Consider the following 72089-nt stretch of genomic DNA (forward strand, 5'->3'; position numbering starts at 1 on the left):
GGAAAACAAATGATTGGGATTCATAAAGTGTTCATGATTTTGGCACTATCATGAAGCCGAATATGACAGGCTATACAAATCATTGAAAAGAACTCTTACGAATTAAATGTGCAATGTGTAAAATACATGTGTAAACTGAAATGTTGATTCACTTACTCCGCACAGATCAGCAGGAGTGCAGTGCTTGCCTAAGTCAAGACTACCCAAACCCTGAGAGAAACCAGTGTTTACCCAAGGCAGTGATATTCCTATCCTTTGAGGATCCTCTGGGCATGGCTCTGGCCTGCACAGCTCTGTTCTTCTCTGTCAGCACATTTATGGTTTTGGGGATCTTCCTTAAACACCGAGAATCAGCCATTGTTAAGGCCAATAACAAGACTCTCAGCTATATCCTGCTCATCTCCATCCTCCTCTGCTTCTTCTGCTCCTTTTTCTTCATTGGATGCCCAAATACTGTCTCCTGCATACTGCAACAAATAACATTTGCACTTCTATTCACGTTGGCTATTTCCACTGTTTTGGCAAAAACTATAACTGTAATTCTGGCTTTTAGGATCATGAAACCTGTGAGAATAATGAGAAGGTTGTTTGTCTCACGCATCTATAATGCTGTCATTCCCATCTGTGTCTTGATTCAACTTATTCTCTCTGGAGTCTGGCTGGGAACCTCACCTCCCTATATTGACACAGATGAACACTCTGAACATGCTCATGTCATCATTTTATGCAACAAGGGCTCAGTTACTGCTTTCTACTGTGTGCTGGCCTACTTCAGGACCCTGGCCCTAGGGAGCTTCACTGTGGCTTTCCTGGTCAGAAGAGCCTGCCTGACACATTCAATGAGGCCAAGTTTCTGATGTTCAGCATGCTGGTGTTCTGCAGTGTCTGGTTCACTTTCATCCCTGTCTACCAGAGCACCAAGGGCAAAGCCATGGTGGCTGTGGAGGTCTTCTCCATCCTGCCCTCCAGTGCAGGGTTGCTGAGTGTATCTTCTTCCCAAAGTGCTACATTATTTTCCTACAACCCGATAAGTACTCTTTGAGATGTTTTACAAACAAGACATCTCATAAAATATCATTTTAATGAACTTTCTTAGTCTTTCTTATAAACCATTGGTAGAATAAAATTAAATTATTTAACTACTTTTCAGTAATTTTGTCTAAAATGTATATTTAAAAAAACTAAGAGTGCCTCACTTTGTTTCACAATCACAGGCTTTCTATTTCAAAATAGAAGCTATTGATGAAAACATATTTTATTAAGTTATGCATGTTACTTATTAATTTTTGGACAATATAAATATTCAAAATTTAATCATGATAGGTATTAAAATAAAATCTATGAATTAAATACTCGTTCTCTTTGTCCTTTTTGTAGTTAACAGGGCTTTGGGTGGTATTGGAATGCTTTTATAAAACAGGCACATAGTGGATCTCTAGAAAGCGGGTTGTGCAGAGCAGCTTTTAAACAGATTCAGCCATTGCAGAAACCATTGTGTAGAATTCTCAAACATGTAATAATAAATGTACCATATGACCCAGCTGTTTTATACCTTAACATATGCACAAAGTAGTTGATATACCACTACTGAGATAATTGATCAGCCATGCTCCTTGCTATTCTCTTCACATAGGTAGGAAATTGAAACATCTAAACACATAAGTCATACATAAATATAAATACATATACACACATAAACATACATAGAATTGCATACAGAAATACATATGGAAAGATATGGAACTAGAAAAATTATATTGATTTAGGTAATACAGATCCAGAAAGACAAATATCACTCATTCTCTATGTTCTGAGGCAGCTAACTCAAAATCTTCAGATGTGAGAATTTACCATGGAATAACTGTAGGAACCAGGAAACGTGGTGGGGAAGCAATGCAATAGCAGTGAACAATTGATCTGATTTAGATAATGTGGGGGAAGTACTCTAAATACAAAGGTGGATAAATGTAAAAGAAGGAAGAGTGTGAAGTAACAATAAACATATGTGAAAGTCATAATTCATCATACTATAAATTATCTACATAAAATATCTATAATACTTGTAAGTCCATGCATACGTATAAAAAGGTTCTTTAAATGGAAAATATACAATGAACACTTTAATAAACCAGAGGCTTGATATGGGAGGGAGGAATTCTCCCCTTTCCTGGATAGAAAGGGGGAGAAGAAGGGGGTAGGAGAAGGGAAAATTGGGAGGAGTTGAGGGAGGGGCACTATATGGGCTTATAGCATATGAACGTAAAGAAAATACAAATTGAAAAGAGGAATACAGCCTTGTGAGGTCACAGAGGAAGCCTATGCAACCAGTCCTGATGAGACCTTATAGGCTAGTATTAGATGGAAAGGGAGGAGGTCCTATGCTATCAGTGGACTAGGGGAGGGACACAGAGTCAAGAGGAATGGAGAGTAAGATTGTGAGGAGACGAGAGAGGAGATCCACAGCTGGGATGCAAATTAAATAAATTGTAATACATGAAAATAATAAAAATAATAAAACAGCAGGGAAAAAAGGAATGCCGATTATGTTGGATGATGATATCTTAGAACAATGTAGTACAATAAGTTTAAATGCTTGGGGCAAGACTGAAGAACACGAAAAATACTTTGAGTCATTCAGAAAGGTAAACCAGAGTTCACACAAATCTTTCACTGACCTTTTTACAAAGATTTACTTGGGATTTAGATAGAGCAATATCAGATCGAGAAGCTAGAGAAATTTACTTGAATCTTTAGCTGGTGAGTGTGTGAATGCTGAATGCAAAAAGGGCTATTACACCTTTGAGCTCTACATCTGCACCTCCTTCTGTATGCATTAAAACTACTATAGGTATTAAGTGTAAAGCTAACAATTTGGTTGTGGTTGGACAGACAATTTCAAAATATTTGTATGCTCAAAATACACATTGCTCTGATAGGGTAAGATCAGCTCATTTCCTAAAGGACTGTTGACAAATGGTCCCTAATGACTATTTTTCTGGTAATAATCCAGGAAGGAAGTTTCCTGAAATATGTAGATTAGAGAGGAGCAGACGTGGGTCATATGAATATGGATCATTTAGAGATGAAAGTGACTGAGGGGCCCAGATCAGGCCTTATAAACACAATTTTAAGTCCTGATCACTGGTCGCTGATGTCTGAGCCCTGAGGCCTCATACTTAAGCCCTAATCCCCAATCCCTGACCCCTCTGTTACCCTTATGTAGTAGTAAATGCTATCATCATGTCTTATAACAGTAACATAGACATACTGCAACTGCCTGTGACCCAACAAGGAGACATCAGGACCCAACACCTGAGACAAAAGGCAGAAAGTAATAAAGATTACACAGTAAGTTATGTAATTATTTAGGAGGTTGACACGTGAAACGCTGGCCCCATCCTTGGCCCTCCCCCAGCCCCTTGCATGTCAGGTGGGTCTTCAGCTCCATCCCTAATCTCCCTGGCAACTCCACCCTCTCATGTGACACATCCAGCCCCTTCCTGGCTCCACCCACACCCCTTTTGGTTCTTCCTCTCTGGCTTCCTCCCTTCTCTGTCACCTGACTTCTTGACACTTCCCACTGACCCTCCTCTAGTTCCTCCCTACACGTGCAAAAAGTCCTCTAGGAGAGTCCTACAGGCCTCCTCATCTGTGCTAACATGGATGAGTCACAAACAGCTGATTTTGTGGGCAGTATTCTCATGGTGTCTCTGACACCCCTGGTTCCTGATTCTTCTCTTCCTCAAGGATTCCACACTTGTGCCTTGTGTTTGGTTGTGGGAATCTACATCTACTCCCATCATTTTCTGGAGAAAGTCTCTCTGGTATCTTATGACGGTTATCCTAGGCTCCCCCGGAGTGCTCCTCACACTCACTTGCCTGAACATGTCCTACGTCACAAAGTATGACTTCAACCAGGCTATAAGAAAGTCCTGCCAAGTACGGTGGCACACACCTTTAATCCCAGCACTTGGAAGGCAGAGGCAGGTGGATGTCTGTGAGTTCTAGGAAGAAAGGACTGAGCAGCCAGAGCTACATTGAGAAACCCTGTTTCAAAATAATCAAAATAATAATAATAATAATAATAATAATAATAATAATAATAAATATAATAATACTAAAACAAAAAATCTGAGCCAGGCCTCATGGCACATTACTGGGTTCTTTTCACAAGGAAGGCACACAGCAGAGTTTATAGATAAAATAGCAGACTGAAGAAAGATTTGAAATTTCATTTTATTTCATTTTTTTAAAAATTTCCATTACAAGAATTTCTTAATGGATTAAAAACAAAGGAAATCAAAGAGGCAAGGAGAAAGTACAGAAGATCCACAGGGTGGGGTTGTGGAAAGACACAGGGTTCTAATTGTTTTGTAAAGAGAACATATGAAAACCTTCTACTGAGGAAGAAATGTGCGAAACACTTGAGGAAATATTCTGCATGTCAAGGCCACATTACCACAGTGCCTCTCAGCTTCACCTCTTAAAATGTGCTTTTTTCTCAGAATTTCTCTCCATTATGAAACTTTTATGATGATGAAAAAATAAAGATATGTACAAAGGGCTCACATTTTAAAACATTCATGTCTCTCCAGTATGAATTCTTTCATGATGATGAATGTAAAAATGTGGAAGAGCTTCACCCTGTTAAATACACTGACAGTCTTTCTGTCCAATATGAATTCTTTCATGACTTTCAAGATGATTGTGAAGAGCAAGTTTTACCACATTGGTTATATTCATAAGATTTCTCTGCAGTCTGTGTTCTTTCTGTCATATGAGATTACTATTACGTCAAGAGGCTTTATCACATTGGTTACATTTATAGTTTTTCTCCATTGTGTATTCTTCTATGTACATGGAGATTATTATGACATGCAAAGGCTTTAACACATTGATTACAGTCATAGGGTTTCACTCCAGTAGGTGTTCTTGTTTGAGATGACTCTTACATGAAAAGCCTTTATGACATTGGTTATTTTCATAAGGATTTTATGCAACATGCACTTTTATGTATTAGGAGATGACTGTGCTGTACAAAGGTGATGCCACACAGATTAAATCCATAAGGTTTTTCTCCAAGGTATGTTCTTTTAGGTTTCAGAGACTACTCTGGATTGCATACACTTTGCCATATGGGGTACATTCATAAGATTTCTCTCCAGTGTAAGTTCTCTTTAGGTACTTCCAGATTACTATTCTGTGCAAAGACTTTACCACATTGGTTACATTCATAAGGTTTATATCCAGTGGGAGTTCTTTTCTGTATTAGGAAATTACTGTTACATGCAAATGCTTTGCAACATTCGTTATATTCATAAGGTTTCTCCCAAGTGTGAGTTTTTTTATGTTTTAAGAGAATACTGTCACGTGTTAGCACACTGGTTACATTCATAAGGTTTCTCTCCAGTGTTAGTTATTTTATGTAGCAGATTACTGTTATGTTTAAAGGCTTTACCACATTGGTTACATTCATAAGGCTTCTCTTCAGAGTGAGTTCTTTTATGTACTACCAGATGACTGCTCCGTGCAAAGGCTTTACTGCATTGGTTACATTCATAAGGTTTCTCTCCAGTGTGAGTTCTTTTATGTACTACCAGACGACTGTTCCGTGCAAAGGCTTTAGCGCATTGTTTACATTCATAAGGTTTCTCTCCAGTGTGAGTTTTTTTATGTAGCAGGAGACTACTGCTATGTTTAAAGCCTTTACCACATTGGTTACATTCATAAGGTTTCTCTCCAGTGTGAGTTCTTTTATGTACTACCAGATTACTGCTCCGTGCAAAGGCTTTACTGCATTGGTTACATTCGTAAGGTTTCTCTCCAGTGTGAGTTCTTTTATGTACTACCAGATGACTGCTCCGTGCAAAGGCTTTACCACATTGGTTACATTGATATGGTTTCTCTCCAGTGTGAGTTCTTTCATGTCCTAGGAGAGTTTTGTAACTTGTAAAGGCTTTTCCACATTCTTTACATTCATAAGGTTTCTCTCCAGTGTGAGTTCTTTTATGTATTTGGAGACTACTGTTATATGCAAAGGCTTTACCGCATTGGTTACATTCATAAGGTTTCTCTCCAGAGTGAGTTCTTTCATGTACTAGGAGAGCACTGTTACGTGCAAAGGCTTTTCCACATTCGTTACATTCATAAGGTTTCTCTCCATTGTAACTTTTTTCATGTATTAGGAGATTACTGTTACGTGCAGAGGCTTTACCCCGTTGGTTACATTCATAAGGTTTCTCTCCAATATGTGTCCTTTTATGTGTTAGGAGGTGACTGTTATATGCAAATGCATTACCATTTTGGTTACATTCATAGCGATCCTCACCAGTATGTATGCTTTTATATGTGTGGGGACTAATGGGATGTGTAAAGAATTCATCATATCGAGTATCTTCAGAGGCTTTCTCTCCACTATGACTATTTTCAAACCTGCAAAGATGATTGACACATATGAAAGCTTTACCACATTCATTACACTAATGAATCTTTTTGTCCATGTCATTTAATTTTACAATTTGGTGTAAAAGGTAAACAGGAATTAACTCTTGAGTTTTCATCATTATTTTTACATTCACAGTGTTCTCATTCTCTATGGGTTTTGCATATTTGAAAATACCTGTGATGGTAAAAATATTTGTTACCTGGCTCACATTTATACTATACTTGCTTCTATAAGATGGTTTTCCATGTATCTGTAGAAAACTCCAAGACCTCAGAGCTTTATCACAGTGAATGGATGCATAAATTTCTCTATACTGTGTGCCATCCTAAATTTGCAAAGGTAACTGTGACAAACAGAAGAATTTATATATTCCTAAAACTTATATTTTCTGCAGTGTGATTTTGTGAGAATTCCTAATGAAGTTAAGGAACCTGTTAATTGATGTTGGTGTATATTTTATGAAAGTGTATGAGTATATGTAAATGATGATTGCTGAGCCAGCAGAGCACTAAGTGCTGACAAGATTGTAGTATTGTTCTCTTTATGGCCCATCATCATCTGTCCTATATTTTGTAAACATTTGTCATTCCTTACTTATCTATTGAAAATAAAAGCTGACAACTAATAGTAGGACAAAAATGGAGGGCAGAACTTCTGAGTGAGAGAGGGTAGCTGGGAAGAAGAAAAAAATCAGGCCACTCACCAGCAGGACAGTGAGGTCATCAAATGGACATGAACAAGAACAAAGAGGTAGAGCTAGCCAAAAAGTGGGACACTGTGTTAAGTTTTATTTGTGTTAGGGAAAAAGAGGGTTCAGAATCTGACCAGTTAAATTGCCTAAGCTTTAAAATATTGCAAAGCCTCTGTGTCATTAGTTGTATTGCTTGCATCTCTGAATAGCCCATATAAAGCATAATAGGTATCACCTTTTAAACATCTATTGAAAATGGGGACTACTATTTATGTTAGTTCTGGGTGGTTCATTGTTTGTTTCAATATACATATAGTAACATGATTTATATTCATTGTGATATACGATATAACTATTAAAAAAAGAAAAATAAATGACATGGTTTCACGTTGCATTCACACATTTGATTTTTGTTCATCACAGACATGTGCTATAGGGATTATGGTTTTTCCACAACAACATTCTTGACTCTAAAAAACTGACCTCACAAAACTGAGCAACATTACTATAAGTATATGAGTATATTTTACTATGGACTACTTGATTGGTATAATGTTTTGGACATACTTTCATTAACTATTTACTGTGAATACCTTTGGCAATATCAGAGTTGTAGGAGACTAAACAAATTGCAGTTCTACCTCATAGTGCTAATGACTAATCAAACTTTTCTCAGAATCACTTTCATATCAGCTTACATAAGAAAATTACCTTGCATGTCTTCTAGAACTTTGACAATGCTCTTCAATATTATGATATTCCAAATTGTATCCTAAAATATAGGAAAAGAAAATGTATAATTTGTAATTGGAAATAAGGCAAAATTTAGGTCATGATGTATGCTCAAAGAACCATTCACCTCATCCTTCCAAATCCTCAAGAAAAATTACAGAAGTGGATAAAAAATGAATAAAGAGTCTCCCATATTTTAAAAAGTAAAGAAAATTCACTGTCCTACCTATAGCAGTGAAGTTCCTGTAGGTCTCCAGCATCACCTCTTTGTAGAGACTCCTCTGGGAAGGATCCAGCAAAGCCCACTCTTCTCGAGTGAAGTTCACATGCACATCATTGTAGGTCAATGCACTCTAAAATACCCATGCACATGTACATCAGAAAGCATGATACTTAGAATACTGGAAATGTATACTTCATTTACAATATTTTCAAAGAATTCTGGTGTTTCTTCTATTTATTTCTGATACACAAGTTCTAATGTAATAACCAACTCCTTTTAGGAGGAAACTGAATAGTGAGTTACTTTTCTAATTTTTGAATCCTTTAATTAGGATATAGATTTGCAAGAGAAATGCCAATTAACAAAGAGACAGAGAGAGTAAACATATCAATAGTACTGAGCCCATATGAGGGAAATAGTATAAAAGATTCCTGACTATAATAACAATGGGCGAACTGGGTGTATTTTCTGATGCCTTTAATTCCAAAATCACTTAGGAGATAGAGGCTGGTGTACCTCATAGAGCTGGATGCTAGCCTGCTCTCTGCAATAAGTTCCAGGACAGTCAGTGGTACATAAAAAGAACCTGAATAATCTGCAAAAATCAATCAAACTAAAAAGATAGAAAGAACTGAGAGATCATTCTCAAGTTTCTACAAAGAGTTATATATTCTATCCAGTTCTGTATACATGTCTAGAAACCTGAAGTGCCTCAATTTAAATTTTAACATTAATACAATCTTGTTAAACTGAAATGACTGCTTGAACAATTACAAAAGGACAGATGCAAATATTAGCAATGTAAATGTTGATCATCAATAGGCAACATGGGGGATGGAGGTATGGCTCAGTGGTTAAAAACACTGTCTGTTCTTCCAGATGACATGGGTTCAATTCCCAGCACCCACATGACAGCTCATAGCTATCTGTAACTCCAATTCAATCAATCTGACATCCTCACATCAATGCACACAAAGTTAAATTAAATTATTAGAAATAAAAAATGAATGAATGAATAAATAAAATACGCAACATAGGACATGAGAGATGGCTCAGCAGTGAAGAGATCTTGTTGGTCTTGAAGATATTTGGGCCTGATTGTTGGTACTTACATAGAAGGGGATCAGGTACCATGGGGTAGGTGGGTTATGGGTGACAGGGTCAACACAGAAAACTGATTGATAATCAAACTCCAGGACAACATTCAAAGGTGCAGATCAAACTTTGTTATCCAGTGGTACAGCCTTTAAATGACTGAAAGCCCAATCAGACCATACCATACTAGCCTCAAGTACTAGTAACAATCAATCAGGTTGGTGCAACTGTAAGGAATGTGAGAGTTGCCACACCATGACTTAGTTTTGTGGTATAGATTTCTGTAAAGAAGGGGGAAGCAGCACCGCACTAGCCTTAGATCCCTTTGAGACTTCACTAGTGTGCTAGGAGTCACTAGTAAAGCAACAGTGTGCATTGGATCAGAACCTTTCAAGGAGTTCCTGAAGCTTTACTTGCCATTCCCTATGGGCCTCTTAAAGGCTTACCTTGACCCAACACATAGGGGCTCACACCTATCTATTATTCTAAGTTCAAGAGTTCTGAGTCTTGTGAGGACCAGGCACACATGAGATATTTATTCACATAAACAGGCAAAATAGTCATATTCATTCAAAAATTTTTAAAACAAGCAATCGTATGATTCAGAGGTTCAAACAGTATTAATATCCTAATGAAGAGCATATGTTTGACATATACAATATGGACATTCCAGGCCTATCACTTAATAATATAACAAAGAAACAGAAAGGCCAGGCATGTGGGCCCACAACTAATCCCAGCACTCTAGAGACACTTTAAAGTGGATCTCTAAGTTGAGCCCTGCCTGGTCTACATACCTACTTACAGGACAGTCAGGACTACAAAAAGGAAATGACTTCAAAAACAAAAAGAACAAGCAAACACCACAAAACAAAATAAAACAAAACAAAAAAATAAACAAGGCCTACATACACTAAGGAAAAAGCAGTCATTAAGTCTCCAAAATAAAATAAAAAGCTCTGAGCCAGCAGGTTTTTGCACAGAATTCTGCCAGACTTTCAAAGAAAAGCTAATACAAATGCTCCTTAAACTATTCCACGAAATACAGAAAAAGAAGGAACATTGCAAAAATCATTCTATAGGATCATAGTCACCCTATAACTAAATAAAACAAAGACACAACAGAAAAAAAAGAATTTCAGAAAATCTCGTTTATGAAAGCGATCTAAAAATTCTCAATATAATACTCAGAAACTGAATCCAAAAACACATCATTAATATTGCCCACCAAGAGGAGGAAGCCTCCATCTCAGTGATGCAGGGATGGTTCAATATATGTAAATCCATCAATTTAATTCACCTTATAAATAATCTGATAGAAAAAAAAACACATGGTCACCTCATCAGATGCTGAAAAGGCCTTTGACAAAATCTAACACCCATTCATCTTAAAAGACTTGTAGAGATAAGGCATACAAGGTTCAAACATAAATATAATAAAGGCAATGAAGAACAAGCCTATAGACTACATCAAATTAAATTTAAAAGAAATTAAAGCAATTCCATCAAATTCCAGGCTAGAGCCATAAGACAACGGAACATGTTCAAGAAGACGGATTGGAAAGGAAGATGTCAAAGAATCACTATACGAAGATGATATAGTTGAATACATAAGTGAACCTAAAAATTCTAAAAAAGAACTCCTACAGTGACAAACACTTTCCACAAAGTGGCACAGAACAAAATTTACTAAAAACATCAATAGCCCTTCTTATACAGACAATAAATAGGCTTAGGATGAAATTAGGGAAACAACACCCTGAATGAAAGTCACAAACAATATAAAATATTTTTGTTATAATGCTAACCAAGCAAGTGAAAGATCTGTATGACTAGAAATTCAAGTCCCTGAAGGAAGAAACTGAAGATACCAGAAGATGGAAAGATCTCCCGAACTCAAGGATCGTACAATTAGCATTGTAAAACATGACCATCTTACCAAATGCAATCTATAGATTCAAAGCAATTCCCATCAAAATTCCAACACAATTATTCATACTTTGAAAGAGCAACCATTAACTTCATAGGAAAAAAAATGCAATATAAATAAAATATTTCTGTACTGTAAAAGAATTTCTGGCGGTACCAGCATCTATAATTTCAAGTTATACTACAGAGCAATGGTAATTAAAACTCCATGGTATTGGCATAGAAACTGGCAGATTGATCAATGGAACCAAATTAAAGACTGAGAAATAAACACACATTCCTACAGGATTTTGATATTTGACAAAGCAAAAAAGATACAATGGAAAAATAGAAAGCATCTTCAGCAATTGGTGTTTCTCTAACTTGATGTCTGCATGTAGACAGATGCAAATACAGCCATATTTATCACCCTGCACAAACCTCAAGTCCAACTGGATCAAAGACTGTAACATAAAACTGGATATACTAAACACAATAAAAGAGAGAGTGGGGAATAGCCTTGAACTCATTGGTACAGGAGACACCTCTGTGAATAGAACACCAACAGCTCAGACGCTAAGATTAACAATTAACAAAAGGGATGCATAAAAGTGAAAAGTATCTGGAAGTTAAACAATTCTATCAATAGTACAAATTGCAGCACACAGACTTGGAGAGGACCTTTACGAACCCTACATCTGACTGAAGGATAATATTCAAATTAAAGAATTGAACAAATTAGACACAAACAAACTAAATAACTCAAATAAACAATGCCATACAGAGTTAAACAGAGAACTCTAAGCAGAGGAAGTGCTAATGGATGAGAGGTATTTAAAGAACTGTTCATTGTCCTTAGTCATCAAGGAAATGTAAAATGAAGGATTCTTCATTTCAATCTTACACTTGTCAGAATAGCTCAGATCATGAAACTCAAGTGACAGCACATGGTGGTGAGGAATGTGGAGAAAGGAGAACACAAATCCAGTGATGGTGAGAATGAAAACTTGAACAACCACTTTGGAAATCCATCTAGATATGTCTCAAAAAATTTAGAATAGACAAATGTCAATTCCTACATACCTTAATAGCTATACAATTCAGGGGAATATACCCAAAAGATATTCTACTACACCAGAGGAACACTTGCTCAACTATGTTTACAGCAGATTTATTTGTAAGAAACAAAAACTGGAAACAACTTAGACTTCCTTCCACTGAAGAATGAATAAAGAAAATGTGATACAGTTGCACAATGGAACACCAATTAGCTATTAATAAAAAAAGGCTTCATGCAATCAGCAAGAGAATGGATGGAACTAGGAAAGATTTTTCTGAGTGAGATAACTGAGACCCAGAAAGACCCACATGGTACCTGCTTACTTATAAGTGGAAATTAACCATACATTACAGGATAACCATGGGACAATCCACACACCCAGAGAGTCAAGGAGAGCAAAGGCAGCGTGTAGGAAATTCACTCTGAAGAGAAAATGAGATATGTATCTGAATTAAATAGAGGTAAGGTACAGAGAGGAAGGAAGGTAACAAGGAGAAAAAATAGAAATCAGGGTGGGTGAGTTTCTGGGTCAATGGAGGCTCCTGGAATTTTATGGGTGTAGCCATAGCGTAACAGCATTGGTTAATGAGCCTGAAGTTGCCAAAAGAGAAATATGCTCTGCAAAATCTCAAAATTCAAGATGTGAGTAAAGATCAAGTAAACAACGGGTTTGATATGAACAAATTTCAGGCCCATTAGCCAATAATATAAAAAGAAAACAAAACAACACTACAAAGACAGGCATGTGGGCCCACATCCAATCCATGAAATCTAGATCCAGATTCAGGTGGATCTCTAAGTCTGAGGCCCACATGATTCACATACCTACTTACAGGACAACAGAGAGAAACTTTTTCTTCAAAAACAAAAACAACAAAATTAATAAAATGAAACAACAGAGCCAATAACGCCTTAGAAAATGGAAGCAGTCATTAAAAAGTCTGCCAAACACACACATACACACACACACACAAAAAAAAAAAAAAAAAAACCTGGGTCAGATGGCTTTAGCACAGAATCATACCCGATTTTCAAACAAGAGTAAACACCAATACTTATCAAAATATTCCAAAAATACAAACAGAAGAAACATTGCCAAACTTATTCTGATGGCACAGTCAACCTGATACACAAACCAAAGTCTCAACAAAGAAAGAGAATTTCAGACCATTCTCACTTATAAACATAGACACAAATACACTCAATAAAATACTCGCAAACCAAATCCAAAAATACATCAAAGATATACATGATGAACAAATAGGCTTCATCTCAGGGATACCAGGATGGTCTAACATATGAAAATCCATCAATTAATCCACCATATAAACAAAGTGAAAGAACAAAAATCACATGATCATCTCATTAGACAAGAAAAAGCCTTTCACAAAATCCAACACCCCTTCATGTTAAAAGACTTGGAGAAATCAGGCATACAAAGAATCAGGCACATATTTAACATAATAAAGGCAGTAAAAAGCAAGCTGAGGGCCAGCATCAAATTACTTGGAGAGAAACTTAAATTCCACTCATATGAGGTACATGACAAGGATGGAATGCCTATCCTCCCCATATCTCTTCAATATACTACTTAAGTCCTAGCTAGAACAATAACAAAACTGAAGGTGATCAAGAAGATACACATTGGAAAGGAAGAAGTCAAAGAATCACTATTTACAGATGATATACACGTATACATAAGTGACCCAAGAAATTCTACCAGAGCATTCTTACAATTGATATATACTTTTCACAAAGTAGCTGGGAACACAGTTTACCAAAAAGATCATTAGCCCTTCTGCATACAAATGAAAAAATGGGCTGAGAATGAAATTTGGAAAATAACACCCTTTGCAGTAGCCACAAACAATATAAAATATTTTGTTGTAACTCTAACTAAGAAGTGAAAGACCTCTATGACTAGAATTTCAAGTCTTTACAGAAAGAAACTGAAGAAGATATCAGAAGATGGAAAGATCTCCGAAAATCATGGATATGTAGGATTAACATAGTAAAACAGCAATTCCTAACAAATACAAACTACAGATTCAATCCATTTCCCACCAACATTCCAACATAATTCTTTACAGACCTTGAAAGAGTAAACATAAACTTCATATGGAAAAATAAAACACCCTTGAGAGCAGACCGATCCTATACAATTGAAATAAGGACACAGAAATAAACCCACACTCCTACTGGAACTTTACTTTCAACAAAAATAAAACCATACAATGGAAAAATGACAGCATCTTCAACAAATGGTTGTTGAACTATGTGGTCTAACTATGTGTCTGCCTGTAGAAAAATGCAAATAGACCGCTTTGTATCACTATGCAGAAACTCAAGTCCAAATGGATCAAAGACTTTGACATAAAATCAGAGATATACTTAGGTAAGACAAGGTGGAGAAAAGTCTGGAACTCCTTAACATAGGACACAATAAAAAACAACAGCACAGGCTCAGAGATCAACAATTAATAAGTGGGATCTCAGGAAATGGAAAAGCTTTTGTAAGTCAAAGGACATTATCAATAGAACACAATGGCAGCCAACAGATTGGGAAAATATTAACAGCAACCCTACATCAGACAGAGCGGTAAAATCCAAAATATACAAAGAACTTAAGAAATTAAACACCAACAAATCAACTAAACCAATTTAAAAATGGGGTTCATATTTAAACTGAGAAGTCACAACAGAGGAATCTTGAATGGATGAGAAGCACTAAAGGAAATCACCGAAGTCCTTAGCCATCAGACAAACGGAAATCAGAATGACTCTAAGATTCCATCTTACACCACTGGAATGGCTAAGATAAAAAACTCAAGTGACAACACATGCTGGTGAGGATGTGGAGAAAAGGGAACATTCCTCCCATGCTGATGGGAATGCAGACTTTTACAGCTTCTCTGGAAATCAATCTGGTACATTCTCAGAAAACTGGGAATAGTTCTACCTCAAAACCCAGCTATACCACTCGAGGGAACATATTCAAAAGATATTCCATTATAGGACAAGGACATCTGTTCTACTATGTTAATAGCTGTTTTATTCATAAAAGCTAGAAACTGGAAACAACCTAAATGTCCCTCAAATCTAGAAAAATGGTTAAAATTACTTCTGGTACATTTACACAATGGAATACTAATCAGCTATTAAAAATAAGAAATCATGGAAACTGCAGGCAAAAAGATCAAACCAGAAAAAAATCACCCTGAGTGAGGTAACACAGACATAGATAGAAACAAATACTATGTACTCACTTATGAGCGGATATTAGACCTACAGTACAGGATAATCATACTATAATCCGCAGACCCAAAGAAGCGAAATAACAAGGAGGGTCCACAGGAGGGTGCCAGAGTGTCACTCAGAATAGAAAATAGAAGAGAAAACAGAAGTGGATCAAGAGAGGAAACTAGGCAGAATGTTTTTTTCTATTTGTGAAAAATGAGATTATGCTTTTCATTGCATTTGCATTGAATTTGTGAATAGCTTTTGGTAGAACAGTCATTTTCAAAATTTTACCATTATCAATCCAGGAACATGGGATGTCTCTTCATTTTCCAGTGTCTTTCTTAATTTCTTCAAGTGTTTGAAGTTCTCATTGTGGGTGTGTTTTTTTTATCTGTTTATTACTAGATACTTTATTTTCCTTCAGACATTTCTGAATGGGAGTGTGTTCAAGATCTCCTTTGAATGTTTGATGTTGGTATATAAAGAAGTAAATAGATTTCTGCAAGTTGATTCTGTATCCTGTCACATAGCTATATTGTTAATCATTTCATAAAATTTTTGTGATAGAATTTTGCGGAATTGTAATGAATTATTATTACATCATCTGCAAAGAGTGATAGTTTGAATTCTACTTTCCCTATTTATATTCCTTTATTTATCTTTATTGCTTAAACAAGCACTTTGAGCAAAATATTGAAAAAAGTGACAGTGGTGAACATAGATGACAAACTTCTGACTTGAGTATACTTGCCTAAACCTTTTCTCTATTAGGGATGATTTTGGATGGAGGTTTCTCAACTATAGCTTTTATTGTGTTGAGAGGTATTGATTCTGGCCTTACAACTTTTGAAACTTATATGATAAAGGCACGCTGGATGTTTTTGAAGACTTTTTTTGGTTTTTGTTTAAGATATTGAGATGTTCATATGATTTCTGCTTATACATCATTTATGTAGTTTTTTTATTTATTGACTTATGTTGTGCCAATCAGGGATAAGCAATTCATTCATAGTGGATAAGTTTTGATGTATTCTCTTCACAAGAATTTTATTAGACTTTTGAGTCTATTTTTATTAATTTATTTTTTTAATAAATTAGTTGATTCACTTTGTATCCCCATTTTATCTCGCTCCATTATTGCCTCCCAGTCCTAGCTCCCTCATGTCCTACCATGCCACACCACAAGATGACTGATATGGAAGGTATTCTTCCCCATCCACCTGAACCTAGCCTATCAGGTCTCATCAGGACTAGCTGCATTGTCTTCCTTTGTGGCCTGGTAAGGCTGGAGCCCCATCAGGGGGAGGTGATCAAAGAGCCAGTCACTGAGTTCATGTCAGAGACAGTCACTGTTCCCCTTTCTACAGAACCCACTTAGAGTTGCCATGGGCTACAACTGTGTAGGGCTACTAAAGATTCTATATTATCTCCATGCATGGTTCTTGATTGGAGTAGCAGTCTCAGAAAAGACCTTTAGGTTGGGAGCCCTGGCTCTGGGAGCTGCTTTGATATTTAAATCTCAGTGGAAAGACTGCTTTTACCAGGCCTTCACTGAAGTCAGGGAAGAATTTGCAAGTCCATCTCCTTTTGTTTGTGACAGCAGGTGGGATAGCTTGTGAAGATCACACCTCATGCTCCAGCTCCTTGTGAAAATTTAACCCATTGTTCTGAGCTGTTTTTACTGTGGCTTAAAAGCCCTCTACAATAAAAAGTCAGGCTGTTGCTGTTAAGGCATGTGGCTTGCTGCTGCTGCTACATGTTTGTTGCTTGTATCTGTGGCTGCGGCTGCTGCAGTCCAGAGCCTCTTTAAAAAGTCTCCTGTGTGCTGTGTGTTTTTTTATTAATTTCAATCCTCACTCCCGACTCAAGAACAGTTTGACTCTGCTGGCAGGCTTCAGTGCCCCTATGCCTAGATTTCTTGGATCTATTGTTCTCCTTGTGGAGATGCTGTCCCCTCCAGGTCCTCTCATCTCCCCCTTCTTTCATAAGATTACCTGCACTCTGCCCAAAGTTTGGCTATGAATGTCAGCATCTGCTTTGATACCCTGTGGGGTAGAGTCTTCAGAGGCCCTCAGTGGTCAGTCCCTGTCCTATTGCCTGGTATCTTCCACTTCCAATGTCTGTCCCATTTGTCATTCTGAGTGAGGACTGATCATCTAACCAGGGTCCTCCTTGTTTACCTTCTTGAGGTGAACATATTTTGGAATGTTTGTCTTACATATGTCTAAAATCCACTTATGAGTATATACCATGTGTTTCTTTCAGCTACTGGGATACCTCAGTCAAGATGAGCATTTCCAGTTCCCACCATTTGCCTGCAATTTTTATGATTTGCCTATTTTAATATGTAAGCAATATTCCATTGTGTAAATGTACCACAATTTCTGTATCCATTCTTCATTGAGGGACATCTGGATTGTTTCCAGATCTAGCTATTACAAATAAAGCTGCTATGAACAGAGTTGAGCAAATGCCCCTGTTGTATACTTGAGCATGTTTTAGATATATGCCTAGCTAGGAGTGCTATAGCTGGATCTTGAGGAAACAATATTCCTATTTCTCTGAGAAAGTGCCAGATTGATTTCCAAAGTGGCTGTACAACTTTATATTCCTACCAGCAATGGAGGAGGGTTCCACTTTCTGGACATCTTCTCCAGCATGGGTTGTCACTTGAGCTTTTGATCTTAGCCATTTTGATGGCTGTAAGGTGAAATCTCAGGGTTGTTTTGATCAGTATTTCCCTGATGATTAAGGACACTAAACAATGCTTTAACTGTTTCTCTGCAATTCGATATTCCTCAACTGAAAATTCTCTATTTAGCTCTATACCACATTTTTAATTGGACTACTTGGTTTTTTGCTGTTTAACTTCTTGAGTTCTTTATATATTCTGGATTAGCCCTCTGTCAGCTATAGGGCTATACTTTCCCAATCTGTAGGCTGTCGTTTCATTTTGATGACAGAGTTCTTTGTTTACAGAAACTTTTCAGTTTCATGAGACCCCATTTATTAATTTTTGATCTCAGAGCCAGACTATTGGTGTTCCTTTCAGTAAGTATTCTCCTATGCCAATGAGTTCAAGGCTCTTCCCCAATATTTCTTTAACAGATTTAGTATGTCTGGTTTTATGTAGAAACCTTTGATCCACTTTGGACTTTAGTTTTGTGTAAGGTGATGAATATGGATCTTTTTGCATTTTTTTTCTACAAGCAGACATCCAGTTAGACCAGCACCATTTGTTGAAGATGCAGGCTTTTTCCATTGTATGGTTTTGGCTTCTTTGTCAAAAAACAAGTATCCAGAGGTGTATGGGTTTATTTCTGCATCTTCTATTCGATTCCATTGATCCACCATTCTGTTTATATGTCAGTACTATGCAGTTGCTTTATACATTTGCTTGAGATCAGGAATGGAGATGCCTCCAGATGATCTGTTGTTGTACAAGATACTTTTAGTTCTGGGGATTTTTGTTGTTCCATGTGAAGTAAAGAATTGTTCTTTCAAGATCTATAAAGAATTGTGTTGGTATTTTGTTAGGAACTGCATTGAATCTATTGATTGCTTTTGGCAGTATGGCCATTTTCACTATGTTAATCCTACTAGTCCATGAGCATGGGAGATCGTTCCTTCTTCTGATACCTTCTTCAATTTCTTTCTTCAGAGCCTTGACATTTTTTTAAAACAGGTCTTTCACATGCTTGGTTAGAGTCACACCAAAGTACTTATTACTGGCTAATGTGAAGGGTGTAGTTTCCCTAATTTCTTTCTTAGCCCTTTTGTCTTAGTACACAGAAGGGCTACTGATTTTTTTTCAGTTAATTTTGTATCCAGCCACTTTGTTGAAGGTGTTTAGCAGCTGAAGGATTTCTCTGGTTTTATTCCGGCAGTCACTCATGTATATTATATCATCTTCAAATAATGATACTTTGACTTCTTCCTTTCTGATTTGTATCCTCTTGATCTGCTTTAGTTATCTTACTGTTCTAGCGAGGACTTCAAGTACTATGTTGAAGAGATACAGAGTGAGCAGCCATGCCTTTTCCCTGAGTTTTACTGGGATTGATTTAAGTTTCTCTCCATTTAGTTTGATGTTGGCTAAATTCTTGCTGTATATTGTCTTCACTATGTTTAGGTATGTGCCTTGTATCTCTCATTTGTCCAAGACTTTAAACAAGAATGGGTGTTGGATTTTATCAAATGCTTTTTCAGGATCTAAGGAGAAGACCATGTGGTTTTTCTCCTTCAATTTGTTTATGTGGTGGATTATATTGATGGATTTCCATATACTGAATCTCCCCTGCATACAGGGATGACGCCTATTTGGTCATGGTGGATATCTTTGATGTTTTCTTAGATTCAGTTGGCAAGTATCTTATTGAGCAATGTTGCATCAATGTTCATAAGAATGGTAGGTCTGAAGTTGCCTTTTTTGTTGGGTCTTTTTGGACTTTAGGTGTCAGGGTGACTGTGGCTTAATAGAATGAGATTTCAGCTCTGAATTTCATTATTTCTAATCATTTACTCCACTTGAGTGTGTCTGCTTAAGATGAAGTCACACCAGAATTCTACCAGACATTCAAAAAGGAGCCATAATAATCCTTCCTAAGCTATCAAGAAAAGAAAAAAAGGAAAAGAAACAGAAGAAGCACTTTGAAACTCTTTCTAGAAATCTAGCATTCCTGTCATAAGTAAACTAGTTAAAAATCACACACACACACACAAAAACCCACAGGCCAATACTCTTGATAAAAATAGACTTTCAACCAAAATTAATGAAAAAAGATGAGGAAGGGCAATTCATTCTCATCAAAGGAAAAATACACCAGAAGGACATCATAATCCTGAACATCTATGCCCCAAATTCAAGAGCTGAATTTGATGATAAATGACACGTGATTAAAGCTTAAATCACACATTAATACCTTAATAGTGGGAGACTTCAACACTCTGCTCTTACCAAGAGACAGATCATCTAGACAGAAGCAAAATAAGAAAATAATAATTACAGAGGTCCTAAATAAAATGGATCTAATAGATGTCTACAGAACTTTTCGCCCAAACAAAAAAGAATATACCTTATTTTGAGCACCTCATGGAACCTTCTTAAAAATTAACCATATAATCTTTTTTTATAATTTATTTTTATTTTATGTGCACTGGTATTTAGCCAGCCTGTGTCAGTGTCAGATCTGTTACAGACAGTTGTGAGCTGCCACGTGTGTGCTGGGAATTGAACTCAGGTCCTCTGGAAGAGCAGTCAGTGCTCTTAACCACTGAGCCATCTCTGCAGCCCCCCAGAAAGCAAGCATCAAAATATACAAGAAGATCAAAATAATCCCTTGTATCCTATCAGACCAACATGGACTAAAACTAGACTTCAACAACAACAGAAATAACAAAAAGCCTACATACACATGGAAACTAAGCAACTCTCTACTCAATGACAGCTTTGTCAGGAAAAAAAATGGAAAAAGAAATTAGAGACTTCCTAAAATTCAATGGAAATGACGGCACAACTTACCCAAACTTGTGGGATACAATGAAAGCACTGCTAAAAGGAAAGTTCATAGCACTAAGTGCCTCCAGAGAGTAGTTCATCTCATACAAGCAATTTAATGACACACCTAAAAGCCCTAGGAAAAAAAGGAAGTAGGCACACCCAAGGGGAGTAGACAATTGGAAATAATGAAACTCGGAGCTGAGATGAATGAATTAGAAACAAAGAAAACAATTCAAAGAATCAAGGAGACTAAGAGATGGTTCTTGGAGAAAATCAACAAGCTAGACAAATCTTTAGCCAATGTAAGTAAAGGGCAGAGAGAAATTATCCAAGTCAGCAAAATCAGAAATGAAAAGGGGGACATAAAAACAGACACTGAGGAAATCCTAACAATCATTAGGTCTCACTACAAAAGTCTATATGCCGCACAATTTGAAAATCTAAATGAAATGGACATTCTTAATAGACTCCATCTACCAAAATTAAATCTAGATTGCGTAAATAAATTCAATAGGCCTATATCTCCCAAGGAATAAAATCAATCATCACAAGTCTCCTACCAAAAAAAAAAAAAAAAAAAAAAAAAAAAGGAAGAAAGCCCAGGGCCAGATGGTTTCAGCACAGAATTATACCCGACCTTCAAAGAAGACCTAACTCCAATTCTTTTCAAACTATTCCACAAAATAGATACAGAAGGAACCAAACTCATTCTAGGAAGCCACAGTCACCTTGATACCTAAACCCCACAAAGACCCAATCAAAAAAAGAGAACTTCAGACCTATCTTTCTTATGAACATCGATGCAAAAATACTCAATAAAATACTTGCAAACCAAATCCTAGAACACATTAAAGATATCATCCACCATGTCCACGGTAGAACAGTAAGACAACTAAAGGAAATCAAAGGGATACAAATTAGAAAGGAAGAAGTCAAAGTATCAATATTCACAGATAATATGATAGTATACATGAGTGGCCCCAAAAATTATACCAGAGAACTCCTACAGCTGACACCTTCAGCGAAATCACTGGATATAAAATTAACTCAAAAAAAAATCTGAAGTCTTCCTGTATACCAAAGACAAGTGAGCTGAGAAAGAAATTGGGGAAACAAAAACCTTCCAATACATCAGTTTAACTCTTACCAAGGAAGGGTAAGATCTGTATGAAAATCAAACAAACAAACAAACAAAAACCTTCAAGTCTCTGAAGAAAGAAATTGAAGAAGATATCAGAAAATTGAAAGATTTTCCATGCTTATGGATCAGTAAGAATAACAGCAAAAATGGTCAACCTACCAAAAGAAATCTAGAGATTAACGCAATTCCCATCAAAATACCAACACTATTCCTTAGACCTTGAAAGAACAATTCTCGACATCATATTAAAAAAAACAGTACAATAAAGAACTTCTGAAGCTATCTCCATCCGTGATCTAAAGCTCTACTATAGAGCAATAGTAATAATAACGGCATAGTACTGGCAGAGAAACAGACTTGTGGGTCAATGGAATTGAATCAAATACTCAAAAATAAACCCACACACCTACAGAAGGCAGGACTAAGGCCAGAAATTTATACACTGAACCCCCACGGTATGTCCTTCTCCCCATCAAGCTACTTAAGACCTCCAGCCCCTGGTACTACAGCACAGAATCTCCACTTCCCCCACAAAAGAATAGCATATCAGTGTTTTGTCTGAGAGAAAAATCCTGCTTTTGGAAATGCCTGTCTGTTTTCTTTTAAGTCAACTGTATCAATCCTGGTCTAAAAGACACTACAACATGTACTAAGGAAAGCAGAGAATGAGAGATTCATATTTTAAAAGTCTTCATTCAACTAAGCATTTAAATGTAAAAATAATAATAATAACAAATGGGTAGACTTCTAGATGTATAAAATCTAACAACATTAAATCAAGAAGAAAATTATTAAAACAGACACATAACAACCAAGATAGAAGTGGTAATTTAAAAATCTCTCAATTAAAGAAAAATAAAATAAAAGCAAGCAAGCCTAGGTGTAGCGATTCAGCATGAATTCTACAAGAGTCTCAAAGAACTTACTGCAATACTCCTCAAAGTATTCCACAAAAGGGAAAAGGAAGAAACACTTCTATATTTTTGTGAAGACACCAGTATTATCTTGATTACAAAAAATCAATTTCTGAAAATTAATAATACAACCTAATATTATGTTAACTAATTAATAACTCGTGTTATAAAGAACTTCTATATAGGTACTTAGTTACCTAAGATATTATGACTGGAAGCCATGATTACAGACTATGTCAATAGCAATGTCAAATATTACTGATTACCATAATACTAAATTATATAGTATACACTCACATTTCATCTTTTATTTACCTATCATTGACTGAATGAAAAGTTCAATAGACTTGCTCAACAATCTTCTTCATGATACCCTATTTGAAGGTGATTTCCAAGGCTCATAAGTGTAAATGAGACCTAGTTTATATTTTTGTTAAGTTAAAACCCACACATTACACTTATCACTAACATGCAGAGAGATATGGCCCCTGCACTGTCTGTGTTCTAAAATTTAACAATGGGAGCACGGTTTTGGTTTCACCTTCATCTTACCTTATTAACACTCAATAATCTGTGAAAGCAATTAGTTTTAAGTCACAGTTGATTCTAGGACAGGCTATTTATTGTCCACAAAAGGATCTTCTTATGATCTTTTGTCATAATATATATTGTAATTTAGGTGAAATGGCAGCTTTGGATACAATCCCCTTGTATGTATCTTATGGCATTGGACATATTCAATGAAATCATAAAAATATTGGTTATTAAACTTGCTATATTTTTACACTATTCACACATATATCTTAAAGCATCTCATCTCACACTAGGAAAACATTTGTTGAAAGATATTCAAACTTAGTCTTCAAATGAGTGCTTTCAGTCCCAAATTCATGTAATATAGATATATATACACATACACTTTGGCAGGACCTTTTTTCATTTTAATTTGTACTTTCAATTATAAGATGAAAACGTTTTACTGGCTTGACGACAGTGAATTACTTACCAATAATATAAGATCTTGATGTTTCCCTTGATTATAAGTGAGGCTTACCTGGCATGGCAGAAGCCAGTGTGGGTTTCTTTCTTCTTTAGATCCCATTTCAACTTTGCTCAACCACGTTTTATGGAGGGCATTGGCCACTGCATACACTGCATTCCATATGGAATAGCTGGTTTAATCTTTATAGAACTTGGTTATGGTTCATGAATTTCACATAGCAAAGCAAGAGGTGAACAATCAAAACTGTCAATCCAGAATTTATGGAAGTAAAATTCTCCTGGGTAATGGCAAGGTTTTGGTGCCTCAAGAAAATGCTTTAAGCCAGTGATAGCTCTTGTCTTTGAATATGAGAAGCTTCCTCTGGAAAAATTCATCAAGTCATTTCTATTTGATGCAGACTCTAAAAAAATGTGTTGGTTTACCATGTTCTAAACCTTCCTTCTGGTTGAAAATATTTTATTTATCATGTGGAAAAACTTCAATTACTTCTATCACTACAGAATACCTGCACATTTACCTGTGTATGTTGGTTCAAATTCAGCAAACCAACACCGAATAGTACCCAAGTTTCAATTAGCTGGCTCTTTTTTTTTCTGTAAAAACCACAGATTCATTCATTCATTCATTCATTCATTCATTCCCTTTCTTTTCTCCCTTCCTCTTTCTCTGTTTTTCTTTCTTTGTTTCCTTTCTTCCTGTTCTTCCTCCTCCATCTCTTACTTTCTCTCTTTGCCCATGTGTGTATGCCTTCAGACCAGCAGAGGTGGCCAGATCCTTCTCTACTGAGTTCCCAGCACCCTAACAACTAAGCCTAGTGGACCTTACCTACTCAACCTCCAGCCCCCTAAACATTATTTATAGGGTCCTCCCTGCACCCATATGCCAATATCAATGTCCCTGTAGTGAACCTGCAGGACAGCAGAGGGCGCCAGAACAATCAATACAAGGTCCTACACAGCCTTATTCCTGGGCAGGGTGCACCCATCTCCCCCAGGAAGCACACAGGCCTGGAGGGAGTGGAGAACTGTGCATCTTCTCTTCCCGCCATCCCCTGCCTGCGGTTCCGCCCCACGCACGAGCCACTCGGGACTCCAGGCGGATGGATGGAAGGCGAGGGGTGGACAAGGGAGGGAGGCAGGGAACCCCAAAATCACTCCTACTCCCCTTCCTCCTGAAAGGTTTAGACTAACTTTGTAACCTATATGTCTTCTAAAGCCTATAGTTTTGAGTTTTAGGTCCAGGTTAAGCTAAAGCCTCTTAGTATCTTTCCAGAGAGTGAAGGAATGTGACCCTATCTGTGAGGACAGATATAAAAAAAGGGCAAGCAAGCAATGACCTTCACTCAGCAAAAGAAGGACCAGACCCTTGTCCTTGAGATAGCGTTTCTTAGCAAGGAACCTAGACTTCTTCTGAGTAGCTTTTGACCTCCAGCCAAAAGTCTGTAGCCCCTAATCTTCAAGGATAAGTTAACCACCCCCACCTTAAATTACACTTGGCAGGACTGGCCAAGCTTGAGCACCTAAGACTAACCAATTATCTTACTTTATAACTTCCTCATCCAACCTAAATTGCCAAAACTGCAACTTCAAATTTCCCGCAATTTTTCTTTTAAAAACCTAAAGGCCTTTGTCTCCCAGTGCCACGGTGCCACTCTTTGCTGACCGGCAGGCAGGGGTGACCCTGTTGTACAATGGTTAATAAACCTCTTGCTTTTGTAACGAGTCTTGGTCTGGGGGAGTTTCTGGGAAGGGTGCAATTAAATTCCTGAGCTGTGAGACCCCAGGTCTTACACTCCCCCCACCACCACCCCCCGCCACGTATGAGCAGGACTATGAATTCATAACAGTTTGGGATAAGAAGATTGCTGACCTGGGAAAACCGTTCTGGGTAGCAGCCGTCTCTGGCGGAAGTCCCGCCCCTTATGCCTTCGTTTCCAGATCCGCCCCCCAGAGAGCAGAGACTTCCTTCCGGACTGGGAGGCACCGAGGCCGCCCTACCATCTCCCTGGCCCACGGGGCTGTAAACACAAACCCTCTACTCACAGACAGACCTTTATCCCTTCGTTTCTCACTTCGGAGCTCTTGCTGGTCACGGAAGATGCACTGCGGCAGAGTCCCATCGGCCTGAGAACTACAAACGTGGCTTCAGAGCAAGGACTTCTGGGATTGTATATGAGAACTACAAAAATGGCGACAAGGGGGCGTGATGCATTCTAGGATTACTCGTAGTCCCGAGCCTTCGTCCCTCCCTGTTCGGTGTCTTGACTGTGGCCCCTGATTCGCCTACAAATCCCAGAATGCCATGCGTGTTCCCAGCATCATAAACGCTGGGAGGTGGAGATGCCACTTAGTCCTCCAGGGCGCGTAGAGAGACACAAGACGGGCGCCGCCTCTTTCTCTCTCTGTCCAGGGTCGGCTTGGGTTGATGACGTACTTCCGGCCTGGTTTGTTTTTCTCCCGCTGGCGCGCTGGCCGGGGTCGTAAGCTGTTGTGGCGGCGTTTTGGGGGAGACGGTGGCCGCGCGCCCCGCTTTCCGGGAATCTCAACGGGGTCTCGGGGCCCCGGAGGCTCCGATGGCGGCGGCCTGCGCGGTGGTGCTGGCGATGAAAGCAGAAGCGGAGGAGGAAGAGAAGGACCCCGGGTTTGGCGGGACCCCGTAACCTCCCGGAGACGCTTCCGGCGGCTGCTCTCCGGGGACGTTTCCGGCTCGGAGGAGGTGCTGAGCCGCCGGCGGGAGCTGTGCCGCCGCTAGCTGCGGCCCGAGCGGCGCTCCAAGGAGCAGATGCTGGAGCTGCTGGTCCTCGAGCAGTGCGCCACCGTCGCCCCGAGAGCGGATACCCGCGCCCTGCACCCGGCCTCCCCGCAGGTGAGGACCCCCCAAACCCCGAGACCGCAGGCGAATGAGTCTTCCCGCCGCCATGTCAAGGTCTCCGAGAGGGAAGGGCGTATTTTGGGGTGTTAGGGTTGAACAAGATCACAGTCCAGGGCCAGGAAAGCTAGGCAAGGGTGTGGCTGGTCCCCTTGTTTCCCGATTAGCAGTGGGAAGGAGGTGGACGCTGGTACTCCCCTTGGCTCCCTTCCACCCATTCAGCCCAGTCAAAGCTGCTGGGAGATGCTGGCTAGCTCAGGCTAGTCCCGAAGCTGCATTTCAGGGGACCCGGAGTCCAGTCGAGGTCACGAGGAATGCTTTGTTACCCTGTTACTTGGCTTACCAGCAACTTGCTCTCAGCAGGGACAGGGAGCTTACAATGTAAGGTCTTACGCCTCCCCAGGGCACCCCAACTTTCAAGGCCGAGGCGGGATCTCCGACCCAGGGAGAATGGCAGCAGCTGCCATGGACCCCCAGAACGGTTCGTGCAAAGAGAGCGTGGAGGACTACGGGAGCACGGCCGTGCCGGGTGAGTGAGGCTCCTCTCTGATGCCCTGTGCTCCACGTGGCTCAGGTGAGCCAGGGTCTCCTCCTGGATGCTGTGATGAAGCATCCTTCCCAGAATGCCCCAGTTCCTGTCCTCCTGCCTCTGGAACCCCTCTTCCCAGAATGCCGTAGTTCCCACCCTCCCACCCCCACCTTTCTCTCCCCAAGCGCCCAGAGGAACAGGTTGAACACCTGACCCCACGAGCTCTTGGGTCCTGACGATGACATTGGAGTCCCGGGCTGGGCCTTTTCTCTCTCTGCTCACATTCTCCCATTACAGGCCTGGAGAACCAAGCTGCCTAGAACCCTGACCTGATCCTAAAGTAGGAGAAGGACTGCAAGGAGGAGGCCAAGCTTGCCCAGGCCTGGGTACAAGGTGCGCCCCCGGGGATGGACCTGGACAGGGAAGAGAAACTATCTAAAGATGCTGTCCTGCCACCGCCACAGCCCCAGGGTTCTCCAGGAGAGCCAGGGCGCACGGCCACCCTGCACGTCTCCTTCAGGGTCAACAAGGAAGGGCTTTGGAGAAGTGGAGAGACAGGGCACACAGCCATCTCACAGGTCCCCTGTGGGGCCAAGGAGGAGGGGCTTTGGAGAAATGCCAGTTTTGAGGAGGGTTGCTACCACCCCTGCCCTTGCTCAGGATCAACCTTGCCACTTTTGTGAAGTAGTCCTCACTGGAGAACAAGTTTGCTGTTGGGAGTGGAAGCTGGCTCATCTCCGTCTGCTACTTTGAGTCTGAAAACGACTGGTGAGCCATGCTAATCCTCCTTCCCTTTCTTCCTCCCTCCACTTCCTCCTTCATCCGTTCATCTCTATCCTTCCTTTTCTAGCCCCCGACTTTTCTTAATTGATGTAGGGAGCGTTTCCTCCTGGACTGCCTTGGAGCAGTTGACTGTGTGTGTTCGCTGAGAGGTCATAGGTGGACTGGACCTTACTGTGGTCATAGATATAGTCCATGAACGTCAGCTCCTCAGGCCATTGTGGTGCACAGGCCTATAAGTCTAGCTTGACTTTAAGACCAGTGTGGGGTTCACAGCAAGTCGGAGGCTCTTCCCTGACAGAGGGCAAGCCAGCCTTCAGCAGGAGCAGCTGTGCAGTGCAGGGAGCCCATGAGAATACTCAAGCCTAAGTCAAAGGACAGCCTTACAGCGTTAAAAGTGATGGTGCGTTGCGTACAAGACTTACCTCAGTAAATGTAGCTAACGTTGCCTGTGGATTTCAGAATTGAAATGGTTTTTATAAACATAGATCAGTTTTATTTGGAGGGGGTTTATGGGGCAGCTTGGAAAATGCTGCTGTTTTTATCTGTGAGGGCAGTGTAAACTAGGTTTTTTTCCTTCCTCAGGTGGGTGAACAAGCACATTAATTAGCCGATTCACTCAGTCCTCAGCTTGAGTGGCACCCCAACAACATTTTGCTGGCTGCAGGGTCATGTGACTTCAAATCCAAGTGAGGATAAATGGGCACTGCCTGTTGCTCAGCACTGACAGGTACCCTTTGGGCTCCTTTATTTGCAAAGTACAGTACCATGTGAGCAGCTTGGTGATAAAGAGAGCTTCTTTGTCTAGAAAAGGAGCTGGGGCTGGGATGTGGCTCAGCAGGTAGAGAACTTGCTGAGCTGGTTACCTTCCCCAAGCACTGCAGAAGCCCAGTAGGTGCTGCACGCCTGTAAACCCAGCACTGCAGCAGCTGCGCTGGTGGCTGGGTGCACAGCGTCAGCTGCTCGGCCAGTGGGAGCCGCCTGGCCTGGGTCAGCCACGACAGCACAGTGTCTGTGGCCAACACCTCCAAGAGTGTTCAGTGAGTCCTCGCCTGGCTGGGGGGAGGGTTGGGAGGTACAGTTAGCGATCTGGACACACTGGCTCTCCTTGGCAGCTAGGGTGAGTGTTCTATCCCAGGATAGAGCAGCTGGGTCTCACTGGGGGTCAGTAACCCATGCCCGCCCTTCAGGTAGCACCTGTAGACAGCAGGCCTGGTCCCAGCCACCCTAATGAAGATGATGGCTGGGAGCTGGGAGGATGGCACCGCAGATGCCTGAATGTCTCCTCATATCTGTGGTCCCCACCAGCCCCCAGGGAGATGGGACAGAGCATGGTGGCCCAGGATGCAGAAGCAGGAGGCTCAGAAGTTAAAGGCCAGCCCAGTCTTTGTCCCAGAAAACCAGAGCTGAAGCTCCTGCCACCACCTGGCACATGCACACCCTCAGCTCCTTCCCCTGACACCACCCCAAACAGGACAGGGGCCATCTTTCTCCTGCCTTTGTGCCACCTTAGGTCTTCGGGGAAGGTCTGAATGGTGCTTTGTCACCAGACTGCGGTGAAGGTGGCTCGGTGGCAAGGGAAGAAGCCTGGAGTCCACTTTCAGGCGGCTTGGCACTTGCCCTCCCATGGGCAGCCTAGGAATGTGCCTGGGTTATGGCCTCCTCCTGGCCACCCTGTGAGGATGCAGTGGCGTGGACAGTATGGACGTGGTCCTCCCCGTGCTGACTTTACTAGTTCTCTTGTGAAAGGGTCACCATGGCAGAACTGTGCTCTGCGACAGCTTTGCTGGTGTCAAGCTTTTATTTTGTTTTTTAGTTGTTTGCATTTTGTTTTGTTTTTAAATTGAATTTCTATTTTTATATTAATTATAGTTTATTTGTAACCAACCTGTAGCTCCCTCCCTCCCCGTCATTCCTCCCATCATCTCTCCCTCCCTCCCTGTCATCCTCCCTTTCTCCCCACCCACCCTCCTCCCTCCCCATCATCCCTTCCTCCCTCTCCATCATCCCTGCCACCCTCCCTTCCTGTCATCCCTTCCTCCCTCATCTCCTCCCTGCTCCTCCCCCAGTCCACTGCTAGGGGAAGTCCCCCTTCCATACGACCCTAGTCTTATCAGGTCTCATCAGGACTGGCTACAGTGTCCTCCTCTGTGGCCTGGCAAGACTGCTCCTCCCTCTGGTGGTGGTGAGGGAGGTCAAAGAGCCAACCACGGAGGTCATGTCAGAGACCTTGGTGTCAAGCTTTCACCCCTCCACATGAATACACTCTTCCAAGCCAGGCACGGTAGTGCAGGCCCACAATCCCAGCATCCGGGGAGCCGAGGCAAAGGGATCAAGCGTTTGAGGCCAGCCTGGTCCACAGGGTAGGACCCTCACGGGAAGGTGGCACTGCCCGAGTTTGGTCCCCAGTGTGCACCTCACATAGGAGGAGAACCATGTGTGATGTGTGTTCCCCCTGTGCAGTGTGTCGACTCTGAAGACAATTTCTGCCACTGCTCAGTTTGTCCTCCAAGAACATCATTGTGGCCGAGGTGAGTGTGTGCCCTCCTGGGATGCCGCCTGTGCTGGGCCCAGGACTTGCCTCACACACCTTTCCCCGCACACACTTCCCCGCAGTGGGCACCCTAGCTGGGTGCCACCTGCCTGTGCCAGTCCCGGGATGTGCCCCTCGCACCCTCCCCTGCACACAGTTCCCCACACACAGTGTATCCACTTGTGTGGTGCTACTTGGCTGTGGCAGTCAAACAAGGAGCTTGTGCTGCCCAGAGTCCACACGGAGAAGGGAGAGAACAGGTTCTCACAGTCGTCCGCTGACCTGTGTACCAAACACACAGCATAATGAACTAATAACAAACTGAAATGATAGTGAGTGTGTAAAAGGCCCTTCTCACGGGCTGCGCTGTGGCCTCAACCCTCGAGTCCAGCCAGGCTGGCATCTGAGGAGGAGGAAGCTGTCTCTGGAAGCTCTGCAGGGTGAGATTGGCTCACCCTGGTGTCCCCTGTCTGCCCAGCTCTGCAGGCATCTTGGGGTGAAGGCTCTGTAAGAAGTCTCCCTATTTGTTTGTTTCCTTTGGGGTTGTGAATTGGGATGGAACCTGGAACTCCTGAAGGCCGATTTCAAAAGCCAGGAAGGCTCTGGCCGCCCAAGCAGGCTGCTCTCAGAGGCTTCTTGGTGACTGGTTGGCTTCAGCCATGCTCTGGTCACTTCTGAGCTTGGAAGGAGAAAGTAGTTCTTTGTGTCCACATCTGCTGAGCCCTGTTCTGTCCCTACCAGCCCCATGCTGAGGCTGTGGCCTTTCCTCCTCCCTCCCTCCCTGTCTTCCTCCTGCTGCCTTTCCCTCCCTCTTTTCCCCTTCCCTCGCTCTCTCTCCTGTATTCCTCTCCCTCCCCTTTCCCTTACTTCTCCATTCCCCCTCTCTCCCTTTCCTGCTTCCTCTCCCTTCCCCTTCTTCCCCCTTTCTACCTTTCCCCCTCCTTCTCCCTCCTCTCTTTCTCCCACTCTCCCTTCCTTTCGCTGCCTCTCCTTTCTCCCTTTCTCTCTCTTCCCTCTCTCTCCCCCTCTTTTTTCACTTCTTCTCCCTTTCACTTCCTCTCTTCCTTCCTTTCTCTCCTCTCCAACCCTCTCCCTCTCCCTCCCTCCCTCTCTCTTTCCCCCTCCCTCCTTTTCCTTCTCCCTCTCCTCTGACACCAGATGGTTGTGAACCACCATTTGAGTGCTGGGGCTCAAACTCAGGACCTCTGGAAGAGCAGCCAGCACTCTCAACCTCTGAGCCATCCCTGTAGCCCCCCTGACCTTGAATTTGTAACCTTCTGGCCTCTACCTTCAGATGGCAAACACCAGTACCCAGTGTATGGTTTGCAGACCTGGCCAGGGCCTGATGTAGTCTTGGGCTTACCTGCTGGGCCACATCCTGGGTGAGTGAGCCCTCCCACTCTAGGACAGGGTCTCGTCGTGTGGCCCTGAGGAATCTGGAGCCTACTGCACCCCCAGCCATATGTTGGTTCGGGGCTTGGGGGAATGGCCTCACTTCCTCCATGAACCTCATGGTCTTGCTCTTTTTAGCCAGGTGTCCATTTACAAGGTGGACAAGCAGGACAGTCGCAAATTATACACCACTGGCATCGAAGGTGCCATGATGATCTGGGATTTCAAGATATGTCTCTCCAGTGGTGGTCGGCAGTGCTGGGGTGCAGCCTGGGCCATGCATGCACTATCCACTGAGCCGCAGTGCCTGGCAGAAGAGCCGGCCCCAGAGTCTCTTAAGACAAGGGGAGCACAGCTCCCAGCAGGTGGGTGGGTGGTGGCTCCAAGCCACCCTCGTCCTCAGGAAAGCTTGGTGCCATGTTGACGCCAGCAGCCCACACAGGTGTGCACAGACACAGCTTCACAGTTTACAGAGTTGGCTGTGGGCTCAGTCCTGGAATGCCCAGGCTTGGGAGGCTGAAGCAGAGGGATTGCTCTGAGCTTGGTACCAGCCTCAGCTACATGATAGAACCTTATCCCCACATACACCAAAAAAATAATGCAATGAGCCAAGAAGCTAGAACATCCACATACGTACACACATGTACATGCAAAAGTGTGATAATACAGAAAGTACTGTGATGGCTCAGCATTTAGGAGCACTCACCTAGGCCTCAGGATTTGGTTCCCGACACCCCCTTGGCAGCTCATGACCAGGTCCATGGAATCTGATGCTCTTCCACCTTCCACACATATGGTGTGTGAAAAAATACGTATGTATATACATACATCCCTACATAAATACATACATGCATGCATGCATACATACATAAATTAGTCAGGTGGTGTAGCATGCCTGTAACTCCAGTACTCAGGGAGGTGGAGGCAGGGGCATCTCTGTGAGTTCAAGGCCAGCCTGGTCTACAGAGCAAGTCCAGGACAGCCAGGGCTGCGTAGAGAGGCCCTGTCTCAAAAAAAAACAAAACAACAAAATGACATAAATAAATCCTGAAATATAGGTCCAGACTTATGGGCGCATGTCAGATGAGGGTTGGTCTCCATGGATTTGAAGGCAGCCAGGTATACAGAGTTCCAGGCCAGCCAGGGCTAGGCAGTGAGGGGAAGAAGAAGTGGGAGGGAGGGAGGAAAGACTAAGGGAAGGAATGGAGGGAGGGAAGGAGGGAAGGAAGGAAGGAGGGAGGCTGTGCAGCCCAAGGTGATGTGAGCCCTTGAGGAAGGAGATTCCATGCCCTGAGGCTGGGGAGTACAACAGTGTGGCTGGGAGCCAAGGTCTCCAGGGCTGACAGAGCTCTGCTTTCTACAGACCCTAGAGTCATCCATCTAGGGCCTACACAGCATGTGAGGAGGAGCCATCCGCATAGGACCGGGGCTCCCTAAACGAAGTAACATGTCTTAGACATAGTAATATTCACTTAATAAAATACATACTTTAAATATTCAAACTGTATGAGCAGGGACAGCAGAGAAACCAGCAAAATAGCAGCTGGTCCATTATTACAGTGAGTAATTTTATTATGGATGAGAGAGGAAAAATGTTCAGAGGCACCTGGAATTGTTGAGATCAGAGAGAAAAAAAGAAGCAGACTTGATATGGCCAAGACTGTCTCGAAGAAAATAGAGAATATTAGGAGAAAAGTAGTGAGAGAGGAAGCTCTTAGTCCTACCTCATGTGATGTGTCAGGGTGGGTTGTTACACACAATGAGCCTCTCTGAAGAGATAGAGGGAATGGGGGAGGGGAGAATGATGGTGGTACTGTGAGGAGCGAAGGGACGGGGCCTAGGATGAAGATGTGAAATTTATATCTAAATTAATTTGTATAAAAAAAGGGTATTTCTAGACTATTCAGGAAATTAGGATACTACAGAAAGAGATGAGGCTCTTTGGGAAGGCACAGGAATCTGGACGTGTGTTTTGAGATGTATAACATGTCCATTTACTTCCCCTTCAAGGAACCTGGAGGCCACCATGGGTGTTGATATCCTCATAGGAGCTACAGGTCAGTAGAGAGCAATTTGTCCCTTTTGTTGGAGCAAGGAAAATGGCTATTTTGCTGGACCAAAACTTTTACACAAATTCTTGACGAATGCTGTTTTTGGTATGTGTGTTTGTTTGTTTTTTGCTTGTTTCTTTCTAATCACCAGAATTCCTTTGAAAATGCATGTTGAGTAGGTCCAGGACTGGCATTTTTGGTTAATTGCACTCCCTGGGACCTAAATAGTTTATACTATTAGGAAAGCCCGATTACTTTCTTTACACATATTTATTACTATTTTGAAAATAATGGGGTTGGTTACCACGTGGCACTATAGAGATTTCCTTCTGATGTGTTTTTATTTCCCATACTCAAATGTGTCAAATTTAAAATCATAATTATTCAGCAGGATATCTTAATGACGAACCTAACAGTCTGGTAGAGTTTTGCTATCTTAATTAAAAGTGTATAATTACACATATTAGTGCAATTACACACTGTGCAGAAGGCAAAAGTTATTACTATCACCAAAATACAATCATTTTAAAGACAGGCATTCTAATTTTGAATGATTTGTCCATGACTATTATATGTCCAATGTATACTACATTTCTTTATTATGAAACTTACAGAGTATCTCTAATGTTTCAGTCACAATTCTTTGTTTCTCTAGGTTTAGTATATAAAATTTACTATATACTCATAAGCATGTGCATTTCTCTCCACTCTTTAAAACTTTCTGACTTCTCTGTGCATGAAGATTTCTAAATGTATCTCCGTAAAGCACATTCATCTTTAAAATATGCTATAATTTTTGCATAGGTTAGACTCCAAGGTTCACAGTCTTAATGATTTTGCATGCTGCCTTTTTTCACCTAGTCGTTTAACAGGTTAAAAGAATTAGGAATTGATAATCTTTGGAGATGAATATAAATTCATGAGTTTTTTTACATTACTGATTTTTAATATTCATTTTTATTATCATTTATTACAATTTTTTCAAATTTGTTGCAGCTGTGGCCCCCTCCCTCATCTTCTCCCAATCCCACCCTCCTCTTATCTCCCCCTATTCCCCTCCCCTAGTGCACTGATAGGAAAGTTCCTCCTATTTGACCCTAGTCTATCACAATTATTTATACAAGTATTTCTTTTATTTTTGCGCACATATTTTTACAGCTATCCTATCTAACATCAATCATATATCTATCATCTCTATCATATATCTTTCATACACACATACACACACATATGGTTGTGAAAATGTCAATCCAAACACGTGGTTCAAGAATTTTTTGAAATCACTGTTTTAAAGTCAACAGTTTGAAAGAAATGAAATGCAGGTGTCACTTTGTCAGTTATGGCATGAGCCTTGGAATGTTGACATTACAGTGGTTTCTCCCCCTGACTACTACGGAATGTGTACACTTCAGTAGTTCATCTTAAAACTACTGTAGCTGTTTTTGGTTAGTGACAGAAGAGAAAAGCTTAATTTGTGCCCAGTAAAAGGTTCTCCATTCCAGGCTCCACTGTAAAGGTATTTTGAAATGACTATTATGGTTCTCATGATAGACTAATGGCTTCAGGAAATATTATGTCTTGATTCATTCAGATTACGTAAACCCAGCTTCTTGAAAAGCTACTCATATTACAATTTAGTACCATTCCCCAAAAGAAAGGAAAAAATACCTGAAGTATGCTTTGAGCTATAAAGGAGAAAGGTGTTTGTATATCTTCAAAACTATATCTGACCAAGTTATGAGTGAGGACTATTCTGTATACCGTCTAATTATGGAACTCATCCTGAATACAAGTATTTGTTTTAAGTTTGTATCAGATTTCAACTTTAAAATCTCAAAAGCTCTGGTTTTCAACAGACTTTCATTGTTTCTGACATATTTTACGTTCTTTGAAACCTAAATCTCAGTATTTTGATATAGATTCAGACTAGACAAGAACTGTTTTCCAAACATGCTCTTTTACTTTCAATTCTGTTATCATGAAACTGAATTGGTACTATTTTTAACATATCCCTTTACATTATATACGTTTCATTTATGTGTGTATTGAAGACCATTGGCTGCTATCTTTCTTTTCACACTTTCATTCATTTCATTAAGTGTTTTCTAACTAAAAGCTATTGGATCTCTGTATACATTCCTTGTTTTTAGCAGAGTAATAGTCACTTAAGTACAGATACATTTTAAATGTTCAATTGTATGATCTAGTTAACAGGAATAAAACACCAAATCTTAGATGATTATAGGAAAGAATTTTATTATGGATAAAAGATGAAAAATGTTCAGAGGATTCTAGAAAAGTTCAGACCTTGGGGGAGAAAAAAAAAATTCATGTGACCAAGCTGTCTATGAGAAAAGAAACAATATTAAGACAGGAAAGTGGAGATAGCTCAGACAAGTAGAGAAACTGTCTTTATAAAGAGATAGTTTGCTTGAATATTTTGGGAGTTAGCAGAGTGTAGGCTTGTTTGGGAAGTAACAGGAATACAGGTGTGGGTTCTGAGATGTATAACAAGTACTTTTACTTCCCCTTCAGTTGACCTGGAGGCCAGCATTGGTGGCTGATATCCTGATATCACAGGTTGGTGGAGTGCCATATGTTGCTTTTGCCAGAGGCAAGGAAAATGACTTCTCTTGCAAATTGAGCCCATGTTTTAAAACTATGCACCCTTTGAAATTTAGTATGGATATCAGTCTTGTAATTATCCACTGAATACCTGTTCTGTTAGGTTGAGATTTGTCCCAGGAGAATCCATATTTACCCACATGGAAGCCTATGAGGAGTTCACCAACGATGGAATATACTGGACCTTGCTATGCCAAGACTCCAGGAAACTCAGAAGAGACAGAACAAGAAAAAAAAAAAAAACAACTACATACTACATCTCTCCTTGTTTAATGATGTTTTGTTTGTGACTAATAACCTATGCGTATGTCCCTCATGCCTGCCGTAGTATTAGAGGCTACACTTTGATTAGGCTTTACTGTACAAAAATAAAATACTTTTTTGTTATGTTTTGCTTTATAATTACTTCATTATTTCCCTATTTTATTTCTTATTACACATCCTCCCATGTTCCCTTACTTGGTCTCTTTTAAAATAATAGCTTCTTTTTTTAATTAATAATTGTTACACAAATATATGTGTGTTAAAGTACATATATGTATGTGGATATATATATATATTTGTCACTACATAATCAGCTCAGTCAGTATAATATTAATTGTATATATATTTTTCAGGACTGACCATTTGGTATTGATAGCCAATTAGTCTGCTATTCCTATGAGAGGTATTTCTCTTACTTTCAAAATTGCACAGCGGCACAGACTTTTTGAATTAGATTTGAAGCTTAGTGGACTTTCTTCTATACACATTTTCACTTTGTTATCACAAATGTTTCAGTCATATTTTAAAGAATGAATTATTTAAAGTGTGATTCTGCTGTTTGAATTGAGGAAAAAATAGCAATAATCGTGAAAAGGAGAGAGGTGTCAGCAATTATAGTTATTTTGAAGCTAACTTATGAGTATTGGAAGTTTGTGGATTACACTAAAATTTTTCTCAAAGACTTTAAAATATGAAAGATAAAATCACTGATTATATTGATTGCTCAAAGGGGATCATATATGTAAGCCTCTGAACTCATAACTTCCAAATTAGTGTGAAGAGATGAGAAGCAGACACTATCCCTACACTCATCAGGGGAACTGCTGGTACCATGTAGGTCCTGCTTGGTGATCCTGCAGATGCTAAGGACTACTGTGATTGAAGCTACATAATATAAATATATATTATATATATGTATATTATATGTTTATATATAGAAATATATATACATATATATGTATTTGTATATATATTTATATATATAATATATATTATATAAATATATATATATTTGCATTGTTACATATGAGCATGGAGGTGTTTTCTAGGACCACATGACATATAATCTCGAGGGGCCATGATCATAGCCTTCATATTATTCTGAAAGGAATAAAATTGATCCTGACCTCATCAAGTACATATTTTAAGGAGTATTCTCATAAGTATGTAAATAGATTTTAGGACAGACATCAATAAAACAGTCTCAGTTTGGGGTGTAAATTTTCCAGTCATTAACTAATATTCCTGAAGATTCATTTCATAAATTGTGAAAAAAAAGAGAGTTCTTCTATACATTATAGAGACAACCAAATGCATACATTTTTCTCTCAGCCATAAGAAAACAAGCCTCAACATTTTTCTCACTGTAAGCTCCCACCCTAGAAAAGGGTGACTTAGTGTCTGACCAGTGCAGGCCTAAACTAAGTGAATGGCCCAGCAGTCTATCCATCTTTCTTGTCATTTCTCCTCAGCTCCACTTTAGTCCACAATTGGAAATCCTAATTTTATTTTGAAAGATAGTAATCAACTCATTTGAAATAAACGATACTGATCATTTTCCATCAATGTGTTTGTGAAACAAGTGAATTTCACTTTGACTTTTGAAGATAATGGAAACTAAAAAATGTTTGATTTTCTTAATCTATTTTGTTACTCTTTGGAAAATCTATTTTGTTTCTCTTTGGTTGAATTGGAATAGTAATTAAAACTGTTTTGAGATTATCATTTATATTATGAAAAGAGGATTATCAAGCTTATGAGATGGTTGTCATTTTTCCATTTTCAATGTACATTATTTCTAATAAGAAATATTAGAATTAGAAGTTACAGGTTTCATTAAGCATTACTTCCCAATTTTCGTTCATATATGTATATACATATGTGCACATATATATATATATTATGTATATGCATACATTCACCATGTCTTGAGGGTGGAAAGCAAATGTAAATGTGAATATTTCATATATTTGAGGTGTGTGTGTATATGTGTATCCTGAAGTATATGTTACATGATATGCTTGTATTTTCACTATAGGATGTTATGTTAGGTGGGTGGGAAATCTTTATTTCTTCACGTTTTGGATTTTTGAAATATTTACATGCAGGAATTTTGAATCAGGGTTTATACTTGTCACCTAATTTCTCCTGAATCTGAGAGAGTCGTTATCTTCAGTTGTGTGGTCACATATTAGCTCACCAGTATCCAATGAAGAATTCCAAATTCAGGTTTACATAACAAGTGCCCCAAAAAATTCTCAGTCCGTCATAAAAATAATACAAAAGAATCACAAATGTGGGAAGGAGAACTCTCAGGAGATGGAAAGGAGAGAGTGAGAAAAATTAATCAGAACACATTGCATATGTGTATGAAATTCTTAACCAACTTGATATAAAAAGTGTGAAGAAAGAATGAGACTTAGTCTCCCAGGTAATTGTTTTTCAAAAGCACTTTTGATAACAATGTTTGATAAGATGACATTTGTAATCAGTTGATGAGGTTGCTGGAAAAAAGAATCCTCTTTGTGTTACTTGCACATCGTGGGTTCATTGAAGGAGCAACAGCAGTAAGCTGGTGTGACTTCTTAGTACAGGGTAAAGAACAATGGAATGTGAATATTATGTCAGACAGTATTTCTATAGCATTTTTTAAAGGTTATCAAAATTAATTATTTAATAAAAATCTTAACTAGTTTTTGATATGCAATTATGGAAATAAACAATTCAAAAAGGTTAGTATTCAATTAAATAGGGTTGGAGAAATATTGAAAGAAAGCTTTCTAAAAATGCTATGCCTTTAAAATCCATCGTATACCTCTACAACAAAATACTCACTAATCAGAAAAAGACCAGTCTACGGGTATTTGTGACCATCAAAAAGTGTATACTCAGTGACTTCCTTCAACACAAGCTTTGTTGAGGTCTGTGTACCATGGCATAAGCTGTGCCTTGATCATAGAGAGGTATGAGTCTTCCTCTGCTTTGGGACAGGAAGAACTGGGTCTTACTACAAGCAATTCCAACTATAATGAAAAGCAAATTAACAAATACTTGATTCTCTTTCTAGGGGGAAGAAAGGTTTAAAATAAGAGTCCATTTCACTGAGTTGCTTAGGGATAGATGACTGTGGACATATTCAGGACAGACAGTGGCTCTGCTTGTAAGTCCATTCACCTGTTAAGCCCCAAGAAACAGCTTGTTGCCACTTTCTGGTAAGCTTGGACCTGTGTTCAGAAAAAGGCTGGCTGTAGAAATTGTGGGTGAGAATAATGCTAACTCACATGGAAAATATAAATCTCTTCACCAGAATATTTACTAAATAAGAATGTATTAGTGTCTTTGTATGCAAGCTGCCAACTCAAGTTTTCCACTTCTATGAAGACCGAGTATGTCTGTACTTTTCATTACACACATTTCTACATGTGAATAGGTTCCTTATGATTCTGATCTGTGATGTTCATCAGGACTCCACAAAATCCTTGGGTTGAAAATGAAGTCCATTGTGTTAAATGAAGAACGTGACAGGACCAGGCCTTACCTCATTCTTCACATTCCTCTCTGCAAAATAACCTGGTATTTTCTGTGTTTTGAAAGTACACAAATTAATCTCTCCTCAGTGATATTGCATAGTATAATTGATTTTGAAAAAATACCTCCTATACCCTCAAGTTAATTTCCTAAAAGTTGTATTTGATTGTACAGATAAAAATAGTTACTCTTAGACTGTAAAAGGTCTTAAATGTCTGTCCAGCAGAATATCACTGGTGTCTGTATTCAGCAGATGAGGACCAGTGTCATTAGAATATCACAGGAGACACAGTTGATTTGTGCACTAAAGGTAAATTTCAAATTCACATTCTGGTCTTTCAAGAGAAGATGTGATCATGGTATACAGAGAATATCTTGAATATGAAGTTTGGAATCACAGAGATTATGTAGTGTAAACCTGTTCTATGCAAGTATATACCAGAATTCATATGTCTTTTCCACATTAAGATTTAATGACAGGCAACCCCCTTCATTCCTCTGTCCATATGTCTAGTCTCATTACAGAGTTGACTCAACACAAGTGCTTGCAAGTTGTATAAACTTCTGGGTTCTGTGACTTTACTCTTAACCTGAAAAGCATTTCTGTACACTTGAGGAAGAAGATCATCTTTGTGTTGTTCTCTCAATATTTTCTTGTCCTTTGGTAATATATCTTGCCATGGACCAACCCAGTAGGGTCCCACAACTGCGGGAGAATCAGGGATTTGGATACTCAGGAAGGCACGGGTTCAGCGATGACAGATAGACACGACACCAAGAAGGCTTTGAATCTGCTGCGATTTACTGAAGTCAAGCTAACAATTTTATAGTGATTACATAAAGAAACACCTTGAAGTTGGCATACTTCCCAGAATATTTAGACTTTTACCAACAATACAAAGTTTACATTTTAACTCAAAAGTGTAACCAGGCATAAAGCAGTGCCCACAAGAAATCTTGGCCTAAAAGCTTTTAATCAAAGCAAACAAAGGACATAAAACCTCAAACTCGTGGTTATTTATGCAGTTTGATTGTTACTAACCAGTGAAGGGGAAAGCCAGGGGCTGTTATGGTCGTCTGAGCCAAGTAGGCTAAAGATTTACAATCCCCCTCAGAAATAAGGCACCAAGGGGGACTCCTCCCATTTGTCTTGCTAAAGATTTACAATCCTCCTTAGAGATAAGGCACCAAGGGGAACATGCTCGAGCTAGTCTATCCATAAAACTCATAGTATAATATGACCTCCTGTGTTTACCCATCTTATTCCTGCTTCATCATAAACACCTGTGTATGGTAATGGTTCTGCAGTAGTTCTGTACTTTCCCATGCTATCTTTTCCTAAAGGAGGAGCCCACTATTTTCCTCTAATCTTGTAATGCTTCCTGCCATGAATGACTGTAGTGGGAACATCCAGAGCATTTATCTTGACAGATCCTGATGAAATATTTTTCTTAGAAAGACCTAAAGCTCTTGCTCTTTCATTATCTATAATGTCTGGATTTTCCAAAAGCAATTCCTGATAATCAGATTCATTACTTCTAAAATTTTATTTTTCTTCCACTCTATTCTTGCTAAAGCTTGTAATAATCTATCAGAAATGTGTTTCCTTGAATAGTTAATTGTGCTATTCCAAGAATCATAGAGAAACAACAAAAAGCTCATTAATCCAACCCCTCAACCGAGGAAGCATATGAATCTCGGAGTACGTCTTTTTGCTTAGGTGGCCAGGGGCAATCACTTTGCCAGAGACCTTCAGGGAGTTTATTCCGGAGGGAAACGTATCTCCCGTCTAGCAGCACGACCATTGTCATGCTACACAGACAACACTGGAGTTGGTGTGGCAATATCTGAAGATTTTCTATGTTAAATTTCAGTGTTTCTCCCATCTGGAATATGAGAGAATATGTCCCTTGAATATGGCTAGGGATATATGAAGTATTTACTGACATTATTTCCATTAAACTTTTTATTTTTATGAAGGAGTGAAGTTTGAAAGTTGAATTGACAGTAGTGCACATTCAATTGAATATGCACCAGGCATTTTCAATATGCATATAACCAAATTTCTTTGATGTTTCTATATATGTCACCTTTTAATTTGTTGATATTAGATGTGTTATCTGTTTACACTTGCATATTGAGGGCCACAAGCATAATCCACCCTTCTGATAAGAGTGGTTTCAGGCAGAATATAAAGTGGGTGAGGAGTTAATAGTGGAAACATGAAAGGTGAGAGTGTCTTGTCAGGAATCAGTCACAGAGAATTTCAGTATGGATATGCAGCTCCATTTATGGAAGTAGAATCATGGCAAAAGAGAAGTAAATTGTATCTGAATGTTCCTGGCAACAAGGATCACAATTTTCAGAAATTTGAAATAACTCACATTTTAGCTTATGAATGAAAAACAGTACCTGGCATAGGTCTATAAAATAATAGAATTAAGATTAGTGGAATGAGTCTTTCAGAGGCCTTGTGTGACAGGATTCTTTCCTGTTCCCTGTTTTCTCCCTCTTCCAATGTCTGTCCCATTTGCATTTGTGAGTGAGGATTGAACATCTTACCCAGGGTCATCCTTCTTACTTAGCTTCTTTAGATATACAGATTTTAGTATGCTTACCCTATATATTATGTCTAATATCCACTTACAAGTGAGTATATACTATGTGTATCCTTCTCCTTCTGGATGATCTTTCCTAGTTCCTAGTATTTGCCTACAAATTTCATGATATCCTTGTTTTTATTGCTGAGTAGTATTCCATTGTGTAAATGTACCACAATTTCCGTATCCATTCCTCCGTTGAGGGACATCTTGGTTCTTTGCAGATTCTGTCTAGTATGAATAAAGCTGCTATGAACATGGTTGAGCAAATTTCCTTGTATATTTGAGGATATTTTGGATATATGCCTAGGAGTTGTAAAGCTGGATCTTGCGAAGGAGATGCTGAGCCTCATAGCCAAACTTTGGGCAAAGTGCATGGAACCTTATGAAAGAAGGGGTAGACAGAAAGACCTGGAGGGGACAGGAGCTCCACAAGGAGAGCAACAGAACAAAAAAATCTGTGCCCAGGCATCTTTTCTGAGCCTGATTCTCCAAGGAAGGACCATACATGCAGATAGTCTAGAATCGCTGCACAGATGTAGCCCATGGCAGCTCAGTGTCCAAGTGGGTTCCCTAGTATGTAGAACAGGAGCTGTTTCTGAGATGAACTCAGTGGTTGGCTCTTTGATCACCTTCCCATGAGGGATTGTGGGCAGCCTTATGGAGCCACAGAGGAAGACAATGCATCCAGTCCTTATGAGACCTGATTGGCCAGGGTCAGATTGAAGGGCAGGAATTCCTTCTCTATCAGTGGACTCTGGAAGGTGCAGGGGAGGGGAAGAGGGAGGGAGGGCATGATTGGAAGGAGATAAGGGAGGAAATTACAACAAGTATACAAAGTGAATAAATTATAATAAAGTAAATCAATTAAAAAAGATTGTAGAAAAGAATAGCAAAATGGGTAAGAGTTGTACTTTGGATAAAAAAATGTTCATCAACAATATAATGTTGATGGTGATAAGACCCTTTGAATATATCCAATATAACTGTGGTCTAACTCATTCAACATACTACTTTTCACTTCATGAAATCTTAATGTGCCACATTCATCTTAAACCATTTTATATTTGAGTGTTACATGCTACAGTTAAATAGAGGTGGGATCATTATTAATTGGCACCAGAGGAATTGATCCTATGTTTCACACAGATAAAGGCACTAATTTTCTAGGAACTAATGTTTTTCATGCCAATTCTATAATTCATATGAGAAAATAATGAACAATTTTTATCATAAAAGGTGTTTTCCTTGTTTAAGTGTGTGTTCTAACCAAAGGTCATATTCTTTATGTTTGCATTAGTGTGAATAATGAAATAATAATTCCTTTCTATGTGAACAAGACATTCCCAACCAGCATCACCAATATTGTTTAATTCCTATCATGTATGTTTTCCAGTGAAATAACAGATCTAACAGCAGCCCAGTCATATGGAGAATGCCAGCTACACCTGCATGCTTACAGATGAAAATTGGCTTTATATTATTTTTAATGAGGAATAATATTAAATACCATAGCATTTTTCAGTAGTCTAAATTTTTCACTTTTTAAATTATAGTTTCATGGACTAGAAAGAGCGGTGGTACTGTTTTCTCTAAAGGTATTTTACTCATTTTAATTCCTCATTGATAAAGGAATGGCAGTCTGCTGTATTTTTTTATAAAAATGTATTTCATAGACTATTTTCAAATGTGCTGTTGATTACATGTTTCCTAGCTACTGCTTTAAATTTTCTTGTTCAAATGCATATTTTGCTTAATTATGAGGAAGTTCTATATGTTATGCTCTTCATCATCTCCTCTTTCTATTGGAGGAAGCACTCTTCTCCAGACTTATTTTAATTTCCACTCAGATGTTACTCTCCCATGTATGCTCAAATCATCTGCTGCTTTCTGCTTTGAAGTCAAGGAGGTTTCTGCCCTTCCCTCACAGACAAAAATTTTGAAGACTGGCTGTGCTTGCTAAATCAATGTGCTCTTATCTGACCATGTCTTTCTTTCTGAAACATTTTGAATATTCTCAATTCTAATAATGCATAGTCCAAAAGTTGTGTTTAAAGCAAGGTAATATTGATAAAATATTGACAGTTATTAGCTTGTAATACTCTACTTACCGATTCATTTTATTGTATAGTGTTTTTTTTTATTGCATTTGAGCAGAGCCATGAACGATGCCAGGAAGGGAAACAGGAAACCTCTTCCACTGAAGACATTCATTGAGGATATCATAAGCTGTGCCAATTTTTGTGAATACAAAACCAAAAATGACAGTCTGTGTTCATGACTAAGAGAGAGACATTCTGTAGAACAATGAAATATGGAGATATAAGAAGAGGGTACAGGAGAGAGAGTGAGAATTTAGGCAGCGACATGTAGAAACAATATGTGTATTCCATGCACATAAATGTATTTATAGTGTGATATGTAGAAAGCAACATGAAGCAAGATTGTTCCATGTTAGCTACAGTGCCACAAAAGAAAAAAATATTTTTATTAAATGATCCACTAACATACAGTTTCAATCCAAATATTCCTACCATAATTAAACTGTTTTCTCCTGGTTCTTATTGCTTATATATATAGACTTATGTGTTTTTCCACTATTTGCTTATATTGTGAAATAAATTTGTCTAATCATAAATTATTCTAATAATAGAAAATTAACATAAATTTAAGCAAAATATTACCAAAAATTAACATTTGATCTTCATATTTACCTGAATGGTGACATTTTACATATTTAACTATGCCCTGTATTCTTTCTCTTTCTCTCAATGTGCACTTTCACACCTTAAGCCCAGCTATATAGTCTTGGCTTCTTTTTCATATATCTGTGTGACTCTCCTAGGCATAAGGATAAATTCTGCTTAAAAATCACCTTTATAGACGTGTGTGTGTGTGTGTGTGTGTGTGTGTGTGTGTGTAACTAACTGTGTGTTTGGTGCTTAGGATAGAGTTCATGACCTCATAAATACTATACACTGAGTTACACCCATATCAAATAATTTTCTATTCTTCTAATTCTAATATTGTTTTTACATGATTGGATTCAGTGCAGATCATCAGTTTAACTATTATGTAGAATTCAGAACATTCCTTCCTAAAAATTGGATGAAATGTAGCTGAAAGAATCACCATGGTTTTTTACTTTTGTAAATGCTAGTGGTTATAAAACACATTTGGAGTCAATATTCTAACATATCACTGTAGAAATTGTACTAGAGTAATAAAGGTATTTATTATTAAGAAATTTTAAATCAACAAAGTGATATGTTCTTCATACCAGTTCTAGGTTATACAAAACAGTAATTAAACAAAAAGTGTAGTATAAAGTTAAGTACTAGCCGGTAACATAAATTGGAGAGCACTCTCACCAGCTTTGCTGAACCAGATATGTCTATCTTCAGGAAAGAGAATAAGAGATATTCCTGTATAGGAATGTTCTCTTGCCTCTTCTTGATTGATTTTAACTGTGGCAAATGTTCAGTATCAACAATCTCTCTGATGTCTTTAAACAATATTGTGACATAGATTCAGTTCCTTTAAAATAATTATTTCTACTGATTTTCATACAAGGTCCTAGTGGTTTTCTATTTTATCCTGCAACAATTCTTTTTAATAAAAATACTCCCAATTTGTTTTATTTCATAATATTTTCTTTAGGAGCGTCCATGAACAAGTTACATTCTAGAAAGGTTTTGATATGACATATGTTTGAAAAAGTGTGTGCGTGCCTCACAGTTGAAAATTCTAGTGTCCTCCACAGCATCACAGATGGAGGAATTCTGTCATGATCATTCATTCACTTTGTCCTTGCCTGTCTATTTAGCACACAAGAATGTTCTGACTGTGTAAGGATGACCAAAAATCTAAGGTTTGCTGTCTTTGTAGTTTACTAAGACTTAGAAAGAAAAAGACCTCCGTGTGTCATTTAGTTCAAAACTTGCAAATTGAGTCCACAGTCCTTTGGGCTTAGAATTCTCTAACAGCCTGGGAACATTTACAAAGAGATGCTTCTTGGAAAACTTAGTGATGCTTACTACTTCCAGATATATTGAAAGTTGAAGGCTGCAACAAATAGCCTTTTGTATAGTGCAGATGATTGAAAATAGATACTTTCAGCTTTTCCTTATGTGATAAAGTTTTATTTCTTTTTTTGTTCTTGAAGCGATAGTCTCAGAACATAGAACATTCTTCTAAAACTTAAATACTTAAATATTCTCCACAATTTTTATTGTTCCATGTCCTTCACCCTTTTTTAATGGTTTTTCTTGATTTTCTTTTTATAGTTTGGCCTCTTGAGATTTGAAAATTATGCTTATAGTGAAACTATAATTTTTCTCTATAGACAAATGAGGAAATTTTTAAGCTATTCTTTAATATTTTATTTCTAATCTTTTTTGCTTTACTTTTACTTTTTATTGTTTATTGCAGTTTATTCACTTTGTATCCCAGCTGTAGCCCCCACCTCCACCCCCATCCCACTCTCTTCCCAGTCTGACTCAATCTCTTTATGCCCCTCCCCTAGTCCACTGACAGGGGAGGACCTCCTCCTCTTCTATCTGAACCTAGGCTATCAGGTCTCATCAGGGATGGCATTTTTCTCTGTTGCCTGGTAAGGCTGCACCCCACCCCCCACCCCCCACCCCCCAGGGGGGTTATCAAAGGCTGACCACTGAGTCCATGTCAGAGAGAGCCCCTGAACCCCTTTCTAGGGTACCCACTTGGAAACTGAGCAGCGTATGGGCTTCCTATGTGCAGAGCTTCTAGGTTCTCTCTCTGCATGTTCCTTGGTTGGAGTATCAGTCTATGCAAGCCACCCGGGGACCAGGTTTTTTGGCTCTGTTAGTCTCCTTGTGGAGCACCTGTCCCTTCCAGCTCTTTTTATCTCCCCATTTTTCCATAATCTCTTCCCTCTGCTCAAAATGTGGCTATGAGTCTCAGTATCTCCTTCAAAACCCTGATGGGTAGAGTCTTTCAGTGGACCCCGTGGAAGGCTCCTGTCCTGTTCCCTGTGTTCTGTTCCCTACTTCCAAAGTCTTACCTTGTTTGCTCTTATGATTGAGGTTATAGCCTCTTACATAGGGTCCTCCTTGTTTTAGCTTCTTTAGTACTATACATTTTAGTATGTTCATCTTACATGGCTACTATATACGTATAAGTGAGTATATTACATATGTGTTTTTCTGCTTCTGGGATACCTCATTCATGATGATATTTTCTAGTTTCATCCATTTGCCTACAAATTTCATGATTTTCTTGTTTTTAATTGCTGAGTAGTATTCCGTTGTATAAATATACCACAATTTCTATATCCATTCCTCTGTTGAGGGCCATCTAGGTTGTTTCCATATTCTGGCTATTAAGAAAAAAATGCTAGAAACATAGTTTAACAAATGTCCTTGTTCTGTATTTGAGCATCTTTTGGGTATATGCTTAGGAGTGGTAGAGCTGGATCTTGAGGTAGCACTAGTCGTAATTTTCTGAGAAACTGTTGGATTGATTTCCAAAGTGGTTGTACAAGGATACATTCCCACCGTCAATGAGGGTTCTCCTTTCTCCACAATATTTCTAGAATGTGTCATCCCTTGAGTTTTGATCTTAGCTATTCTGATGGGTGTAAGGTAAAATATCAGGGTAGTTTTGATTTCCCTGATGAATAAGGACATTGAACATTTCTTTAAGTGTTTCTTTGCCGTTCTATATTCCTCTACAGAGAATTCTCAATTTAACTCTGTACACCATTTTTTTATTTGGATTACTTGATTGGTTGCTTTTTAACTTCTTCAGTTCTTTATATATTCTGGATATTCGTCCTTTGTGAAATATAGGGTTGGTGAAGATCCTTTCCCAGTGTGTAGGCTATCCTTTTCTTCTAACGACAGTGTCCTTTGCTTTACAGAAGCTTTTCAGTTTCATGAGATCCCATTTATTGATTGTTTTTCTTAGAGCCTGTGCTGTTGGTGTTCTGTTCAGGAAGTTGTCTCCTGTGCCAATGAGGTCAAGGCTCTTCCCCACTTTTTCTTCTAGCCAATTTAGTGTGTCTGATTTTATACTGAGGTCTTTGATCCACTCAGACTTTAGTTTTGTGTAGGGCGCTAAATATGGATGTATTTGCATTGTTCTACATGTAGACATCCAGTTAGACCAGCACCATTTGTTGAAGATGCTTTTTTCTGTTATGTGGTTTTGGCTTGTTTGTCAAAAATCAAGCAACTGTAGGTGTATGGGTTTATTTCTGGATCTTCAATTTGAGTCCATTGAGCCACCATTCTGTTTCTATGCCAGTACCATGTGGTTTTTATTACTATTTGTAGTAGAGCTTGAGATCAGGGATGGAGATACCTCCAGACAATAGGTTGTTGTATAGGATCATTTTGTCAATTCTGAGGGTTTTTTTTGTTTGTTTTTTCATATGAAGTTGAGAATTTTTCTTTCAAGTTCCAGTTCTGGTGGTGCAGGCCAGTAGGATTTGCTGAAGGAGGCAGAGGCAGGTGTATCTGGAATTTGTTTGTTTTTGAGAGAAAATTTGCTTGCGTATCCTTGGTTGTGTTGGACTCACTTTGTAGATCAGGCTGGCCTTAAAGTCACAGAGATCTGCCTGCCTCTTCCTCCCTGAGTTCTGGAATTACAGGTATGTGCCACCATGCCCAGATCCAGAGATTGAGTGCTAAAACAGCCGTGGCTATGTAGACATATCCTGTCTCTGATTGATTCCAAAAAGTTAGGCTATATCTCAAATAATGAATATTTTTCTAATATAATCTGACTGGTTTCAACAAAGCCTTTTGTTACATGTACTCATATCAAGAAAACTGTGGTAGCATTGACAATAAGAAGTAATATGGGAAGTCCATTCACAAAGGGGGAGAAATCCAGCAGCTATTTATCAGAGTCTTCATCACCTTTAAGTGCTAGGAGACAGAAGGGGTAATGCAGCATCTTCATCCTCTCCATTATAATGACATCATTGAGAACTAGAGAGTTAGTGATACTACTCCCTTTTGAAGCCAATTTTAATTCCTAGCACTTACATCAAGCGCTCAGAACTGTATGTTTCCAAGTCCAGGATATCAAATGTAGTCTTTTGGCATCCTAGAGGATAAGACAATGAAAATGGTGACAATACACATGCACATGTAATTTCCTAAGGTTTTCTTCCTGTATATGTTATTTTTCTTAAGAAATTAAAATTGATTTATTTTAGGTGCATAAGTTTTGCCAGACCCTGCTGTGTAAGACCCTAGTTGTGTAATGATGGCAAGAGTGAGTTTTCTCTGATTTTCTGTGTTCTTTAATCTGGACATTCTTACTTTCCTTTTCCTTCACTACAGACACTACAGACCTGATTCCTGTAACTGTAACTGTTTTTGACTGAATTCTACAACCTAGAGAAGTTTCTAAGGATTGTTGACTCAGGCAGCCAATGTGTCCTTCAGTCTTCTAATAGTTTACATACTGACCTTGACTGCTCTTAAGTGACTCTTGGTGTTGACAAGGCATGATTCCTTTTATGGCATAATATATTAAAAAATATGTTTGCACTATTTAAAAATCTTCACAGAAATGCAAAACCATAACTATATAAGATGCTGTCATTGATAATGGAAAAAAATGATGTTGGTAATTGCTAGAGGACCTGCCAGGGCAGAAGGCCCTCGCCTTGATTCTCATCATCACAAAACAGCCAACAGATAGGCTGCTACTGCATAAGGAGCACTGTTAAACAAACTGTTGATACTGAGGAGTGGTTGCAGAACCTCAGTTGTGGGACTCTGAATATAATTTTGTAGTATGACCATTCCAGATAGCCTCTGAACTTGGTGTGTAACAAACAGTGTACTCACTTTCTCAGTGGAATTCTCTCTTTGCCTGATCTGGGGAACCTCAGATCCTATAAGGAGTGTCACATAGCCCTAAGTGAAGATTACAGGCATGTCCTTTTCCTGATAAGAAACCTGTTCAGCAAGTACCTGTGGATTCCTGAAAATACTCCACCCTATCCTAAGGAGATCTTAGCTTTCAGCAAATGCCCTTCAACTGTACCGGAGATGTTCCCCCATGAATAGAATAATTAATTAACATATTCTCCTTGTAATAGTACTGTGATACTACATGCAAATGAGGCACTGTACCACAACATGTAAATCAACTAGATCCCTAGCATCTCTATCCCCAGGGAATCAAATACATGTACCCTTTAAGCTCTCCTAAGGCCCAAGGTTTATACATCCTTGATATCACAGGACAAAAATGTGTTTCATGATATAATCAGCTTTCCACCAGGCTACTTGAAATTTGTCAGTCATTTATCCTGTAAGGGGGGGATAGCGTACTCCCCTCCTCCCTGAAGATTTGCCACTGCATTCCCAGGGCTTGGCCTCCAGCTATGGTGGCTGGATAGTGCAGTATGTCCACAAACTCACTTGACCTCAGGTGAAGCACCTGCTGGGCTGAGACCTGCCTTTTAGTCCCAGAGGCCTGCACCTCCTTGCTTACTGGATCTGAGCCTGGCCATGCCTGTGATTTTTCTGCAATCCCACAGCACTGATCTTAATACAGCAGCTTATCCAAAGAGATGGAACACTTCCACATAATCACAGGTACTGATGTGTAATACCGAAAACCTCTTTTAAAAAAGCTAACTAACACCTGTTGTAAACCTCATTTCCATCTCCCACAGTGAGACCATGTGCCTGGCCTAGAGCACAGGCTGTGAGCTTGAATTAGTTTTCTCTCTTGAACAGACTAAGTTGTTTTACAGAGAAATGGTACCTATGGTCTCAGGATCCCTCTTTGCTTTGTCCAGAAACTGAGAGCTGGTTCTAAAAATATCACCAGATGAAAAAATGACACTCAATGCTTTATGAGAACATGAAAATATTTAAAAAGAAATTAAGTAATAAACACTCAAAATATTAGTCTACATGTTTTTTTTTGTTTGTTTTTGTTGTTGTTTTTTTTGTGATGCATATCCCTCTCAAATCTTTTAGTCAGCTAAACTACGATTTTTTTTGTTTTTGTTTTTAACTATATTTATCCTGGACCTCCCTCTGTAGATCAGACTAGCCCCAAACTCACAGGGAATTCTCTGCCTCTGCCTCCAGAGTGCTGGAATTAAAGGCCTAAGCCACCCACCATCCAGATAATTCTGATTAATTTTTAGGTAACAATATGACAGTGTTAATTGTATTCAACTGTTATTAGTGTTTTAATTATTTTATTTTGAATTATGTATACACACACAAATCTATATACTGCGTGCCTATTCACACACAAATTACAGTTCTGTATAATTGATAAATTTCATTAATGAAGCAGTATTTTTGAAAATGTGTATAAAGACTTGCACATGGCTTGTAATATCAACATTTGAGAGAGGAGAAGAATAAGGAACACAGAAGATCTTCAGCTTTTTACCAAGTTACATGCTCATCTGCCTTTAGTAAAATACAAAGTATAAGTTGATTTTTAAAGATATATTTTTTGGTTTATTTTATTTTTAATTAAGTATATTTGTAAGGGTCTGTATGGACGTATATGCACAGTAAGTGCAGGTATCCCTGGAGGCCAGAAGAAACTTTCAGACTCCTTGAAGGTAAGGTTAAAGGAGATTGTAACCTGACTGATGTGCACAGTAGGAACTGAACTGGTATTCTAGAATAGTGGCTGATTAATTGGCTAATTAATTGGATAAGAGCACTTTTTGCTCTTGAGGACCCGAGTTTGTGAATTTGAAAAGATCTGCCAACAAAAGATCTCCATTTTTAGTTGTTAATTACATGCAAATTGCAGGCAGAATGTCTCTTCTCTGGATCGAAGTGACCTGCTGTTTAAGGTTGCAGCCCTCCCTTCTGTATAGCCATTCGGAGCTATGCATTAAGGTGCAAGACTCCCTCTCCCCACCAAAGCCTCCTGATCTCTCAGATGCCACCAACCACATTTGATGGACGGCCTTGGACACAGCCTAGCTAACTCTCCACTCCCTTCACCTATAGGATAATTATTTGGTACTGTGTTCTTGTTCATATGATAGGAGTGTGCTGTTTAATGCAAAGCAAGCATCCTAGATGTGCCTAATTTTAAACAATTATATACACCAATCCTTGGAGCACCCCAGTCCCAAGGGATATGTTGTTGGGAGCCACTGTTCTGGCAGCTGCTTTGATATTTAAATCTCAGTGGAAAGACTGCTTTACCAGGCCTTCACTGAAGTCAGGGAAGAATTTCCAAGCCCATCTCCTTTTGTTTGTGACAGCAGGTGAGTTAGCTTGTCAAGATCACACCTCTTGTTTCACCTTCTTGTAAATTTAACCCATTGTTCTGAGTTGTTTTTACTCTGGCTTAAAAGCACTCTGCAATAAAGCCAGGCTGCTGATTGAGTCTACTCTCCAATAGGGCCTCTCGGAAAGGTCCCATGTGTTGTGTGTTAGTTTATTTATTTTAATCCTCACTCCCAACTCAAGAACCATTCAACTCAACTGGCAGGCTCCAGCAACATATAGTCTTTGGTTTTTTGAATTAAAGTAGAACTTGCGCTCTGCGGTGGTTCCTAGAATGTCTGATCTCAGTCATGTTTGCTGGCCTTCCAAGCTTTTCACCTAATCTTCCCCTCCTGCTTTCCTGGGTTGGTGGGAAACATGCCCTGAGGCTGGAGGAGAAACACCTTATCTCTGAAATGCTTGGGATAAAAAGTTTGAGACGTCACAGCATTTCTTATTTCAGATGTTTCTGGATGTGAGATGCCCACTCACCCAGTGCTTTGGGGGTGGGACTCTGTAAAATGAGTTACACGTAACGTTTATTTCTCAGTGATGTTGCAGGCAAGCCTCAGGTTACAGAATCTTCTCAGTTGAACAGAGCAGCCTATGGAGAAGAAATAAGAGCAGAAATTTGAGGCCAGCCTGTGTAACTGCCCTCCCTTACAGAAAAGAAAGGAGGTTTAAAGAAAGTAAAGAAATTATAGAATCTTCTTTGCCACCTGTCTTTCTTGTAGGCTCATTTGATAATCATTATCCATTGGAGACCATACTGGTCTCTAAAGTTGTTATTTCCATAGATGTAGGTTTCAAATCTGAGACAAATGTCAGAGGTTCCTTATTATCACATTAAACCTAGCTGCCAATTTACTCCAAGAAATCCCTCAGTCATTCCAAAGCATAATATGGTTCTTTTGGCTGGCATACCCCACTCCCTACTCTGAATTTTCCTGTCCAGAGTCTGGGCTAACCTCTCTTCCCCTTATCAACTTGTAGATTGTTTTTGCAAGGTCAGGTATGATGTTTTTACTAATGACTAATGTAAAAAATCTTAGAGAACCATGTAAAGTTAAGAAAATACCCTCTTACTAGTAAAGCCAGGGACTCTTTAAGGTCGATGAGTAGAAATAAAAGCCCAAGGTAGTGCTTGCTGACTGACACTCTCCAGCTGGGCCTGTAAATGAGACAACTGATTTCCTTATACTTGTTTTTGCCCTCAGCTTCTTGATATGTTTTAATAAAGTTATTAATGAGCAGATGCACACCCCACCCATCAAGATTTAAAGTAGAGGTGGCTTATTTTTTATATAAAAGTTTAGATTTGTGATACTTTAAAGACTTTCATAAGATTATTTTTATTGTAATTGATTCTTGATTATCCCAAAATTCACCTTGCCAGTAAAGAAATGCTGGCTCATCTTGTTAATTTATCACAAGTTGGTTAAATACAAGTGCATATGGGGTCTTGTTTTTTATATTTGTTTTCCACCCATAATACGTAAAACATTTGATATGTAAAGGTATAGGGGAATATGTGGGGGTTTTTTGCATATATTCATTGTACCCACTCACTTAAAGAAAAATTGAGTGTAACCACCTTGTGTGTTTAGCTTGAAAGATCTTGCTGGGATAGATAAGCTGTGGAAAAAGAGTAAAAGTGTGGTCCGAACTGGCCTTCTGGGTCTTGTTCCATCCACTAAGGTGTATGTATGTCGGGTGGTTTGGACCTCACTCTTTGGAGTTTGTTTCATCTGAAAAGATGTATGTATATGTATGTATGTAAGTTTGGGATGGAGCTTGCTCTTTGTGTTTGTTCCATCCAACATGATGTATGTATATGTATGTAAGGTGGTTTGGTGCTTGCTCTTTGGACTTTGTTCCATCCACCTATATGTATGTATGTATGTAAGGTGGTTTGGAATTTACTCTTCAAAGTTTCTTTCCAAAAACAAAAACAAGCAAACAAAAAAAATCATTTGAGTGCTCTATCACATCCCAGAAGAGAGCCTCAGATGCCAGTGTAGATAGTTGTAAGCTGCCTTTGTGGGTACTGGGAAATGATCTCAGGACCTCTGGAAGAGCAGCTGGTGCTCTTAACCACTGAGCCATCTCTGTAGCCCCCAAGTGCTTATCTCTTATACTACTCAGAATCCCCTGCCTCGGGAATACCACTGCCCACTAGGGCCTAGGACTTCCTTTATCAATTAACAATCACCATTTCTGAATTTCAGTAACCTGATAATTACTAACTGACCATCTTCACACCTAATGGACTAGCTTTGATAGCTCAGCATGGCCAAATTCCATGTTGTATGATTGGCTTTCCTTTATGATCCCATGGCTGGGAGCTGCAGCCCTGGCCAGTGTCACAAGAAGGAGGGTCATCTGCCACCTCCTTTGTGGCTAGACTGTAATTGTTGGTTCCACCATATGTGTGCACTTTGATCTCTAGTATATACATGATAATTTATCTCTGTCTCCCTCTCTATCTCTCTATTTTTAATTTTTTTAAAGACGTGGTTTCTCTGTGTAGCCCTGGCTGTCAAGGTACACCTCTATAGACCAGGCTGGCCTCAAACTCAGACATCCACCTGCCCCTGTTTTCCAAGTGCTGGGATCAAAGGTGTATGCCCCCACTGCCAGGCTCCATATCCTTCTCAAAGTTTCCTTCAGAAACTTATTCTCAAAGACCCACTGTGGTTCTTCAGACGGTCCACTGAAGGAACGTATAGTCTTGCTGTACAGATCTGTTTTGGATGAAACTAATGGTGGCCAGTGCCTTCACCATGTGCTTTCACCTTCTAAAACATTTTAATTGTCACCTTGAGACCTAGGAGGCTCATCTGAGAGGAAAGCTTCGACTGAGGAATTGTCTAGATTAGTTTGACCTTAGGACATATCTTTGGGAAATTGTCTTGGTTATTCACTGATTAAGGAGAACCCAGCCCATTTCAGGTAGCAGAATTTCAACTCCAGAAGTTTTGGGCAGTGTAAGAAGGTTAGCTCCTGTGAGCCTGTGAGCAAGCAAGCCAGAAAGCAAGCCAGCAAGCAGGGTTGTTCCTCTGTGGTCCCATCATGACCTCCCTCATTGATGGATTGTGACCTGGAAGTGTTAAGTCTAATCCTTTTTTCTGCCAGTTGCTTCTGGGTAGAAAGTTTTATCATCACAACAACAAAATGAAACCAGAATGACACCCACCTGAGTAAACAGCTGATGAGGAGTATCAGTCTCATAAAAGACCCCTAGACCCAGACTTATTGGTACTGTTGGTCTCCTTGTGGAGCTCCAGACCCATCCAGGACTTCTCCCCCTTCTTTCATAAGATTCCCTGCACTCTGCCCAAAGTTTGGGTATGAGTCTCAGCATCCACTTTAATACCCTACTAAGTAGAGTCTTTCAGAGGCCCTCTGTGGTAGGCTCCTGTCTTATTACTTATTTTCTCCCTCTTCCTATATCTGTCCCATTTGCCTTTATGAATGAAGATTAAGAATCTCATCCAGACTCCTCCTTCTTGCTTAGCTTCTTTAGGTGTATAGATTTTAGTGTGTTTATCCCATTTTATATGTCTAGTATCTGCTTAGAAGTGAGTATATACGCTGTGTGTCATTCTGCTTCTGGGATAGCTCAATCAGGATGATGTTTTCTAGTTTGCACTATTTGCCTGAAATTTTCATAATTCCCTTGTTTTTAATTGCTGATCAGTATTCCATTGTGTAAATGTACCATGATTTCCGTATCCATTCCTCAGTTGAGGGACATCTGGGATGTTTCCAGATTTTATTTCTGACATGAACACAATGACTGGCTCTTTGATCACCTCCCCCTGAGGGGGGAGCAGCCTGAGCAGACCACAGAGGAAGACTAAGAATGCCAGTCCTGATGAGACCTGAGAGGCTAGGGCCAGATGGAACGGGAGGAGGTCCTTCACTATCAGTGGACTGGGGAAGGGGTCTGCGAGGACCCAGTTCTCTACTATTGCATCAGTGAGACTTGGTTGCCGAGTTTGATCACTCTCATAATAAAGTTCTTTTGCTTTTGCATCGAGTTGTCTCCTGGTGGTCTGTGAGGGTCAAGTGAGTATGGCATAACACACACAGTCCTTCTTAGATGAGAGGTTTTATTGTTGTGATTAAGAAATTTTATTTCAGTTTTAGAAAACTGCCTTAGCCTTCCCATGTGTGTGAGGTTGTGAGAACTGCTGGAAGTGGATTCACAGAGAGTGAGTAGTAGGCGTTAGGAGATTGAGCCTAGGTCCATCTGGAGCAGCAGGCACCTTTTTGACCACAGTGACATCCCTCCAGCAGTTCGTTATGTAATTAACAAAAAAAAAAAAAAAAAAAAAAAAAAAAAAAAAAAAAAAAAAAAAAAAAAAAAAACAGAGTATTAATCACTGTTAAACAAAATCGCTACAACTCCTCTGATAGTGGGATTTTTGTGTGAAGAAAACTCAGAGTCCCGTCTGCCACTGCATGCAAGGATGCTAGGATGGGAACTGCCAAGTCAGTTCCGGCAGAGAACGCGGCGAGCTGCAGACTGCGGCCTCCTCTCCCCGGGCCCCCCAAGGCCTCCGGCCTATGCCGGGTGAGCCGGGGGGGCCCGGGCGTAGCCTCAGTCTCCGTCCTGGGGACGCCGGGAGTCCAAGGCCTCGGAGCAGCCACTGAGCCGGCCGAGCCGCCATCCTGCAGCGACCGTTTCCCCGCCACAGGAAGCGCCACGATGGCGGCGGCCTCCTGACTCCATCGGGAAGCCCCAGGTGGAAGCCCCAGCCGGGCCTTCGCGGACGTCTCGGGGTGGCATGGCGGGAAGAACGGCGGCCACCCGAAGAGCAGGGCCGGCCCTTCGGGGGCTCGGCAGCCGGGCTCGGCGGTTTGCGCAGGAGCATCATGAACGCCCGGCCGTCGCCGGGAGGGCACCGCCCCGCGGACGAGCCCTCAGACCCTGCGAACGGAGGCCTCGGCGGCCCGGAGGAAGAGCGGAGACCCGCAGAGCGGCGGGAGGAAGCCTCGATTGTAGGGCCGCGGGGTCCTCCTCCCCCCGAGAGAAGCCGCGATGCGACAGCCGCAGGCGGCCTGTGGGAGACGCTCGGGAAGATTACCCGCCGCCGGAGAAGGCCCGTGTATATAATATAAAAAAGCTGCTCTCAACCTTCCCCCGACCCTTTCACAGAGACTTTTGGCTAAATCTGGACATCCTGCTGTACAGATTGCCGGTACAGGGTAGAGTTAGGAAATCACGTGTACATTCAGTCGTCCAGTCATCTTGAGAAAAATAAATAAAATTGTAGACGTGTCTTCCAGAAGTGACTTTGAAATGGAATTGTTTAGGTCGCCTCTACCAAAACTACAGGAGCGACACTAGGCCTTGTTCAGTAGGTTAGAGGACCCAGCAGGAGGAGCCAGATTGGTCTCCTGAACTTTTTTTTTTTTTTTAATTCTAACTATTGTATTGTATATGCATTTTATTCTTCCTTTCTTACTACACCCTGTGTTTGTGTGTTTGAAATGCCAAGTCTTTTTTTTTTTTTTGGAAATGTCTTTCTAGATGCTCTGAAGTGCCTGACATATTTTATAAGTAGTAGTAAAACATTATGTAAATACGGTTTTTTGTTAGGATTCTTTTGAAATATTGTTTGGGGAGGAATTAGCTAAACCTCTCCTTAGTTGACCACATTGCGTTTGTGCCCTGGTTCCCAGAAAAAGGAAATGCAGAGCTCTAAGCCACTGTGCTCTCTGTGTGGAAAATGTAGCATTTCCCATTTTGTTTGACATTGCTCTGTACATAGTATTTATAAAGGGCAAAGGAGACCCAATTTACAGCATCTAGTCACCCTAGATGTTAAAGAGGTTGCCAGTGTATGACAAAGTAGAGTTAGTAGAACAAAACGTTTTGTACTTTTTTGTGTTAACTTTTTTTACTTAACTCTTGTTCCATGTGTGCCGTTTACTGGATTGCTGTGTACCTGGTGGACAACAGTCCTTACCTGAAACATCTGGTCTACCTAGATGTTTAGAAGTGCCCAACGTATGTTAAATGTAGAGGTAGTGAAGATCACTTTGTAAATATCTTTTTGATAAAATTTGTGAAGCGCTATCTTTTGGGAGTGGAACTATGAGCCCTCTGAGTGGTGATTTGGAGGAGGTGCTGGGAGGTAGTGGCAAAGGTCATGTAGCAGCGTGTTTATACAGGACCTTGTCAGATGCCATTTCTATATATTTCATTTTGTTTTGCTGTGTGTATACTCTATATAATGGACAAATATGTCTAAAATTTTCACCATCTAGACCCTAGATGTTAAAAGAGATTGCCAGTGTATGACAGACTAGTAAAATTAGCACATAGTGTCCAGTGTTAAAATTCATAGAAAAGATTATTCTGTAAATGACTTGGGGATAGGAATTTGTTCAGCTATTTCTAAGCATCACATATACCTATATTTGTCTACTGGTTTGATGGTAGAGAGAAGGGAAGAAAGTGGGTCAAAGCCCAAATGGTTATATTTAGAAGATATCTCAGATAATAACCATTGCTTTGCATACAGTTTTAATTACAAGTGCCATGTTATAAGTTCATAACATGAAATATCTAGACATTTGGAAGTGCTTGATATATTTAAAGGTAGAAGTAGTAGAATAATAGCATTTTGTGTAAATAGTTTTTTTAAATTAGAGAAATATTGTGTTTGGAAATAGAATTGTTAGCCCACCTCTGAGTACAGTGTGCCAGTTGTACTTGTTCAGTGGATTGAGGAGGAGGGCAGGAAGAAACTGCAAAAGAGTCCATTAGTGTGCTAGACAGGTTCAGCTTACCCACCACCCTGTACACTGTATGCATCTCATTTAACTTTGCTGATCTGTATATATTGTACATACTGGACAGAGTCCTCTGATACACAGTCTCTAGGTATTAAAAAGGTTGCCAATATATGACAGAAGTAGAGTGAGTAAACTCACACATTCTGCATATTCTTCTGTTAAAATTCATAGCAATTTTGTCTTCTGAAGAGTTGTAAGAGTGTATCATCCAAGTGGCAGGCGCCTGTGTCACGTGATGCAGGAGAAGGGTTGAAGAATAGGAGACTGGACACCAGAATGTTCTCACCAGAAGACACTTTGAGATCTAACCAATGTTACGTATGATGTGTGTGTGTGTGTGTGTGTGTGTGTGTGTTTAACATTACTACTATGTATATAGGGAACAAGTTTATGTCCTCATCTGAAACATCTAGTCCTCCTAGGTGTTTAGAAGTGCACAAAGTATGTTAAAGGTAGACATAGTAAATAATCCATGTTGTAGGTTGTTCTCTGTTAAACTCATAGTGAAGTGCTGTCTCTTGAAAATAGAACGATAAACTGCCTCTGAGCAATACAGTCTTGCACTCATTTGGGAGGGAGGAAGAAAGAAATGTATGAAGGGCCTAATACTAATGTCAATTTGGTAATGCAAGATTAGCCACTGCTCCTTATATCTGTGCGTCTTATTCTGCAGTGTATAGTGTATACAAAAAACAAACAAGTCCAAGTATGCAGCACCTGGTCTTCCTAGACAAAGAGGCTGCTGATGTGGAACAAGGTTAGTGAAAAGACATGTTTTTAAATTGTGTTAAAGTTTGTAGGAAAAAACAAAACAAAACTTAGGTCAGACAAGGCTACACAGAGAAACCCTGTCTCGAAAAAACAAACACAGGAACTGAAATTGTTAATATTCCCACAAAGACATGAGAGAAATGGAAGAGAGTCTAGAGCAGAACGTTGCTGTTCAGAAGCGTTTCTGACTAAGCCTTTGTCCTGTGTGCAGTTTATTCACTGCTCCGTACAGATACTAGAGAAATAGAGTACTTGTTGGAAGCATGTAGTCCTTAACACTTTTAAGTACATGATAGACTTTTGTAATGTATGGCTTTAGTTCTAGGCTGAGGAAGGTGGATCTGAGTGCCAGGCCAGCCAGGGCTACATAGGCTCTGTCTCAAAGCAATGAGAAAATGTGCAGAATGGACTGGTAGGGTGGCTCAGTAAAGGTGTGTGCCACCAAGCTGGTGACCTGGGTTTGAGCTCCAGGATCCACATGATAGGAGAAAACTGATTCACATGGATGCAGTGGCACATGTGCTCACATGCACTAGTTCATACATGTGCAGAATGCACAACATGAAAATAGAGGCTAACATCACCTTTAAGTAGTTTTGTTATTTCATAGGAATGGTCACACTGGGGAACTTGGTCTTTGAGCAGATGCTGTTGCGGCGGGGGGGGGGGGGCAGGGGAGAGAGGAGAGAACAGTGCTCAGAAAAAGGCGCAGTTCCTGTTGGCCAGGTCGGCTAGCCATTGCTTAGGTTTACATTTCAGCTAATGTTGCCAGGTATTAGAGGGTAGGTCCCAGGGCCCAAAGGATGTCAGAAGTAGCAAAACACTCTAAATACCCTTCTAGCCTTTTGGGCAGGCTGTCTTCTGGGCGTGGCCTTTGTTAATCCTTTTACCACATCCAGAGGACTGGTTTGCAGCTGAACCTGGGGGTCCATGTGCATTTCTGGTAAAATGCTTGTGTTTATTGTAAGTATCCTAAAGGAGAGCACATGGTTAAAAGTACGGTAGAATTGACAGAAAAGGTTCCTCTTGAACACAGAATTGTTAAGCCGTGTCTGGAGAGTGTGAGTTAATTCCTGTTGCTAGGCTGACTGGAGGGCAGAGGGAGGTCACAGGGCGAGAGCTGCAGTGCTTGTTGAGACTGGCATCCTGAGAGCTGCTCCATAGGAATACATGTATTGATGGGACGCCTCTTCCTCATATGTTAATATGTAGATCTGATGATGAACTAGGAATGCTGAACCTGGCGCAGTCTGTTGCTTTGTTTTCTTGTAAGCTGAGCAATTGTAAGCAGAATTGAATTGTAACCTCGCCAGTGCATCTATCTAAAGGCCTGCTGCCATTTTTGTCGCCTGTGACTTTTTTGTAGCCAAGGAAGCCAGGATTACAATTTTGTCTGACAGATTGAGATGGCATGGTGTATTCTTGGTTATCAAAATGCTCATGTAGCGTGGGGTTTTTAGCTGGTGAACATTCACGATGTGGGGGAAAGCATGGTACTTCCTGTATAATCTTAATTACCTAAGTGTATGTACGCTTGCAGGATCTAGGACCACACTGAGCTGAGTTGCTTGTGACCGGGTGACTTAGCTCTTGGATTCTTGTGTTTTGCTTCCTGTAATGCACATATTAAAAAATAAAAGGTTCTTTTAAAAGCTTAAAAAAAAAAAAAAAAGAATGCTAGGATGACAGGTGTGTGCTGCCACAGCCGGCCTTCCTTTTTGTTTTTTTTTTGAAAGAGATTTATTATCTGTGTCAGACTCTCAGTGACGTAATAAAAGGTGCAGAGACCCAAGGACCCCTTCTCCAGCTACCAAGGACAGGAAAGTTTTTTGTTTTTTGTTTTTGTTTACCCGTGGTGGGGGCCAGGGATATGGCGGGGCGGCTCGAGATGCCTCGGAGCCCGGAAGTCTCTGCTCTCTGCGGGGCGGATACGGAAGCGAAGCCTGAAGGGGCGGGACTTCCCCTAGAGGCATGCTGCTACCCGGAACCTTCTTAACCCAAACTGTTATGAACTCATAGTCCTGCTCACACGTGGGGTGGGGGCGGGGAGGAAGGGGAGTAGGAGGGATTTTGAGGTTCCCCGCTTCCCTCCTCTGTCCACCGCTCACCTTCCATCCGTCCGCCTGGAGTCCCCGAGCGGCTCGTGCAGAACTGCAGGCAGGGAATGGCGGGAGGAGAGGAGGCACAGTCCTCTGCTCCCACCATTCCTGCATGCTTCCTGGGGGAGATGGGTGCACCCCGTCCTGGGTGAGGCTGTGCACGACCTTGTATTGGTTGTTCTGGCACACTCTGCTGGTCTGCGGTTGCACAAGTGGGGGGGGGCTGGGGGTTGAGTAGGTAAGGTGCACTGGGCTTAGTTGTTATGGTGCTGGGGACTCAGTACAGAAGGATCTGGTCACCTCTGCTGGTCTAAAGGCATATACATATGGGCAAAGAGAAAAAGTAAGAGATGGAGGAGGAAGAAGAGGGAAGGAAGGAAAAAGAGAGAGACAGAGAGAGGGAGGGAGGGAAGGAGGAAGGAAGGAAGGAAGGAAGAGAGAAAGGAAGAAAGAAAGAAAGATCTGTGTGGCTTTGCAGAAAAACAACGAACTAATTGAAACTTGGGTACTATTTGCTGTTGATTTCCTGAATTTGAACCAACATACACAGGTAAATGTGCAGGTATTCTGTAGTCATATAAGTAACTGAAGTTTTTCCACATGGCAAATAAATTATTTTCAACCAGAACGAAGGTGTAGAACATGGCAAACCAACACATTTTATTTTGAGTCCCTATCAAATAGGAATGACTTGATGAACTTTTTCAGAGGAAGCTTCTCATATTCGAAGACAAGAGCTATCCCTGGCTTAATGAACTTTCTGTCTTCTACAGCCTCCCAGTACCCAGGAGATTTTTACTTGCATAAATTCTGGATTGACAGGTTTAATTGCTTACCTCCTGCGTTGCTATGTGAAAATCATGACCCATACCCAATTTCTATAGAGATTAAACCAGAAGAAAATGATGTGGTGACCGTTTCTGAGCCCAGCTATTCCATATGGAGTGCAGTGTCCCATGCCCTCCATAAAACGCTGTTGAACAAAATTGAGATGGGATCTAAAGCATACAGAAACATGGACCGGCTTCTTCCATGCCAGGTAAGCCTCACTGGTAAGCAAGGGTAGCATCAGGATTTTATATTATTGGTAAGTAATTCACTGTCATCAAGCCAATAAAACATTTTCACCTTATAGTTGAAAGTACAAATTAAAATAGAAAAAGGTTCTGTCAATGTATATGTATATATATCTGTATCTTAAATGATTTGGAGACTGAAAGCACTCATTTGAAGATATTTAATTTGAATGTCTTTCAATGAGTATTTTCCTTGTGTGAGATGAAATTCTGTAAGATATATGTGTAAATATGTAAAAATATGGCAAGTTCAATAACCAAAATTTTTATGATTTCATGGAATATGTCCAGTGCCATAAGATACGAGAGGACTGTATCCAAAGCAACCATTTCACATAAAATAGAATCTATATTTATGGCAAAAAACCATAAAAAGATTTTTTTGTGGACAATAAATAGCCTGTCTTAGAGTCAGAAAAAAAATTCTGCTCAGTTCCCTCTCTTCATCCACTTCTGCTGTCTATTCTGTTTTCTATTCTGGGTGACATTCTGGCACTCTCCTGTGGATCCTCCTTGTTATTTAGCTTCTTTGGGTCTGTGGATTGTAGTATGGTTATCCTGTATCATAGGTCTAATATCCACTCATAAATGAATATATACTATGTGTTTCTATCTGTGTCTGTGCTACCTCACTCAGGATGATTTTTTCTAGTTCAATACATTTGCCTTCAGTTTCCATGATTTCTTATTTTTAATAACTGATTAGTATCCCATTGTGTAAATGTACCAGAAGTACTTTATCCATTCTTCTAGATTTGAGGGACACCTAAGTTGTTTCCAGTTTCTAGATGTTATGAATAAACAGCTATGAACATAGTAGAACAAATGTTCTTGTTCTATAATGGAACATCTTTTAGATATATTCCCTGGAGTGGTATAGCTGGGTCTGGAAGTAGAACTATTCCCAATTTTCTGCGAATGCACCAGATTGATTTCCAGAGAAGTTGTACAAGTTTGCACTCCCATCGGCAGTGGAGGAATGTTCTCTTTTTACCATATCCTCACCAGTATATGTTGTCACTTGAGTTTTTTATCTTAGCCGTTTGAGTGATGTAAGATGGAATCCTGGAGTCATTTTGATTTCTGTTTGTCTGATGACTAGGACTTTGATGATTTCCTTTAGTGCTTCTCAGCCATTCGAGATTCCTCTGTGGTGAATTCTCAGTTTACCTCTGAACCCCATTTTTAAATTGGATTAGTTGATTTGTTGGTGTTTAATTTATTAAGTTCTTTGTATATTTTGGATTTTTAATGCTCTGTCTGATGTAGGGTTGGTGTTGCTATTTTCCCAATCTGTTGGCTGCCGTTTTGTTCTTTTGATAATATCCTTTGACTTACAGAAGCTTTTCAGTTTCTTGAGATCCCATTTATTAATCGTTGATCTCAGAGCCTGTGCTGATTTGTTCTGTTGTCTCACATGTTAATAAGTTCCAGACTTTTTTCTACCTTGTCTTCTAAATGATTTAGAGTCTCTGGTTTTATGTCAAGGTCTTTGATCCACTTGGACTTGAGTTTCTGCATGGTGATACAACGGGGTCTATTTGCATTTTTCTACAGGCCGACATCTAGTTAAACCACAATTATTTGTTGAAGATGCTGTCATTTTTCCATTGTATGGTTTTGTCTTTGTTGAAAGTAAAGTTTTAGTAGGAGTGTGGGTTTATTTCTGTCTCCTTATTCCAATTGTACAGGATTTGTCTTCTCTCAAGGGTGTTTTTTGGTTCTCTGACAATTATTTCTTACCTTTTTCAGACCCATGAGACTTTGGGTATTTGTGGGCACCTCCTGCACAAACAGCCAATGTGAAGGTATTTGGGGGAAATCCTAAGAAAAAAAAAAACTATTGTTTTCCTGAGCATATCTTAAATGATAATATAGGAACTGTATGCTGAGATTTGGTTGACCTCACTGTTTGTCCTTGTGAAATATTGAAGACTCTGGAAATCAAGGCAGGGCCAGCATGGCTCCTGTTATCATGCTTTGCCATACTTGATTCACTTTAGGACACCATCCTAGGGAATTTACTCTTTTCCGTCTTCTCTGGAGAGGTGCACCAGCTTGGGTGACCCCATCAAAAAGGAATTCACCAATTCGATTTTGATAAGTACATTTGCTCAGGAGGAAACAAATAGCTGTTCAGTTATAACATTCATTTTGGTTTGAGACGATATTAGGATTGTAAGAAAGGAAATTTGGGACCTAGAAAATCATAGCTACACTGAGAATTTGCTGTGATGAATGAGAGGGGAAAAAAAGCACCAATACCAAGTTACATTGATGCTTCCTGTTGTGTGTTTTGGAAGATGTCACATTATTCAAACATTCTGTATGATCGTGGTGAAAGCCATGCAGTTACTACTTCCAGGATAATAACAGACATTTTTCTGGCTGGTTCAGTGATGTCAAGCACACATCAGGAACTGTTCATGTTCTTAGAACTGTTGGAGATGCTTCACTGTCATTTGGAGCTAGCTGGAAGGTAGGGGTACTGATGGTTTTCTGGGTTTATGCTGAGCACAGTTTGGGAGAATGTGAAGATTGGCAGGAAGAGCTGAGCTGCATGTCTACTTCTGTGGCTGCTGGGAGTGATGCTACTCACAAGCACAAGTCACCCTCACTGACTCACCTGGACAGTCTACCATGCAGTGATTATTGGGTTAAAGACTAATTTTATTTGAATTCCACTATAACACTGGTCAGTGGGCAGCCTCACTGTGATGGTCTGGTTCATACTGGCCATCTTGGTAGATGATGATGGTCATTGTATCAAAGGTTCTTACACTTCATGATAGGTGCATGTGTTCTGGGTGCTAGCTAGTGAGTTTTGGCAACGTAGGCTCTTCAGAAATTATGATTTTTGTCAGACATGGGAAAAGAATAATAATGTTTTTTTTTTTGAGTGTGTGAAAGTGGTGCGTGTAGGGGAGAGTCATTTTAGAAAACCTTCCACATGTTCCTCAGAATATAAATTTTCACCAGAGATGAAATTGAGTAATAGGAATAACATCATCATTTGCTATTTAAACTACACTAACTAATATGATAGTCTTTTAAGAGGCCATGACTTTTTTTAAGAGGCATATGCATCATCAGATATTCCTCAAGAAATGGAGATCAGTGGGAATTTGGTCTCATTTGATACCAATCAGGAGCCAGAACCAAATCCCTGGCCAAATTTTTATGTGTATGTGGGCCATTAAAATGAAAATGAAACAAAACTTGTTCAAAACTACATCTGGACCTGGAACCCTTATTATTTGAGAAGGAATGAAGGGGTCCTCAAATGTGTGTGTATGTGTGTGTGTATGTGTGTGTGTGTATGTGTGTGTGTGTGTGTGTTTGTCCATTTACACATCCGGGAATGGCTTGTTTGGTCTTTATCCTTTGTATCAAAGTTGCTGCACCTTGCCCCTTTATATACCTTGGTGGCTACACCTGATCACCCTATGTGTCATCACCAGTGGGATCATAACTGCCACAGCACTGCAGAAAACTCAGAAACACAAAACCAGCCCAAAGCACAGCCATGTTTTCCTCCAAGAGTGAAGTAGCGTCATGTACAGTATATGCCTTTTGTGTGTGTGAGCAGAGGAGAGGAACTGAAATTGTTGTGCATGTATAATACAGGTCAATTGCTTGTTTGTATTAAAATTTGGAACAAATTCTCTCGGGCTTTTTTGTTTACTAAATTAAGGGAAAACCTGTGTCCTCCATAGCCTGCAGCAACAACTTTTATAGGTTGTATACAGGTGCAGGGGCCCAGGTAAATTAGCATCCCCCTCCCCTCCACTCCGTTGAGCTTAAGTCTGGCACAGGGTCCCTCCATGCTTAGGGCTGAATAAGGCCTTTATCTTTCAGTGGTTCATCCAACGATGCCACAGGACTAGAGGATGTGGGCTTTCGAGACAGTTCTGTCTTTACTAAATTAAAATATATAGTATTAAAATTATCTCATATATAAATCTAGCTATTAGGTGCAGGAGCGCTCTGTCTTCATGCGCATCACCGGAGGGAAGCAGACATTCTTGCACCACCCTATTATCCCTGGGGATCCAACCTGGCACCTGGGAAAGAAATAGGGATTCTGTGTCCCTGTCTGTCCTGGAATTGCTTTCTGAAGCACGCTGGTCTGGAACACACTGAGACCCGCCTGCCCCTGCCTCCCCAGTGCTGGGATCCCAGGTATATGCCACTGCGCCGCCTTTTGTTGTTGTTGTTTAATCTTTAAAAATATTTATCAGGGTGAGCGCATTTCTGCCTTCCTGAGAGAGCAGCGTTGCTTTGACTGGGAGGGCCGCAATTATAATAAAAGGGGGGCCAAGACCCCAGGATTCCTTTTCCATAGACCAGCTGGACGGCCTCTGAGCAGGAGAATGCAAACTGCACATTCTTCCTCTACACAAGCGACTTCCAGCAGCTGGTGTTTACTTCCATTACCAGTGGGCGGGGCGATGACGTCACGGAGATGCTCCTAGAAAGTTCTTGATTCCTAAATGCTGTGTGCGCTGGTCGGCCAGTAACTTCCCAGACGGGCCTCTGCAGAGGTGGAAAAGAGCTTCGGGGCGACTTCCGGTCCAGGCTGCCAATTGTATTTCTGCGTCTGCACCATGTTACAGCTTGGCCATAAACTGAGATGACTGCAAACAATCCCAGAAGTCTTTGCTTTGCAGCCCGCAAAGTTTCTAGTTCTCATTGAGGAGACATGCTTGTAGTTCTCACAGAAGCTTGCTGTGGGCACAATGCATTCTGGGATTGTTTGTAGTTCCCTGACTTTGGTCAGCTCTGTATTGATCAACGAAAGGGGTAAATGGCTTTGCAGGTTTGTGTTTAGAGTTCAGAAACGTGGTGGCCCGGGAGATAGTGGGGAGGCCGCCGAGCCAATGTTCTAACTGCTGAGTTATCTTCCCAGCTTTTTGTTTATGTCTCAGGAATGCCGTGGAGTGAGTATTCCCATAGTTTAAAAACCATTGACAATGGAAAATGCATCACCTACCCAATTTCTCATCTTCACTCATTCAATTTAAAGCCGAACAGTACACACCATGAGCATTTAAAAATTCGCATGTATCTATGCGGTGTCCTGTGACAATCCATTGTGTCTGCAGTGCTCCTGTTGTGCAAAAGACCTTCTTCCGGAGTCTGAGGACACCTACACTCATTGCATAGACTCTTCTGGCCTCAAACGCATAGACACCTGCTGCCTGAGCTTCCCTCTTTGCTAGCTCTTCAGTCTTGCCATTTACAGTTCAGGGGAACATCCACTGACACTTGTGAGGAGACATGGACTAGAGAATGCATTAGCAGGGCTATAGGTCCCTGTGAGTCAGGATGGCAATTTCACCACTCATACTGAGTTCCAGGGCAACAGAAGATTCACAGTGTGACTGTCTTAAGCTAGTGGTATACAAATAACACAGAACTCAGGTTCATTCTGGCCTTTTCAGATGCAGTTTGTTTGTATTGAAGGAACTGAGGATGACAGGGGTAGCTCCATTTTGTTTCTCAGACTCTATCTTAAGTTGACTGACCTTGGAATGATTTGGTCACCACCTTTGGGTTCCAAAAAGGGCCACATGGCCCTCCACCCTGCAGGTTTTGTGGATACCACAAAATGTGTAAATAGATAATTATAACCAGGCCTCCACCCCACATGTTATCATAAATGCCACAGAATGTGTTAGTGGATCCTCCACTCCACCCAGCTGGCTATCATACAGATTGCTATCTGTAGGTTTGGCCAGGTGACTTTGAACAATTAACCAAAAGGTTGCTGAACCCCCTACCCAAAACTTATCCTTCTCTGTAACTCTAAGGCTTGGAATCCCCCGTTTGCTGTTTTTTCCTTTAAAAAGTCTGCCTCCCTGAGATTCAGGGCCTCACTTTCTAACCTGCTATGTTGGGGAAGATTGGTGGCCTGATATTTAGCTTGAATAAAGATCCTTCTGTGATTTTCAATGGACTGGACTCCTAGTGGTCTTTTGGTATCTCTCGAATCGGGCACAACATACTTACCTTGTTCTCATAGAAAACTGGGTGCTCTCCCACCCTTTACAGATAGGGGTGCATCTGTCCTCTCCAAGATCCAAAGATCACAGAAAACTGGGTATTCTGTCACTCTTTACATATAGGGGCACATCTTTGGTCACTCAGATGGGTAACTGTCTAGGAAAGAAATAGTCTGAGATAATCATTCTGGAAAATTTTGGTAAAGTCTGCCTCTGTAGCAAGAGGTAGGTGAGGTCTGCCCCCACAGCTAGTAAAGAGGTCATTAACAAATTCCACTCCCAGCCTTTTGGATTGAATGCAGGTATTTTATCTTCTGCACTGAGAAGAGGCCTTTGCATGTTTAACATTCCTGGTTTCCCTAGTGATCTGTGGGTACAAGGACCTTTATGGTTCAACATCCTGTTGTTCATTGAAGAGTGGAGTTTTCTTTAAAGTAGGATAATTAGTATCAAACAAGGATGAGCTCCCTAATTGCTTTTCCAATACAATATGGTCAGTCCTGAAACCATAAATACACAATCAACAGAAAGGGACTCAGCAAGTTTTATTCAAATATTTGAGCATAGTTATTCACCCATAGTTAGCATGGAAGAAATTGCCTGGGAAGAATAAGAAGGGATAGAGAGAGGACAAGAAATGAGTAAAGCAATGTAATATATTTTAATTAAAATATATAAAAATACATTTTAATTTAGAACATGGCTTTAGAGATAGTTTAGCAGTTAAGAACAATGGATATTGGTACAGAAGATAGAGGTTCCATCTCCAGAAAGCACATGGTAGCTAGCCATTTGCTCTAATTCCAGTCAATATCATCTCCTGCCATCTTCTGGCTTCTGTTGTTACTGAACATAGACACATGCAGAAAAACACCCATGTATACAAAATAAAAATAAAGCTTAAAATTGTAGTAATCTCTACAGAGATATCACAGCAGTGAGACAGACAGCAGCCAGGGCTAGTTAAAATGAACTCTTTCTACTTCTGTATGAAAGTAGCCGCAGCATTCCTCTGAACCAGCCATCTCTTAGGCAAAAACAGGCTCATTGTGAGGTTAGACTAGCTCAGCAAAGCTGTTCCTCCAAGAATAGTATCCATGGTGCTGATAGGTGACTTCCTTAATATTTTCTGAATCTGTATTCTCTGTCTTTGTATGTGTGAGAAAATGGCTTTGAAACTTCTATCTGTGAAATCATACAACATGATTGACAGGTAGCGCTGGCCACATGCAAACGATTTCTACTGTCCCTTATTTTCATCTAAGATCTGTGGTACAAGATGAACATTTCAGAGGCATTTCTGTCCACTTTTATAATTTATATATGTTTCTGCATGACTTTGAGCTAAGATGCTACCACCATGTTAAGAAAAGGATTTAACTTAGCATGCTTTAACATAGGCAAACCTATAATTGAACTTTTCCAGATTCTCAAAGTAAAACATCAAAGCTTCCTTTGTTGAAGAAAATCATGCTTTGGAAAAGACTCCCATGATCTCCTTTACTGCCACAGGGGGAAAAATCTTTCTCAGCTCTTCTGTTTTCACTGTTATGATGGTTATTCTAGGCAGCCAAATTGACTATATGTCTGGAATTAACTAAAACCCAAACTGTTGGGAAGTGGAAAAACTCTTCAATCTAGATCTAGATTTTTGATGTGATAAATCCCACCTTTAATCTCATCCACAGTCTCTGATGGTAACATACATACATATACACACACTCACACAATACATACATATAATATTGGAGATGGCAGCTCTTTTTCTTTGTCTGCTGGCCCTACCTCTGTCTAGCAAGCTCATTTTTTTAAAAACTGGCATTAAGGCTTATTTCTTAAGAATTATGGTATATACTGAAGACCATCTGAGACATCCAGCTACATTGGCTGAACCATTACTATATATATATTGGTTTTTAAGCAAAATCCAAAACATTTGATGTCACC

General features: G+C 40.1%; 1 protein-coding gene across 1 annotated transcript; it reads right to left on the minus strand.

The window, feature by feature from the left end:
* Nucleotides 1-4218: 4218 nt before the first annotated feature.
* LOC110544305 (zinc finger protein 431-like) lies at nt 4219-25942 on the minus strand. Its single transcript, XM_060376212.1, has 5 exons — nt 25822-25942; nt 24004-24101; nt 8095-8221; nt 7848-7908; nt 4219-6432 (listed from the first exon to the last, which is right to left on the minus strand). The coding sequence occupies exons 2-5, from the start codon at nt 24049-24051 to the stop codon at nt 5367-5369; spliced, it is 1302 nt and encodes a 433-aa protein (XP_060232195.1). The 5' UTR covers nt 24052-24101; nt 25822-25942; the 3' UTR covers nt 4219-5366.
* Between the last annotated feature and the right edge of the window lie 46147 nt (nt 25943-72089).

This window comes from Meriones unguiculatus (assembly GCF_030254825.1).
Source record: "Meriones unguiculatus strain TT.TT164.6M chromosome 13 unlocalized genomic scaffold, Bangor_MerUng_6.1 Chr13_unordered_Scaffold_34, whole genome shotgun sequence".
Taxonomy (NCBI): domain Eukaryota; kingdom Metazoa; phylum Chordata; class Mammalia; order Rodentia; family Muridae; genus Meriones; species Meriones unguiculatus.

Excerpts from the sequence above, each read along its gene's own strand:
- LOC110544305 (XM_060376212.1), bottom strand. The coding sequence starts at position 24,051 with ATGGGATCTAAAGAAGAAAGAAACCCACACTGGCTTCTGCCATGCCAG. Across the intron at positions 8,222-24,003 it reads ACTGGCTTCTGCCATGCCAG|AGTGCATTGACCTACAATGA; the intron begins GTAAGCCTCACT and ends TGGGTATTTTAG. Across the intron at positions 7,909-8,094 it reads CAGGAACTTCACTGCTATAG|GATACAATTTGGAATATCAT; the intron begins GTAGGACAGTGA and ends CCTATATTTTAG.